General features: G+C 42.4%; 1 protein-coding gene across 3 annotated transcripts; it reads left to right on the top strand.

The window, feature by feature from the left end:
* Positions 1 to 18,278: 18,278 nt before the first annotated feature.
* LOC147640708 (calcium-dependent protein kinase 17-like) lies at positions 18,279 to 50,042 on the top strand. Of its 3 annotated transcripts, XM_086814413.1 has the most exons (9): positions 18,280 to 19,128; positions 19,698 to 19,841; positions 20,009 to 20,161; positions 20,265 to 20,380; positions 20,460 to 20,627; positions 36,503 to 36,630; positions 36,732 to 36,831; positions 36,954 to 37,059; positions 49,555 to 50,042. In XM_086814413.1, exons 1-8 carry the CDS (start codon positions 18,534 to 18,536, stop codon positions 37,035 to 37,037), a joined length of 1,488 nt encoding a protein of 495 aa, XP_086670539.1. In that variant the 5' UTR covers positions 18,280 to 18,533; the 3' UTR covers positions 37,038 to 37,059; positions 49,555 to 50,042. The 3 variants fall into 3 exon arrangements, with proteins under 3 accessions (XP_086670548.1, XP_086670539.1, XP_086670530.1); XM_086814404.1 differs by lacking the exon at positions 49,555 to 50,042 and having other exon boundaries at positions 36,954 to 37,240; XM_086814422.1 differs by lacking the exons at positions 36,732 to 36,831; positions 36,954 to 37,059; positions 49,555 to 50,042 and having other exon boundaries at positions 18,279 to 19,128; positions 36,503 to 36,634.
* The last annotated feature ends 22,047 nt before the right edge of the window (positions 50,043 to 72,089 follow it).

A 72,089-nucleotide genomic window follows, 5' to 3' on the forward strand; every position in this document is an offset into this window, starting at 1 on the left:
GATAATTAATTTATTATTGGGTGATCCAATAAATGAAAAGAATGTCTTGGGCGATCCAAGTGTGATTAATTTGATTGTGAGTGAATCTAACCAACTATGATATGTGTGACACATGTAAGAAATGTGTGAGTTTGATTGTGAGTGAATCCAATCAACTCTTTAAAATTAATTCTTAATGAGGGTGACCCTAGTTGGTTATGAGTGAGTCCAACCAACGGTGACACGTGTGAAACATGTGGTGTACTTTATGAATACGTGTGACGCATATGAAAACATTGTGAGTGAATCCAATGTAGAAGTTTGATTGTGAGTGAATCCGATCAAGTTTAAGACATGTGTGACACGTGTAAAGGGTATGTGAGTTTGATCGTGAGTGAATCCGATCAAGTTTAAGACATGTGTGATGCATGTGAGGATATGTGGGAGTGAATCCACTTAAATACATAATGACATTGTGAGTGAATCCAATGTAGGAACATTTAATGTGTTTGATCACTCGTGTGTGCTGATAGTTACAACCGAGGACGGTTGTCTCCTCAAATGGGAGGACTATCACGGGAGTGAGATTTTTCAGAATATTTTATCGTGGAAATGAATCCAATTAATTATGTGTGATGCATGGTTTATGTGTGAAGCATGGTAGTGAATGATTTCCATTTGTTAGAATTAATTTTTGTGAGTGATTCCAAAGTAATTGTGATCTAACATTGTGGACTATGTTGAGTATAGATCATGAGTTCGAGACAACCAAGGTAGACATTGGACGAGTTTATCTAGCCAAGCACATGTGTGCTAAATATTTAATTTAGTATGGTTTGGCCCATTGTACATATGTTGGGCAAGGTTTATTTTTTATGAGATGCTTAAAAGCATTGGACTATGGTTCAATTTTGTAAAAGCCCAATTTTGGAAAAAGCTATGCTATTTATGGCTCCAAGGGCTAAATTTATTAATATGATTTAAATACCGCGTGTGGGAGTGGAGCCACACACGTCAGGGGGGAGATTGCACCCAATCTTGTGTTCTTTGATTTTCATGTTCTTAATTTATGCTATGATGTTATTGTTTATTTCTTTTATTATTTAATTTATGGAATAATCTAATCTCCATGTACCATGGTCCTATAACACTTATACTTATCCGTGGGCTTAACCTGCATAATCATGGGCGTAATCCTGCAAGCCTTCTCCAACTTGGCACCCTTGAGAGTAACAAACTCGGATCCATTATTGTTAGCCTTGTTGGGTGGTGGGTAGATGTCGAAGCATTTTGGAGAATGGTGTGGATTTGGTTCTAGAGAGCATCCCTAATGAGCTTTTTGATGATCAAGATGGGGCCTCTTGGTTCCATCAATACCTGTGACCATGCCTTTCTTGGAGCCTTATTGGTATGATGCTAGAAACTCTACACGGAGCTTAGTGTTGACCTTCACTACACTACCTCTACCACATTCTCGAGCCCAGCTTGATATAGCTTCTCCTTTACCTCGTGTCATTCATCACTAAAATGTATGCATGAGGGTGAATGGTACTAAAGTTGTCCACCATCTTGGTGTGGCCGAGGACGGTGCCCTGACACTGATCCATGAGTGGTCCTAAATAGCTCGTCTTTTGTTGGACCAGATTTACCTTTGCTTAGTTCTGTCATCTCCTTCTGAGGAAAGTGGTACCCCGAGTGTTCATACATTGGGTCGGGGTTGATATCTTTGCCTTCCATGATACGAAAACAGAGAACTTTTATCAATATAGTGACTATTAGGAGCATCACATTCCCTTGTAACATGTTAGAATTTTGTGTTAGCACACAACTATGAGGGTAGTGGGAAATGAATTATAGCTCTCTGGTGGATTCACAGTCACGGCTGTGATTCGACTAGTTGCAGAATCATAGCTTGACAACTTTCATGGTTTTCCCCCTTTTTTACTAGTAGCAGAATACTAGATAAGGGTTAAGGGGGGTAAGGTTTTATTTATGCATGAAGAATGAATTTTCATGATTGTGCAAAGATGATGTAGAAATCACGATTGTGATTGAGCAATCGTGGTTAGTGGCATGGCAATCATAGTCCGTGATTTCAAAGATTGCAGAATCACGGTGGATGCATGGCGGCCGATGACATTCAAGAAAGACCCATGAGTGGCTTGTATAGTATTGGAGGTTCTAATCGATGAGGTGGTGGGTCATTCTACCTCCGTGATTGGTGATGACAGACAATCACTGCCGTGATTGTGTAGGCTACAGAATCACAATAATGATATAGTGTGATTCAAAATCTTGTAGCGAATAGAGGCAAGCAAATAGGTTGGTACCCTTCAATTTTGTGTATGTGTTGGGGAAGACACAACCATGATTAGACAAGTGTGACTAATGATGTGTTAGTCACACGAGGCTTGATTTTGGTAGCCTGTAGAATCATGGTGGCAAATCGATTTCATTGATCGTGAAGGAGAGCCATTGGCACATTGAATGTCACTATAGAAGGGTTTTTTTTTGTCATGTTTCATGTACCGTGATTATGCAGTCACGTTGAGTGAGGGTCGTGATTGTGGTTTGAGGTAATCATCGTTGCGAGATTGGAGAGATGAGTGGATTTTAGTTAGAGATGGGTCAATTAGTTGATTTGCATTTGGGAAGGAGAAGGTATTAAAGAGAAGAAAAAAGAAGATTTCTTGAGTTTATACCTACCCACTGATTGATGATGATCATCAATCAATATATTTCATGAAGTAATATTGAAAAAGAATGAAGACAACGCACGATGTCCTACCTAATGAAGGTTGTGGATGTGCAGACAGCACGTAGATGTAGGGGCAACATTATTGTTGCGCTATACTCCCAGGTCTTTCGATTCTCACTTCTCTGTCCAAGCTCGATGGTTGTCCCTTGGTAACCTATAGAGCTTCCCTTTCAATCTTATAACTATATCCTAGGATTCCTTGGGCCAAGCCCATGAACTCTCCAAATAGTGTTGGAGAAGAAGTACCCTTCTCCCCCGCCACTTCCTCATTAAATACCCTCTATACAGTGCTGGGAAGAAGTGCCCTTCTCCCCTGCCACTTCCTCATTAAGAGGATTCTCCATGGTTTTCTCACTACTCGACGAAATTCAACCTTTGAAAAAGCAAACACACTCATTTGTGTAACGGCCATGCGAGCTAACCCTAAGCTTCTCTCTGGTAAGACAATCCTCGTTGGTTATAGGCACTGTCGTCATAGGTGATGTCATCACCAACAAGCCTTCTTAACCTTAAGTACATGAAATGATTTTAACTGGCCAAAATATGAATTTACACACTTGGAATTATGAGGTTTGCAATTACCATCTACAAAATCACAGAGGCGTGATGAGAAACCACGGACGTGATCATGACATGAATCATGACAAAATTGTTGTTTATTCCCAGCTATATATAGCTATAGCTAGCTATATATAGCTATATATAGCTATATATAGCTATATATAGCTATAGCTAGCCCTAGTGTAAAGAAGTCCCTAAAAACACCCTCGAGCACTTGTCCTAATAATACTTGATATTGGCATGATCTTGCTTACAGGGTTGAGAATCACGGCCGTGATCCTTTATAGAATCACGATCACGGCCGTGATCCTCTGTAGAATCACGATGATGATCTTCACCCAAACAAGTCCAATTAATGTTCAAATGAGTTTCATGATCCCCTTAATAAGTGTTTCAAATATCTTTATTATCAAATTATCAATTTTTGTCACGTGATTGGTGACATGGTAATCACGGCATGATTGCTAACGAGCGTAATTCTTAGGCATGATGTAACAGTCATGGTCTTGTGGTTGACATTTCACAAGTCCTGATCCGTGATTCGTGATCACCATTAGATAAGATGAAATATATCAGAGATAAGGCATCTTTAATGCGTAATCTCGAGGTTAGGCATGATTCTATAGATTGTAGAATCATGATGACGTGATTTTGCATGTTTCGACTAAAAATCACTCATTTGGGGGTGAAAATCTTAATTTTTCTAGTTCAGATTTTTCATATTATTCATTTGCAACATTAATGTTGAAATAATATCATGCAAGAGGATCAATACCTCTTTATTTTTTTAATTTATTAAGATTTTCAAAAAATGCAACAAATGAATGTTCCCTACATGGCATGATTATGGAGTCACCATATGCTTTGTTTTTTTTGCTTTTCTAATATTTTAACAATGCAAACAACAAATTCAAATGCTAAAACAATAAAAAATAGCCCTTCTTTTTCTCTTTTTTCCTCTTTCCTCATAACCTTATCCATAACTTATCCTCTTCTCAACCAATAACATAGCTTCAAGAAGCCATATTAAAGGAAAAGGGAATTGTAAGAAGATGACGGGAGGAGTGCAAATAAAGTAGAAAGAGACCGATGGTGGCTCCTCGAAGCAGCAGTGCTAAAAATGTTATGGGCTACACTATCCCTTCTCCTAATGCAATGGACAATGCTTACCTTAACATGTTGTGGGAAACTTGTCTGTACCGAAGCTCATATCTTTGAAGAATCCAAGCTATACTACTGGTAGCTACCTCCACTCCTTTTTGCATCCTCCTCAAGCTGTCACCATGAGGGTGCCTAGGATACACACTCCTCTCTACTCTCACACTCATAAACACAAGCATAAGAGGGACATGCTAGTGTGGTAGCTTGTAGTCCTTTGCATCCTCCTCAAGCTGTCACCATCATGAGGGTGCGTCTCTTCTCACAAAGGACCCTCACTCCTCTCTATTCTCACACTCATAAACACAAGCATAAGAGGTACATTCACCAATAATTAAGCTCTCTCTCCTCTCAACTCTCTCTCTCTCTCTTTTACATTCACCAATAATTAAGCTCTCTCTCCTCTCAACTCTCTCTTTTACATTCACCAATAATTAAGCTCTCTCTCCTCTCAACTCTCTCTCTCTCTTTTACACTCCATAGACACAAGAGAGCAAGGAGATAAGACTAGACTCAATTACCACAAAGGGGGATTATGTCTTGCATTATGAGAATTCTTATTTATACAATTGGCCCTTATTCACAATTGGGTGCCCAAAACTTAATGAAAGATGAACTAAATGATTATAAGATACATAGATTTGTGGCATTGCCAGCCATTCTAATAATTACAACGTTTATAGTGCCGTTTCATGACACTTATTGTGCTATTTCTCCTATGTAATGGAGAGATGCTAGGTTAACCTGGAAATGGGGTTCTGGATGACTCTGTCGGTCCTCGCCTAGTAGGGAACTCGAGGACTACCGACACAAACACTAGGGTTGGGGAGAAGGAGCGTGGATCCTCTCAAGGAAGTATACTCGCCAAGGATGAGTCGACCTCACTGGGGCTAGACATGCAAGACCTATGCTCTACACTGTCTACCATGCTCTCCGACCACCACCTAGCACCACAATATCCCTACAGGCCTCTCACTCACACCACACACACCACTGACCCCTTACTCACCTCGTTCACATAGAGAGATAGACAAAAGACCAACAGAGCGCAACATTGTATACCAACTGTAAGCTAGAATGCTACAAGAGAGACTCTGCTCCAATAGAGAATGTGCCACAATGAATGGGATACAAGAGAGTGTGTCCTCGTTTGTGAGAGTGTGTCTGAGACTGTGTGTGTGTCCTACTGCCGAGAGAGTGCTCCCTTTATCTCCTCCTTGGGTGTCCTCCTCATCGGCGGGTGGTGCTCAAGAGGATCTCTCCCTGCCTTGGGAAAGGGAGAGGGGAAAGGAAGATGGTGCTCAGGATCTTCAAGAGGATCTCTCCCCTCTCCCTGCCTTGGGAAAGGGAGAGGGGAAAGGAAGATGGTGCTCAGGATCTTGAAGAGGATCTCTCCCTGCCTTGGGAAAGGGAGAGTAGTGTTGCATCCTTGAGTGCCATCAAAGTTGGCCATGCATGTCTGAGATGTCTGAGGGGACCGACGGTCGGAGGGGTCGAAGGGCATCAACGGTCAGAGGGCACCGACGATCGGAGCGGTTGGAGGGCACTAGCGGACGAAGCTAGTCGAAGGGCACGGAGGTGATGGGGCGATCAGAGGGCACCAGCGGTCGGAGGGCACCGGCATTCGAGAGCGGTCGAAGAGCACCAACCGGGTCAGAGTGGTCGGATGGCACTAGCGGACGAAGCACTCGAAGGGCACCAGCGCGGTGATGGGGGCGGTTGGAGCCATCGGAGGGCACCAGCGCGGTGACTGCGGTCAAGGTGGTCAGAGGTGTCCAAGGGCACCGGTGGTGATAGGAGATGATGGTGGAAGCTCTTGGTGGAGTGTGGAGGACCTGGCTTCCCATCCACAGGTCACCCACTATACTCAATTCACCGTCCCAGTGAATGCCACATAAAAAACATAGGTGGTTCTCTGGCAAGCTACTCCGGGCAAAACATCCAGAAAGCAGGCTCCCAGGCATACCTCATACAATGATCCTTCCAAGCAAACCTTCTTTATGGAGAGATACAAAAATAATAAAAATGATTCAAGTAGGCTTGTGAGCAACTTCATCCAGCAAGCCATTTCTAAGAGCTCCTGGGCACTTCATCTAGAAAGCTATTTCTGAGAGCTCCTGGGCACTTCATCCAGCCAGCTAGCACTACCTGTATTACTATATCGTCCCTCGGGCAAAGTATCCGGTAGGAAGGTTAACATCAGCAAAAGCACAAAACCAATCTAAACAATAATCATCACTGGTCACTTCGTATGGGCAAAACTTCCAGCACGAAGTCTAGAACATAAAGATATAAAATGAAACCTGGCCATGGCCAGTATATAAAAGATCCGCTTTTCATTAACAAAAAATTAGCATCTGCCAAGGCAGCCTCCAACAAAACTTTTGCTTCAGGGTCAAGGCTACTCATAAACTACCACGGAGATGGCCATACCAAGGGCTTTGCAGCTAAAGGGGAAAGCTGCACATGCACATGCTGTGTTATGGTATTGCATAGCGATGAAGAAGGGGTGTGCCCTTGAGAGTTTCTCTGCACCCCATGCCAAAAGCTCTGTTACTCATTCAGTTGAGCCACCTTGGGCCGCAAAATGAAAAGGTGTGCTCCCAAATCTGAGGCTACATCAAGAGTATCTAAAGGCAAGGAGGTGCCTAGGGGAGGTGCCCACTGCTTGCAGTGTAATGCATGCAAGTCCTCCCATGAGATGCATAAAATATGAGGACATTAACTCCCCCTTCCACCAAAAAGCTCCATGCAAGCGATTGCCATGCTTGCTAACAAACATCAAGGGTGACTAGTTGTGATGAATCAAGGCCTCCACCATAGCCCCATTCTCTAAAAACAACAAGAGGACATTAGGTTGGCCATGGGAAGTTGCATAGTGAAGAGGAGAAAGGGCATTGTGGTAAAGGGAGCCATTGTCAAGCTTGGGCTTGTGGTTTAGAAGCAGCTTCACATGTTGCAGCTCACCTTCTCTAATGGCAAGGAAAAGATCCAACTCTGCATCCCTCCGGTAGCCTGAAACAATCTCTGTAGACTGAGGGGTCGTGAGGGAGAAAGAGGGGCTGGAGGGGTGGGGTCGGTTGGTGAGCAGGAAGGAGAGGAAGGGGAAGACGAGGGGGGCATGGTCGGTGGAGTGAGGGGAGAGAGGGGTGGGCATGGTTGGTGAGGGGGAGGAGAGGTGTGGTCGGTGAGGGGGGAAGGGCATGGTTGGTGAAGGGGGAGAGAAGAGGGGGAGTGGGGGGTTGGTGAGTGAGAGGGAGGGGGCGGGGGCGGGTGAGCGAGCAAAGGGGGGGTGATGAGTGAGGGGTGGGGTCGGGTGAGTGAGCAAGGGGGGCGAACGAGGGGGGTCGGGTGAGTCTGGAGAGTGGGGGGTTGGTGAGTGAAAGAGGGGGAGGTGGGTGGGTTGGTCAGTGGGGTGGGGTGAGGTGAGAGAGGAGCATGAGATTCACATCATGCATCACTTATCTAGTCATCCCAATGTTGTCACAATCAAAGGAGCGTATGAGGACATGACCTCTGTGGATCTAGTGATGGAGCTATGTGCTGGAGGAGAGCTCTTCGATCGAATCATTCAAAGGGGTCATTACAGTGAGAGAAAAGTAGCTCAACTTACTAGAACGATTGTGGGGGTTGTGGAAGCTTGCCATTCTTTAGGTGTAATGCACTGGGATTTGAAACCTAAGAAATTTCTTTTTTGAAATAAAAACGAGGACTCTACACTCAAGACCACCAATTTTGGATTGCCATTCTTTAGGTGTAATGCACCGGCAGAGGGGAGGGTAACGATGAGCGCTCGAGAGAGTGAAGGGGGGCTAGGGCTGCACGAGAGACAGGATGAGTGAGGGGGGGGCGGTGAGGTGATAAAGGTGCTAGTTGGTGGTGAGTGAGCAAGGGGGGGCAAGAGATAAAAAGGGGCGGGCTGGTCAATGAGGTGAGGTGAGGTGAGGTGAGGCGAGTGAGAGAGTGGGTGTGAGGTGAGGTGAGGTGAGGTGGGTGAGCTGGTTGGTGGGGTGAGGGAGTGAGGGGGTGGTTGGTGAGCGACAGGGGGGTGTGGTCGGGGAGGTTAGAAGCAAAGTGGGTGAGAGAGGGAGTGGGAGTGGGAGTGGGGGGGCGGTGAGGTGAGGTGAGTGCGTGAGGGGGTGGTCAGTGGGGTGAGAGAGAGAGAGAGAGAGAGGGGTTGGGTGATGGTCGGTGAGGCATGACGTGAGGGGGGAGAGAGAGCTCTTGGGGCTAGGGGTGGTGAGGCACACAAGTGAGAGGGAGTGGTCGGTGGGGTGAGAGAGAAAGAGAGAGAGGGGGTGGTTGGTGGGGTGAGTGAGAGGGGAGTGGTCGGTGGGGTAAGCGAGAGAGGGGTTGGTCAATGGGGTGAGGGAGAGGGAGAGAGAGAGAGAGGGGGTGCTCAGTGAGGAAAAGGGGGTGGTGGGGTAGCAAGAGAGAAGGGGGAGGCATGTAGGTGAGAGGGAGTGGTTGGTGGGGTAAGTGAGGAAGAGGGGAGAGGTTGGTCGGTGGGAGAGAGATAGAACAAGGGTGGTCGGTGGGGAGTGAGGGAGTGATGGGGTGAGGTAGGGGGGTTGGTCGGTGGGGAGAGATAGAAGGAGAGTGGTGGATAGAAGGAGAGTGGTCGGTGGTGGGGAGTAAGGGAGAGAAAGGAGGTGAGCGATGAGGGGAGAGAGCAAGAGAGATGTTTTTTTTTTCGGGAAAGAAGAAAGAAAAAATAGGATGAGGGGTTTTTTTTAATAATAAAAAAGGAACTAACAGTAGGTAATTCAAAAAAAATTGGGAGAAAAAATAAATACTAAGGGGGGGTTTTTTAAAATTTATCTTGTAATGGGAAAAAGAAAACTAGGAGGGTTTTTTTTTGGCTTGAATCGGTGAGAAAAAAGGGGGGGTGGTTGGTGAGAGGGGGTGAGGGAGTGAGGGGGTTGTGCAAGAGGGAGAGAGAGAGAGAGAGAGAGAGAGGGTGACGGTGTGGTGTGAGAGAGAAAGTTTTTTTTTACATGTAATAGAAAAAATAACTCAAAGGGGGGATTTTTTTTAAAAAAAATTAAGAGGTGAAGACCCTTGATACCTGGCACTTCATGAACACCAGAGTGAGTTAAGGCAGGTGTTCCACTCGAGCCACCACCCTTGGCTGGCCACATCTTCAAAAACCCACTCTATGAAAGGCAAGGGAAACCCATCTTTGATTGTGCACTGATTGGGCTATGAAGTCTACATAGATCATGATCTTGTTGGGCTTCTTTTTGGGGATCACCACTATAGGTGACAACCACTCGGAGTGCTCAATGGGAACGATGATACCTGGCTCTTCCATCTTGTCCAGCTCTTTCTTCACTACCTCTGAATATTTTGGGTTCATGCTGTAAATGCCCTTCTTGGCTGGCCGACTGTCTTCTTTTAATGGAATTCTGTGAGTGCAATTGGCTGGAGCTATCCATGGGAGATCCTTGTAGGTCCATGCAAACACATCTTGGTGTTCTATGAAAAATTTGGTGCTTCTCTAAAGAGTGGAAGGGTCCTCCTAGACCCAAGCTACCACTAAGATGGGGCATGGCTCCTCTGATGTGCCCAAGCTTAGCTCTCTCACCTCCTCATGGTAAGTGGTGGGTGGAAGAGGAGCAGTGCCAAGTGTTGCTTGATGGAGAGATAAGGGGTCATGGGTTGGGGTGATGTCTAGAGGGAAATCACCAATGTGTTCCTCTATCCAGCCAACGGGTATCTCTTCTACTAGCAAGGCTTCCTCTCCCTAGTCTTGAGGTGCTTTACCTGCCTCCCCTTGCAGGTGTGTCTAGGAGGGGTTATAGGTGCCTCTGATGACTCCTCTTGAGATAGCTACTTGCGAGGTTGTTGAGAAAACTCAGGTTTCCCTAGACCTATGACCTCTATCTCTTCCTGTTGAGACACTGTTTGTAGAGGAGGAGGCCAGAGTGAGCAAAGATTTTGTCCAATCCCGTACTCCTGCTTCTTCTGAGAGCTCTTCTTCTTGGGACACCTCTTGAATGGGGTCTGGGTCCACTCCACTATGTCCACCATATTGCACTGGAACCCCGTTTGAGTAGGGAGTGCTCGAATCACCCACTGTTTTTGCAACATGTAGTTTCCAGGATCTTGGGGTAGCCAAGCGACCAAAACTTTAGCTCTTGTGACAAGTTGGACCACTGACCCCCCGCCTTTATGGAGAGTTGGTTGAGCTCTTGAGTAATGAGGTCGAAGTAGTTCCCTGGCCGAAATGTAGCCAAGAACTGTAGCCTGAGGGTGGCCCAATCTGGGAAGTGGTTGACGAGAAATTGATTGTACCACTGGTCAACACTTTCTTCCAATGTTGTCAGGAACAAGACCAAGCGTGCATCATCTCTCGGTTGAGACCTCTTGAGTCACACATAGTGAGGAACCGCCGCACATGGTCTTCTGCATCTTCAGTGATGGTACCTTTGAAGGTTGGTAGCTTAACTTGCACGCGGTTAAGAACAATAGCCAATGGCTCTGGCCTTGGAGTTGTCATAGGGTTAGAAGAGGAAGATGCTGAGGGAAGAGTAAGGGAACAAGGAAGAACCCTACGACAACTAGTTTAAAGAGGAGAATGAAGGGGTGAATCACCTCCAGAAGCTCTAGTCTTCGGGGGCATGCACAACACTCCTCTCACCACCATGATAAAAAATCACCAAAAAAGAAAAAGAAAAAATTTTGAGACTATCCTTGTCCTCTAGGAGAGTCCCATCGTGATCGCTAAATTTTATCTTAGCTATGGATGACTCCGCCAGTCCTCACTAGGGAACTCAAGGACTACCAACACAAACACTAGGGTTGGGGAGAGAAGGGAGCGTGGATCCTCTCAGGGAAGTATACCTGCCAAGGATGAGTCAACCTCACTGGGGCTAGACATGCAAGACCTATGCTCTACACTGTCTACCGTGCTCTTGAACAACCACCTAGCACCGCAATATCCCTACAAGCATCTCACTCACACCACACACACCATTGACCCCTCATTCACCTCGCTTACATAGAGAGATAGACAAAACACCAATAGAGCGCAACACTGTATACCAACTATAGCCTAGAATGCTACAAAAGAGAGACTCTACTCCAATAGAGAATGTGCTACAATGAATGGGATACAAGAGAGAGTGTCCTCGTCCGTGAGAGTGTGTCTGAGACTGTGTGTGTGTCCTGGTGCCAAGAGAGTGCTCCCCTTATCTCCTCCTTGGGTGTCCTCCTCGGGTGGTGCTCAAGAGGATCTCTCCCTGCCTTGGGAAAGGGAGAGAGGAAAGGAAGATGGTGCTCAGGATCTTGAAGAGGATCTCTCCCTGCCTTGGGAAAGGGAGAGGAGTGTTGCCTCCATGAGTGCCATCGAAGTTGGCCATGTACGTCTAAGATGTTTGAGGGGACCGGCCGATCGGAGGGCACCAACGGTTGAAGCGGTCAAAGGGCACCGGCGGTCGGAGGCGGTCAGAGGGCATTGGTGGACGAAGCAATCAAAGGGCACTAGCGATGATGGTGGTCGAAGGGCACCGACGAACAAAGCAGTCAAAGGGCATCGGCGATGATGGCGGTCGGAGCCATCGGAGGGCACCAGAGGTGACTGCGGTCAAGGTGGTCGGATGTGTCAGAGGGCACCGGCGGTGATAGTGGTCTGAGCCATCGAAGGGCACCGGGGATCAGAGTGGTCGGAGCACACCAGCGGTGATGGTGATCGGAGGGGTTGGAGATGATGGTGGCAGCTCTTGGTGGAGTGTGGAGGACCTGGCTTCCCGTCCATAGGGGTTAATAACTTGCTATCTCAACACTCCCCCTGGTTTCATTATATTCATCTCTAGTACTCCAAGTCTATCTCAGAAGTACTCATACTTGTTTTTTAAGTCTATCTCAGAAGTACTCATACTTGTTTTTTCCAAGTCTTTCTCTTAAGTACTCATACTTCTATTTTCCAAGTGACTTTGTGAAGATGTCCGCAAGGATGTTGAGACAACATGTTCTTTAGTCTTCCATATTAACCTATCCATCCAACACCTTCTTTGTAATGAAATAATAATGGACCTCTATGTGTTTGGTTTCTCGTATAATATACCAGGTTAGTGCTCATGTTGTCACAATGTATGACAACCACTCCATCATGATGCTATCACAAATCATCAAGTAGTTTTTGTAGACAAATCATTTCACATGGAGCCATAGTAGCTCCTTTATAGCCTGCCTCAATGCTAGATAATGCGACTATGGGTTGCTTCTTGCTACTCCAACTCTAGAAGTTCCCAAGCTAAATGTATACCCACTAGTAGCTCCTTTATAGCCTGCCTCAATGCTAGATAATGCGACTATGGGTTGCTTCTTGCTACTCCAACTCTAGAAGTTCCCAAGCTAAATGTATACCCACTAGTAGACCTCCTATCATAAGCGCTTCCTTCCTGATCTACATCCGTGTAACCATACGTTGTCACATCCTTTCCATGCTCATAAACTAGATCATAATGGTAAGTGATCTTTATATATCATATGATCTTCCTAATAACAACATCCAAAATTGTTTCCTGGGACTCTACATAAAGTGGCTAGCTAACTAGTCCCACCACATAACATAAATCCGATCTAGTGAGAGTCAATTAAATCAAGCTTCTAACAATCTTCTTGTACATGGTAACATCTTCTCACTCCACTAAATCAGCCCTTAACTTTATGTTTTTCTCCAATGGTGTTGGTGTCATCAAGGCTTCCATCCAGTCATGCCATACTTTGTCAACATATCCAAGGTATATTGCCTTAGCTCCAACCATATGCCATGTGGTGTCCTCACCATCTTGCCAAGAAAGAATCTCAACTCAACTCTTTCATGTCAAACTAGCTACCCACCACCAATGGTGCTTTCATGTCAAACTAGCTACCCACCACCAATGGTGCTTTCACTTCAGTAATATCATTCCCACAATCACCTATAACTATCAAGCCAATGATGCTTTTACTTCAACAATATAATTCCCATAATCACCTATGATTATTAAGCCATTATTAAACCATCCTCATAAAACACAATCACCACCAAACAATTCTTTCGCTTTTCACATATAGTGAAAAATGTGAATTCCCAACATGAAATATAATGCTTATGAGATACTTGCTAATTGTGTCACTCTAAGCTCATGGTGCTTGCTTTAAACCATACCATGCATCTATCTCTTCATCCATAACTTTGTCCCAAAGTTCTTTTCCAATGGCCTCATCAAAACAAGTAGGCTCCACGTGTTTTACCATAGATGTCATATATCCATACTGCATAGCATATCCTCGATATGTCAACCTTTGTACTTGATATCTCATTCTCTGTTATCTCCTCAATGGCTATGGATCACTATGAGCTCCTTCGTCCTCTATATGTCAACCTTCGTACTGGATATCTCATTCTTTGTACTCTCCTCAATGGCTATGGATCACTATGAGCTCCTTAAGCTCTTGCATGTGGCAGTACATACTTCTCTTGCTTTACACCTGGAGTCTTTAACCTTAAAATTCCCAAATCATCATCAAGACTTTTCAAACTAGATGACTCATCCCCAAAGCTTCGCTCCTTTCTTTTAAGAGGTAGATTTATATCATCTTGCTAAAGTCATAAATGAATTTGATGTAGTACGTGCTTACACTAATGGATTGGGTTTGTGTAGGACCCCAAATATCACTATGCACAATCTCCAAAGGTCTTCTGCTCATTTGACCTTCCTTGGGAAATGGCAAACTTGCTTGCTTCCCAAACTGACATGCAGCACATACATGTGAGCTCCCATCGTATTTGAACCTTGGCAAACTACCAACAACAATGCCTTTTGTTTGCATAGCTTTCAGCTTTTGAATGTTCACATGCCCAATTCTCTTATGCCATGTGTTAATCTCTGGCACAATCGCATGACTACATGAAAACATGGCTGACTCCAATTCCGAAATACCTGCATCCAAAATAAACAATCTTCCTTCATTTTGACCCTTTGTAATGAGCTTACATTCATTCTTAAAGTTTTCCACAAAGCAACCATGCTTATTAAATCTCATTTGTAATCCTTGCTCTACCATTTGTCCACCAGCCGATGCCGAATTCTTAGTGTGATAGGTGGCATATACAACACTTCAAACACGGTCTTCACTCTACCATCATGCATCCTCAATGGCACGCTCCCAACATGAGTAATAGGATGTTGTGTATCATCCACTTATAACAATGTATCCTCAGTGACACCCTCCCAACATGAGTAATAGGATGTTATGTATCATCCACTTATAACAACATAACTCTGTGACTGTGTAGGTGACATCCTGTCAAATCACTCCATGGCAAGTCACGTCGTTTGATGCTCCTGAATTCATGTACACCATGTCTTATCCACTTCACTATGTGAAGTCATGCTGCCCATAACATATTTCATAACAAACAAATGATTTGCACTCCCATCATTGCTAGATGATGAATGATTCCCATGTTAGACTCTTTCACCACGTGTCATTTTGCTTCTTATATTAAAGTCTCTTACCATATGACCAGTCTTGCCATAATAATGACAATCAATCCCATTGCTTTGTTGTTGTTGAGGTTACCAATGACCTCTTCCTCTAGATCTAGGTCTTCCCCTGCCTCGGGAATAGAATCCTCTACCATCTCACACACCATTTAAAGACTGAGATTTCTGTTGTGGTGGTCTATCCATATAACCACGTTCACTTATACGCCCTCTAGATGCAGATCTCCCCTGAGTTCTTCAACCTCTATGAGAGTAGAATGCCTAGTCTCTTGCATGCTTATTACTAGTAGATGTACTAAGCCCAAGCTTTAATTCTTTAATAATAAGCAATGATACCAACTCCTCAAAATATGGAGGATTGCCACCTCTAACCATGATAGAGGTATCAAATGACTTACACTCTTTGCCCAAACCAATCAATGTGATTACCATAAGATCACTAACATCCATAGGTGCATTTATGGATGCAAGTGCATTTACACATCCCTTATCTCTTGCACATATAATCATGTGTGCTCCTATTATTCCGAGTTATGCTATGAATCTTTTGCTTCTATTGAATTTTCCTTGCCTGTGTATTTGTGTCATACAATTTGACCAAAGTATCCTATGCATCCTTGGGATCATCCGCATCTTATATATGACATAGCATAGAATCTGTCACACATACAAAGAAGTAATGCAACACTTTGTATGATCTTTCTAACCAAGTTCTATGTGCTTAAAGTTGTGCATGTGTTGGATATGTTGCAGGAAGCCGTGGCTCTTGCTCACATCACCCACCTATCACCAAGCTTCAATAGCCATTTCCTGTTAAGAAATTTTGCATGTGATACTTCCATATTTGAAAGTTACCACAATTTACACACCGGACCATCACCCATGTTTGCCAAAAAGAATGTTTCAATGAGCACACTCAACCAACCAATGTAACTAATGCGGTACAATGCTAGACATCCACAAATCCTGTCAATGTAGCACTTGTACATTCACTTGCTCAATCCAAAAACATTTGGGAAACCATTCTCAAACTATGTACATGTCCACATTGCACTCCCATGTGCTCATTTTCTCTATACATACACGTATAGTTGCATTAGGCAACATCAAATAGAAGCTCAAAAATTGTCCTACAGAATTTATGTAAGCTCTAAATTAGTCCCCTCTTGCAACGTGCAAATCAGCTTCTCAAAAGCTTTCTAATACCATGTAGCAATCACAAATGCTTTTACCAATCACAATGCATACATTCTAATTGTCGAGTTTAACTTGCAAATAGCAAGCTTAACCAAGCTTGTTGGCAAACTTCACATACATCAACACTTTAATTAACTGCTATAGCAAGCATCCCAATATATACATACCCTTATCTTGTTCCATTTATAACTTGAGCCATAGATTTCCAAATCCAACGGTTGAGTAGTCTAAACACATCTATGTGAAATAAGCTTTTTTGTCTATTGTATTTTGAGTAGCACAACAGAAGTTATTGATTTTTAGGCAAATTGTAGTTTTTTCCTTCACAAGTTCACAAATTAGCTCAATGCATTTGCATACATCTCCACTTGCAAGCTTCAATGGAGAGCATTAACTTTACCTGCTTTAGCTTCCAAATACTGCAATCCACAAGGGAAAGGTTTGTTTAACTCACCTCTTGGCCAAGCTCTATGATTTGCTTCCGATTTCCAATCCAATGGTGCTTCCGAGCTTCAATGGTGACCTTCACAGCTGCAATCTCCAACCACTTGAAGTTTAGGGTTTCCACTCATTGTGAGAGCAATCTATGCTCTGATACCATGTAAATAGAATGGGGATGTACAAATAACGCTTGCATAAACCCTAGTTAGTTCTCACACAACCATAGATAAGAATAGAAGGAGCCAATTTTTTCATTCCATTCTCCTTCACACACACTCCATCTTCCAAAAATCTACACACCCATAATGATAAGTTCACACCATACTAATGCAACACCAAATGTCCACACACTTGGCCATTGGGCAGCACAACCAACTATTATCCACACACTCTTGTGGCTAATGCACACCACACTGTGTCACACCGACACCATGTGGATAAACTTGCTATCTTGATGAGAGAGAGAGAGAGAGAGAGAGAGAGAGAGAGAGAGAGAGAGAGAGAGAGAGAGAGAGAGAGAGAGAGAGTTGTGTGCATGCTCATCTAGATTAAAAGACTCGAAAGGAGAGGGCATAGCCATCACATGCCTTCAAATCTACATTTGAAGTTTTAAATAACAAAACTAAGGTTTTAAACCTTAGTTTACTTTTTCCATTATGTGGGATACACTAATTTAAAATTAATCCATGAGAAGAAGAATAAGTCCAGAATCTTAGTAATACCCTTAGGAAAAACAAATCATAATATTTATTTAAAAATGCACCAAAATGCTTAAATGGGTCTGGATGTAAAGACAATTTTAAGGTAATATATATACTTAATATTGGTCCCAAAAAAACACACACTAACATAAATAGATTATCATCATTAGCAACTTCCAATGATTGCTTGCAATGCATGTAACTCTCTCTCTCTCTCTCTCTCTCTCTCTCATAGGATTTAAAAGCTCAGAGCTAAAAGATTTTAGCCTTAGCCTTTAAGTACCATGATTGTGCTAGCTTGCATGTGGCCAACCATGAGAGAAGCCCCACAAAAGCCCCATGACTAATGTGGGTTGCCAACCACGAGAAAAGCCCCACAAAAGCCCCATGACTAAGGTGGGAAACCATCCAAGAATGACAACAACAATTGATCTAGGCCCAATTTCCACGTAGCATAAAACTCACAATTAGTTGTAATTTAGGAGAGAATTAAATGAGATAACGACTAAAGCATCCTCATATCTCATGGTTGTGAATGTGCCACATAGGATTTTGAAATGTTGAAATTGAAACCGGCAACTTTGGCCATCGTAGAAACAGGGCTCTAGTAGTGATGTTGCGAGTGAACACCCGATCGACAAAACGACAACAACATGTGCAAATGCCCACCAACATTGAATCTCATTGAAGGTGCAAATATATATTACAGCTGCAACACGTAGAGTTTAAGTAATTATGGAACCTTTTTGTTTTTTTTTGAGATTAATAATAATTATATATATTACCTCAGAAACTGTCCAAAAACAAAACCAACTTGAGAACAACCAAGTAACCTACCTACAAAAATCCCCTCTTCTTTTATTTCGAAAATCTAAATCCATGTAGGAATATGAAGCTGATATAACCAAGAGAGCTATATATATATATATATATATTTTGGGATGGGCTGAGTGTTATCTTTTGGGCGCGTATGGAGAGTACTATTGACTTAACAATACGGATTTTTAAAGTGCGAAGTACACGCGCCTTCGCGTGCGGCTGGCTATGGCAAACCCATAGCTTCCTTCACTGGACCATCTTTGCGTCTCTCGTAGAGAAGCTCTCAAAACTGGACGAGCTTTTCACAATCACATGTGCTACGTTTATGCTTAATCACAGAGTTTTACCCTGTTTTAGCTTAATACATCATCTGATTTAGGTTTTTCACTTAGCTTTTCTGGGTTTCAGAAAAGCTGCCCCATGGGCAATCAGGTAAGTGAACACAGAAAACCTCATGGTAGCCATGGGCCTGCACATCCTGGCTCACCTGCCCCGAAGCAGAATGTGAGCAATGTGCTGAATCGACCCATGGAGGATGTGAGAGAAACCTACACTTTAGGCAAGGAGATAGGCCGTGGCCAGTTTGGTATAACCCGCCTGTGCACGCATAAAGCCACAGGGGAGCTTCTAGCCTGCAAGTCCATATCCAAGCGCAAACTCACATGCAAAGAAGACATTGAAGATGTGCGTAGGGAGGTCCATGTCATGCATCATCTCACAGGTCACCCAAACATTGTCGAGCTCAAGGGTGCTTTTGAGGATCGACTTGCTGTGCATCTGGTGATGGAGTTCTGCGAGGGCGGTGAACTTTTTGATCGGATCATTGTAAAGGGAAAATTCTCCGAATGTGCGGCAGCAGGCGTGTGTAGAACCATTGCGGAAGTCCTCCAGATATGCCATTCGCTTGGAGTCATGCACAGAGATCTCAAACCTGAGAATTTTCTTTTTCTCAACAAGGAAGAGGACTCCCCTCTCAAGGCTATAGATTTTGGACTGTCTGTCTTCTTCAAGCCAGGTGAGAGCACTTAATTCAAATAAACTATTATCTTGCTCTTCATTTAGGTGCTTAGTTGATTTTCACACTTGCAACGTCCAGCTCCTCAAAGGTCATGGACATAGCACGGTCATTAGGTAAGAATCACACAGCAGGTGTGGAGATTATTAAGTTGCTCACGTCCCTTGCATACACATCATCATGTGAGTGAGTGGGAACATGGCACAGGGCAGAGTCTCGATGGGATAGATACCTAGTCATTGCCAGTTCTCAAGGTGAGTTTTAACTAAGGACCTTTACACATCACCGAGGGCTTGGACATGTACAGCAGGTGCCTTGCTCTCCCTTTTCATTCACAGGCAGAGAGTTACTGTGTAAACTTTAAAGCCCTTAATCATTGCCAGCACCCAAGGTGAGGGTCAGTCATGATTTGACAAGGCCACAAGTGTGCAAGCAGCCTCAGGTGATTCTGACTGGTTTTCACTATGCTAGTCATGTATCAAGATTTGCATTTGCTGAGGTGTAATACTGTGCTACTCATTGTGTATTACATTTTGCATTCCTGGTTACAATGATTATGTCTTGTACAGGGCAAGTTTTCACAGACATTGTAGGGAGTGCATACTATGTTGCTCCTGAAGTACTCCGCCGTCACTATGGTCCAGAGGCGGATGTCTGGAGTGCTGGTGTGATATTATACACCCTATTGTGTGGTGTTCCACCTTTTTGGGCAGGTATAGACCATCCACTCTTATCTTCTAGCATGATAGGAGACGGTTACCGTTGTGAAGAAAATTCTGGCAATCCTAAGGAAGTCACTAAATTTGAAGTGAATGCAGGGACTACCTTTGTTAGTACCCAAGCTGCATTCTGACTCTTGGTTGCTTTTTGTGCTTTGCAGATACCGAACAAGGTATTTTTGATTCTGTTTTAGGGGGTTCTGTTGATTTCACAATTAAGCCATGGCCATCCATTTCGTCTTCAGCAAAAGACCTTGTGAAGAAGATGCTGAGTAAGGATCCTAAGGAGCGGCTTACGCTTCATGCAGTTCTGAGTAAGTGCGTGCTCACTGGATGGTGGCTTCGCTAGCTGCAAGACAGTAGGATGAGACCAGGCTGGTTGTGGCTGGTGGTAATATCCCTTCATTTTTTAAACAGGCCATCCCTGGATTCGAGTGGATGGTGAAGCACCTGATAGGCCTCTTGATAGTGCTGTATTGACAAGAATGAAACAATTTAGAGCAATGAATAAGCTCAAGAAACTTGCTGTCAAGGTACCAAATATATGTGTGTGTGCAGCTGGCTATGGAGAATTGAATCCTCCTTTTGACCTTGCGTGGTCTGCTCATACAGGTCATTGCGGAGCGTTTATCTGAGGAGGAGATTACTGGCTTGAAGGAGTTGTTCAAAAGTATGGACATTGATAATAGTGGTACTCTCACTTTTGAAGAACTGAAGCAAGGTCTGGCAAAGCAGGGCTCTATGCTTGCGGAGTCCGAGGTTTACCAGCTACTGAATGCGGTATAGTTTATTATATGGCATTGTTTGTGGCGAAGGATCTCTTTGATTTTTGTCAGTCCCTGTTATGGGCCTGTTGCCCCCCCAAGCAATGACTGGCAACTGCCTCTTCCTTGTTGCTGGTTCTGACTGCACATTTCTCGTGCTCGTCTGTTCACTGCTCCTACCCTGACAGGTAGTGTGGAATTACTGGAATACTAAGAGAAAAGCACCATCTCCTCCCCTCCCCCTCCCCCCCCCCTCCCCCCCCCCCCCCCCCCAACCCCCCAGCTGTGCTTTTGTTTCCCCTTCTTCCTTCTCTGGCCTTTATTCCCCATGGTGTTCAAAGAATTGGATGACCTTTTAGAAGATTGGAAGTGGATGCCGGAGCAGTTTGGTCACCTCTTGAGCTCAGAGTTCCGAGATGAGTTGCCTCTTGCCAGGCCCGAGTATCATCACATTGCTGAGCCTCCCTCATGGGCTTGCTGCAGGATGAGCCACTCTAAGTGGACTGATCTCAAACAGAAGTTAGAGGAGATGCTAGACAAAGGTCTGGTCCACCCAAGTTCCTTGCCTTTTGGAACTCCAGCGAAGAAGGTTAGGAGTAACCGCTTGTGTGTGGATTATCAGGCGCTCAACAGACTCACCAGTTTCCTTTCCCCTATGTTAACAAGGTGCTAGATAAGCTTAGAGGCGTAGTGTTATAAAGCTGGATTTGAAGTCCGCTGTCATCATGTTTGGATTGTGTTGAACAGCATTCAGAAGACTGCATTTAGGACATCCTTTGGGTTCTCTGAATTCTTGGTGATGCCCTTTGGGTTGATCAATGCACCATAGCACTGGTCACCTTAAATAGGATGGTTCTCCAAAATTTTCAGCCGCATTTGGGACACTTCGTTATTGTGTTTCTCGACTGCAACTTGGTCTTCAAAAATCTTGAGACAAGTGTCATGGTCATTTGGAGTTGGTCATTCGGGTGATTTAGGCTAATTAGTTGCAGCTTCACTCTATCAAAATTGAGTTTTAATTAGTCTTGTGGGTTGACTACCATGAGTATATAACATGCACGTTCTTAAAAGGTGAATTTGGGCATGTTCTTGGATTCATCTAGGCATATAATTCAGTCGTGTTAGCGGACATGCAGATTTCACATTGTGAAGTTTTCGTCCGAGTTGCGGCCAGTTGATATTGTGCTTATTCTTTCTATCTTTAGCGGTGCATTTGTCCTATCAACTACTTATTTGCCGTACTAATTCTTTCTATTTGCTACTTCCCTTAGTGCTAGGCTTCATTATTGTAACATGCGGAAGCTTCGGAGAAGATCGGTAACTTCAATGCTCAGAAATCAGCACACTTTTCGCGACGGAATTAACGCACAAAATGAATGAAGATGTGCAGAAAATAGAGAGAGAGAGGGAGAGATGGAGAGGACACAGTATTGGGTCCCAAATACCCTTTGTAGGGCCCCCACCACGGATGGTGTATTTGCTTTATTAGAATGATGTAAATCTGAAAAGAAAATACAAAAACTTGACCTTTCTTGGCTGAGAAATCCCTACCCTTGACCTTCAGTTCTCACCCCTTTGTGTTAGCAAACCCTTGGCTGGTTTGGCCCCTTGGATTGCTTGAGCACTTGGTGAAATATGACAACACAAATGGGATTGTGGCTCTCCTATTTATACTACTCCCCATGAGCAGTCAGCCAGCCTTATGTCCAGGCGGCCAGCATAGTTTTGTCCCACGACTGTAAAATCAGCATTAAATGCTGAATAATTCACATAAAAAGCTGCGCTTTTCTTCATGGCTGGCTGGGCATCATGCGCCTGAATCTCTAGGGGTTGGGCACTGAATTCCCTCTGTTTTGAGGACTGGGCAGCCTGTGTGGGCTGCCCCACACTTGCCTTACAGCCATCAAAACACTAGATATGCTGTCGGCTGCCCCTGGCATGCCCCTAGGGCTGTCCTACAGCCTCTCCATGGCTGGTGGGTTCAGCCAGGGCGTTCTTGGTCCTCATGGGGGTGGTTTCACACTATCCCCATGCCCACACTAAGACTTGGGGTAGCCCTATGGGTTGGCCCCTTGTTCTAAAAGCAAACCCTAACTACCTACACAATGATCTGGCATCCGGCATCCAGTACCATACCAGATACACAGAATCACTGTCATCATTCCAGAGGGAGACTCACAGCGCGGACTGGCACTGTTTCATGTGCAGGACGCTGCACACCTGACCTTGGACTCCTGTGCAGGACAATGCACACTTGACCTTGGACGATTGGGATGGATTCTTGGCTGACTCGTCCCGGACTGGGCTCACATGGGACTAGTTTACCATCCCAGGTCCTGCACCTTCTGTAGAGATATGTCTACGTGGCATCCAAGTGCGGGATGCACGTGACATCCCCTTCTGCTTAACTTGACGGAAGCTGCATAGCCTCCAAATAATCTGTCAATAACGCCAGATAGTCTTAAAAAACTCTTTGTCAAGCCATACCGCTTTGTGGGTCCCTCGGTCTTGAAACTTCGTGAGGAACTGTCTTTGTCTTCGGCCGGAGCCATGCTTGAAACAGTGCAAAAGGATCTCTGGAACCATAACTTTTGCTTTATCAACAATATCTGGTTCCGCCTCGTCTTTGACTTCTGAAGGGATTGGTCCTGCATATGGCTTTAACCAACTAACGTGAAACACATCGTGAATAGTCCAACTCGGAGGTAACTTTAACTGCATAGACACCTCATTAATCTTTTTCCTGATGGGAAAAGGTCCGAAGCTCCTGAAAGACAACTTTGGGCATCGCTTGCCCACTTGTTTCAACCTTTGCTTCATAATCCGAAGATAAACCAAATCCCCTTTCGAAAACTTCATATCCCTTCGGTCTTTATTGGCCTGTCGAGTGTAGGCCTCCTGTGCTAGCCAATCTGTCTTTTGCTGATTCTAAAATCTCCTGGTAAGACTCCGTCATTCTGTTCGCTTTAGGTACTGAAGACGAGGTCCTGGTCAACAATGACTGGAAAGGTCTTCCAAATGCTGTCTCATATGGAGTCCTGCCAATAGCTAAAGAAAAAGAATCATTCAAAACAGCTTGAACTAAAGGCAAATAAGATTCCCACTTACCTTGCTGATCGTGGATACAACACTTCAGCACATTAAAGACCAACTGGTTGTATATCTCTGTCTGGCCGTCCGTCTGTGGGTGGAATGCACTGGAAAAATTCAATTTAGTACCAAAGTTATCAAACAATGCCCTCCAAAAATGACTGGTAAACTTGGCATCGCAGTCTGACACTATGGTCCTAGGAATCCCGCCAATCGAGTACCAATGCCGAATGAACAACTGGGCAACATCCTCGGCAGTCACACTGGCCTTGCAAGGAATAAGCATAACAAATTTGCTAAATCTATCAACAATAGTTAAGCACTGCGTATTACGCTTACGTGGACTGGAAGGCAGATTCGTGACAAAGTCCATTGAAATATCTTGGAAAGGACCCTCAGGAATTGGCAAGGGCTGTAACAATCCTATCTTCTTTCCACGAGGAGCTTTCACCTTTTGACAAATATCACAGCGTTGTACATATGTAAACACATCTCGCCTCATCTTTGGCCAATAATATTGCCGTTTCAATTTCTCCAGAGTCGAATTCATGCCCCTATGACCACCAGTATTGGCGTCATGGACATCATGGAGAAGAGCTGCCCTGAACGACTTCATGACACTGTCAAAATATGCAGCGGAAATGATAACCAAACTTGGGTAGACAAGAGCAAGTAGACTGCAGAAAATAAACAGCACAAGAAACACAGAGAGATAGGTGTGTAAACTCTTCTCTATACACAAGATCTTGAGAAAACTGAATGAGGAAGTGGTGGGGGCAAGGGGCCTATTTATATGCCCTTGGGAGAGCAGTCGGCCAGCACAAAAGATGCCCACGACTGCATAAATGCAGTCGGCCAGCAAAAGAAGTGTCCATGACTGAGTGAATGCAGTCGGCTAGCAGTCCAGTAGCCCACGCATCACCTGTGTGCAGTCGGCCAGCCATAGGACTGTTGTTGGGACAATCGGCCAGCCGTGGTGTGCTCCTGCCAACCTCTGGCATCCCTCCCCACCACTAGAAAAAAATGGAAAAAAATAGGAAAAAATACGGGGAGTGTGGAAAAATGATAAAACACCTTATACAGGGCGGGCACACCCACAACAGAGGCCGTGGTGTATAAATATAGACAGGAGATGACTTCTAACACCCCCTCTCAGCTCCTGGCTGTGAAACCAACCCAAGGGAGCTGGAGTGCCGCCTGAGCGTAGCCTGAGGTAGAGACTTCGTGAAGAGGTCCGCCGCATTGTCCTCCGTCGAACAATAAAGTAGCAAGATGTCACCAACCAAGATCTTCTCATGTACAAAGTGATACTGTATCTCTATATGCTTGGTCCGGGCATGGAAAACCGGGTTCCGAGCAATAGCTATACAACTCTCGTTATCGCACTGGATGACTGTGGGTTCCCTCTGTGGAAACCCAATCTCGCCTAGCAGCCTCCGCAGCCATACAACCTCACAAGCAGCCCGATACTCTGCCTCTGTCGAAGAAAGGGCAATAGTTGGCTGCCTCTTGCTGCTCCAAAAAACTGCTCCTGAGCCGAGGGTAAAATTGTATCCTGAAGTAGATCTCCTCGTGTCTGGATCTCCTCCCCAATCTGAATCACTCCAACCTTGGAGCGTGACTCCATTCCCTCCTGTGTAAAAGAGTCCCAGATCCTTCGTACTCTGGAGATACCGCAAGATCCGCAATCCTGCGTCCCAATGAGACTTCAATGGCGTCTGCATAAAAGAGCTCAACAGCCCCACGGAGAAGCTCAAGTCCAATCTGGTGTTCAGCAACCAGATCAATGAACCAACCAACTTCCGATACTGCGAGGCATCAACTGGCTCACAAGGATCTGTAACGGTTAACTTTGTGTTCGGGTCCATCGGCGAGGTAATAGGCTTGCAGTTCTCCATCCCAAAGGCCTCAAGCAACTCATGAACATACCGCTGCTGCTGCTGAGAGACGAAAAACCCCCTCTGGGTCTGCCAGATCTCCAATCCCAAAAAGAAGTGGAGTAAGCCTAAGTCGGTCATCTCAAACTCCTTTGACAAGGCAGCCTTCGTCACTCCAATGTGCTCCACATGACCGCTGGTGAGATCATCCACATAAAGGATGATAAGCGTGACCATGCCGCATTCCCGAAAGAGATACAGGTTCGGATCTGCAACCGATCTTTGAAATCCAGTCCGAATAAAGAAGGAATCAATCTTCTGATTCCATGCCTTGGGAGCCTGCTTAAGACCATACAAGGCCTTACGTAACCTGTAAACCATCCCTTCAAATCCTGGAACAATAAAGCCTGTAGGCTGCTCAACGTACACCTCCTCCTGCAGGTCACCATTAAGGAACGCAGATTTTACATCCATTTGATACACGGGCCACCTCTGAGAAGAAGCAAGGGCAAGAACGGTCCGAATCGTGGACATCCGCTCTGTCGCTGCAAAGGTATCCTCGTAGTCGATGCTTGGCCGCTAAGCATAACCTTTAGCCACAAGCTTGGCTTTGTGTTTGTCCACCGACCCATCAGACGCATATTTGGTCTTAAAGACCCATTTGACACCAATGACAGACCGCTTCGACGGCCTCGGTACCAACTCCCAAGTGTGGTTCTTCTCGATGGCATCAAGTTCCACCTGCATGGCTTTCCTCCAAGTATCCTGTGCAAGGGCTTCCTTTACGGAAGTGGGCTCTTTATCCTGCATGATACGAGACATCAAAGCATAGTTCACCTGAAGAAGCTCCGCTGTGTTGCTTTTATCTCGGACTCTATGTGATCTTCGAGGGCCGTCCTCTGTGGTCCACTCGGAGGGTAGCTCCGTGACACCCGACTCCCGAAGGGTGTCTAACAACCACCTAGGTACTCGAACAGATCGTGGAGCCTCCTGTGGTCGCGAGGGCTCTACTCGAGCTGTGGGGTCAACCTCCTGTGATGACTGAGGTGGATCAACTGGAATGATAGTCTGGGAATCATCATCAGACTCCTCTGGATCTCCAAGAAGTGGCGGCTCCTCGACAGTGGATGCTGGAACATGCTCGTCAAAGACCACATCCCGGCTGACAACAATCTCGTTCCTTTCTGGATCATACAACTTGTATCCCTTGGAAAGAGAGTTATACCCCACAAATACCAAATTGCGGGACTTGGAGTCAAGCTTTCCCCTCTGCTTCTTTGGAATATGTACATACGCATCACTCCCAAAGACACGGAAGTGCGAGACATCGGGTTTCCTGCCAAAGTATGTCTCAAATGGAGTCATATGGGGTACTGAAGTCGTCGGAGATCGGTTGATGGTATGGACAGTCGTTGCCACAACCTCAGCCCAAAGTGGACGAGGAAGATCACGATGCTCCAGCATGGTCCTCACCATCTCCACCACAGTCCTGTTCTTGCGTTCAACGACCCCATTCTCCGAAGGCGATCCAGTATTGGCCAGTTCCCTTTTGATGCCATGATCTGCACAAAACCTGAAAAATACAATCGAGGAGAATTCACCTTCTTTATCAGCCCTGAGAGTCTTAACCTGAAATCTAGACTCTTTCTCCACCATCACGTGCCAATCCTTGAACAACCGAGCAAAAGCTTGGTCCTTCTGGGAAAGAAAGTAGACCCACGTGAATCTGGTACAATCATCAACAAGCAGCATAAAATAGAGAGATCCTCCCAAAGATGGTATTTGTTGAGGTCCACACAAGTTAGTGTGAATCAACTCCAATGGTTTCGAAGCCCGCCTGGAAGCCTGCTTCGGAAAGGATTCCCTGTGCTACTTACCACGTATGCAAGAACTGCAACGTCCTTGCCTACTACCAACATCTGGCAAGCCAACCACCATCTGGTCCCGGAAGGCGCGCCTCAATGCATCCACATTTAAGTGGCCAAAACGAAAGTGCCACAAATCTCCGACCTGAGAACCTGTCAATGAGGAGAGTGCAGAGAGCTTGTAGATGCCATTCTCCACACCGCCTTCCCAAACAACTTGGCCTGTCTCACGGTCCGTTAGAGCAACTGAATGCTCCTCAAATTCCACCCGAAAGCCAGTCTTGCATACCTCATGCACTGACAGAAGATGAAAACCCAGAGCAGGGACATAAAGAACACGGGAAGCATGCTTGCCCCCTTTGCCGTCGGGAATAATCTCCATCCGGCCCTCACTATGTATTGGAATAGTGGAGTTGTCGCCAATAAAGATGCGACCTGACTGCCGTTTCAGATCCAGAAAGAAGTCACGGGATGGAGTCATGTGCCTGGAAGCACCACTGTCAAGAATCCATTCCCGGGTATCCTTCGCGGTGAAGCCAACTGCCTCCTCGCTCGAAGATGATGAAGCATCGGAGTCCACCATCTCTAAGTGCACAAATGCCGGAGTCTTTGCAGCTGAGGCTGAGGAATCAGCACTCTTCCCTGTTCGCTTAGGGCACTTCCTCCAGTAGTGGCCTTTCTCGCCACAATCATTACAAGATCTTTTGGCCTTCAGCTTCTCTCATACTGAGTCAGGCTTCTTCTGAGAAGACTTCTCCGGTGAAGCCTTCCCTTTGCCCTTGTTGGTATTCCGGCCTTTCGATCGTTGGCCAGGTAAGGCCTTCGAACCTCCGCTGTGAGGAGGGTTCGTGAAACGTTCCTCCTGGTCCAAGACCATTGGCACAAGCTCCTCCCAGGTTATGGTGCTGAGCCTGCCACTCGTAATCAACGAGGAATAAAAAGCAGAATACTGAGCCGGCAAATGGGAAAGCAAAGTGATGGCCATATCTTCAGATGATATCTCTTTCCCAGCTTGTAGGACTTCCTGCTGAAGGGCCTGCAGCTTGTTGATGTGTTCCCACATCGTCAAGGACTTTGTAGGGTTCAAAACCCGCATCTGCACTTCCAAGGAGATCCGTTTCATGGGTGATACCCTGTTATACAAAGAAGCCAAGTGCTCCCAAATGCCTCTCGCCAGCGTCATGTGCTTTATATGGTTGATCACTTGTGGTGTGCAATTGAGGAAAATAAACGACCGGACCTTGGTGTTGACACGATCCCACATGTGTGCCTGTGCCTCTCGGTCCTTCCTCGTCGACAGTAACTCCCCTTCCTCAGCTTCTGGCCGTGGAACCCCGATGATGATAAAATCAGCAAGGTCATATGACTCCAACACCGACTCCATCATGACCTTCCAGATGCCGTAATTGGACCCGTCCAAGTGACGATCCACTGGGAACGTGGGGAGAGTCGGAATCTTCACGTCCTTCTCAGCCATCTCTAGTAAATCTGCCATCGTGGAGAGGAACTTGAAAGGGTGGGCGGGTGGGAAAAAAAAATCTGTAAACCTGCAAGTGGCTGTCCAGCACCTAAGCCCGCCTTCCTCTTGCACCTTCTCTTCCCGTACAGCCCAAAACAGTCCACCAATCAGCAGCCTAACACTCCCCCTCTTGCTCAGAAAAACTCCCAAGATCTATCTCGAGCCTAGGGCTCTGATACCATGTCAGAATATGCAACAGATATGATAACCAAACTTGGGTAGACAAGAGCAAGTAGACTCCAGAAAATAAACAGCACAAGAAACACAAAGAGATAGGTGTGTAAACTCTTCTCTATACACAAGATCCCGAGAAAACTGAATGAGGAAGTGGTGGGGGCAAGGGGCCTATTTATATGCCCCTGGGAGAGCAGTCGGCCGGCACAAAAGATGCCCACGACTGCATTAATGCAGTCGGCCAGCAAAAGAAGTGTCCACGACTGAGTGAATGCAGTCGGCCAGCAGTCCAGTAGCCCACGCATCACCTGTGTGCAGTCGGCCAGCCACAGGACTGCTGTTGGGACAGTCGGCCAGCCCTGGAGTGCTCCTGCCAACCTCTGGCATCCCTCCCCACCACTAGAAAAAAATGGGAAAAAATAGGGAAAAATACGGGGAGTGTGGAAAAATGATAAAACACCTTATACAGGGCGGGCACACCCACAACAGAGGCCCTGGTGTATAAATATAGACAGGAGATGACTTCTAACAACACATAGTCGGCCTTTGTAGAAAAGCCAACCATCGCGTATCAGAAAGTGGCATAGTCCTGTGGCATCCAATGCTTGTTCCCACTGTGTACCGAATTCCTCGGAATCCGCGTACGTGTGCTTCATGTCATCTAGTCCTGTACCAACAAGATTGAGTCTAGTGGTCTGAATCGAAGTCACTTGTCCCTTCCTGCTCAAAGCATCGGCCACTGGATTGGCCTTTCCTGGAAGGTACTCAATCATACCACCGAATTGCTGGAATATCTGGCTCCAGCGGTGTTGTCAATCACTCCACTGTGCACTTGGCATTGTTTGAATCCAGCGTAATGCCTGATGGTCAGTGCGAACCTCAAAGTCACGACCATAAAGAAAATGTTTCCAATGTTTCAAGGCCTGTATAACTGCTAGGAGTTCACGATCGTAGACTGAGTAATTTTTCTCTACGGGCAGTAACTTATGAGACATGTAAGCTATTGGATGACCATTCTGTTGTAACACACCTCCAATTGTGATGTTACTCGCATCGGTGATCACCTGAAATGGCTTGTCCCACAAGGCAAGTGCTAAACAAGGCGCTTCTGATAAAGCCACCTTGAGGTTCTTGAATGTCTCCAACGCTTGTGGAGTCATTCGGATCCTTTGCCTTCTTGTCTTCACACCCTTTAGCAGATCGGTGAGATCCGTCGAGAGATCAGAAAACTTGTCTATGTGGGTGGAGTATGCCTGGCATATACCCACAAAGGATCTGATGTCATAGGCAGTCTGAGGTTTTTCCCAATAGACAATCTCGGCCACTTTAGCCGGATCAAGTCGAATGCCTTCGGCACTAATTATGTATCCCAAGTAATGCACCTGGAACAAATAAAATTCCGACTTCTTTTCATTGACGTAGAGCTCGTTGCTTTCTAGCAACTTAAGAACTTTCTCCACATCAATGTCATGTTGCTCAACCGTACAAGTATGTCGTCCAAAAATATGAACACACACTTTCCAATCAAATCCCGAAAAACACGCATCATCATGCGGTTAAATGTAGTTGGGGTGTTCGTCAAGCCAAATGGCATGACCACAAATTCATAGTGGGCCCATTCCGTACGGAAGGCTGTCTTGGGAATGTCCCCCTCCAGAATCCTCACCTGGTGGTACCCACTCTTTAAGTCAAGTTTCGAGAACACCTTTGCTCCATTCAGCCTCTCGAGAATATAATCTATTCGAGGCATCGGGAATCTACTCTTGATAGTTAGCTTGTTGAGTGCACGATAATCGACACACAAACGGGAAGATCCATCTTTTTTCTTGACAAATAGGTGCTGCAAATGGCGACACGCCGGGGCGGATGAAGCGAGATCGCAACAATTCTTGTAGTTGGAGGTCCAACTCCGATTCCATTGCCTTGGAAAGGTGATACGGAAACTTGCTTGGGGGTTCCGAGCCTGGGAGGAGGTCAATCTTGTGGTCCTCCGGTCTGGACGGGGGAAGCTGGGGAGGGAGGCTGTCCTGAAGAAAAATCTTCTGGAACTTTTCATGAAGAGCCGAGTACTTCTCGGAAGCACTGGCCACCGTCTGGGCTGTCTAGATGTATATCATCGCACACTGTGCGCCTTTCCTGACTGCTCGCTTCTTAGCCTGTAAGTGGCTTATGAGCGGAAAGTTCGGAATTCCTGGCTCACACTTAATGGTCACTGGGGCGTTTTGACACATTCCGATTGATCTGGAACGTGTGCTTGTCCCACTTGACATCAGGAAGAAACTTGTGAAACCACTGAATGTCCAAAGTTATGTCTGCTCCTACAAGAGGGGCAACCATAAAATCACGCACAAATTCTATGCCCTGAATAGCTAACTTAGCACCTAGAGCTTCATACTTGACGCTCGTTGTCGTGCCTGTGCTAAAACCCTCAACCTGTTTGTCCACCGAAGTTGGGTCGAAACGGGCACACCTAGTGGCCTGTTCCGTGACCACATCCTTCGTGCTGCCGCTGTCAAACAAGACGACGACTCTCTAGCCACCTATGTAGCCAAAGGACTTGAGCAATTCGTTGCGCTCATACTCCTAGTCATGGGCGCCCTTCTGCTTATCTTCAAGCTCAAGGCGTTTCTTCTCAGCAGCCTGTGGTCCCTCTTCATCACTTTGACCTCTGAGAACACCTGTTTTCTCAAACCCCCCCGTAGTGCTGGTCGCCTGTTTTGTACAAGCCAGCAACAACATATTTGCTGCGTTTTCTTCTCCTACAGGTTTTTGATGCTGATTTGCTGATCTGAGGCTTGGGTGTACCTATTTCTTCTGCGTTTGCAGATTCAGCCCTTTCTACTGCCCCGAATACCTCCTCGTTTTCAGATTTGCAGCCATGGTTGCTGCGTTTTTCTGAACTAATCTTGCTGGTAGCTCTACCTCACTTGGGCTTCATCTGTTGAACCCGAAGGTACCTTCTCTTCAGTGTTTTTCCTCATAGGAGGTGTGGACACTGGTTGACCTAAATTTTCAGGTTTGTAGCCCTTGTTTGGCTGCGTTTTCTTCTCTAGTGGACACAGATCACTTGCAGAGGGGGTTTCTTGTTTGGATTGTGGCTTTGGAGGCAGTTTGGTACTTGAGGAGGATTCTGAATTTCAGATTTCAGTCAACGTTTTGCTGATTTTGGAGCATCTATACTTGTGTTTAGTTCTTGGTCTACATAGTTACCCGGTTTCTTCATGTTCCTTGCCTTTTGTTGGCGGTGGAGTGCTATTTTTTGCTGGAAAGCAGTGTTTTGGTTGCGTTTTGCTTCCCACAGGAATTTTCTGCACTCAGGGGGGGGCCTATTTCCAGCTACTTCACTTGAGGATCAGTTTCGAGAGCTGTTTTGTTTCTGTGGAGACTTTCTTCTGTGACAGGAGTTTACAGATTTTGGAGGAGAGCAGTGATCTTTTCAGAGATCCTGAGCAGAGTTTATTTTGTCCAAGCCTGTGTTCTTTGCAGTGTTGCAGAACAAGGAGGGTGTTTTGCCCTTGAGGTGTGATCCTTTCACATGGATCATTTATTTGTTGTTGATTCTTGGGATCTGATTCTAATTATGGAACAGTCTTTTGCTCTCAGTGATGCTCTTGAGGACTTTGTTACCACTGCAGTTTATATTCTTGCTTCCCTTCCTCATTCTCTGCCTCTCTTTGTGATGCTTCTGAGGATGCCCCTCCCCCTTCGAGTTCTGCAGGTTTGTTGTTTTGGAGGCTGGTTTTTTGGACCCAGTGGGATGCTTTGGATCTGTGGTTGCTAACCGTGCTTGGGGCACAGTGGTACTTCCAGAGTTTTTTGGATTTGGATCAGAATCAAGTTAGGCTTGTACCTCTCTCTCTCTCTCTCTCTCTCTCTCTCTCTCTCTCTCTCTCTCTCTCTCTCTCTCTCTCTCTCTCTCTCTCTCTCTCTCTCCCCGCCTTCGCATATCTGCGCGAGCCCCCTCTGCGCCTGCCTCCCGCCAGCCCCTCGCCTCTCTTCTCTCTCCTTGCTCGTCCCCCCCCTTTCCCACCCGCCCGTGCTCAGTTCGCCCCCCTTTCCCACCCGCCTACTGTTTCGAACCTATGTCGCTTGTTCGCCTTCGCATATCTGTGCCAACCCCCTCTGCGCCTGCCTCCTGCCAGCCCCTCGCCTCTCTTCTCCCCACCCGCCCTTGCTCCCTTTCCCACCCGCCCTTGCTCAGGCCCCCAAGGCAGCAACATAACTCTCTCTCTCTCTCTCTCTCTCTTTCCCGTTGCCCATCTCTCCTGCTACTCACATACGGACCTGTGCACCTATTGCCCACCTGCTCACCCTAGTTGTAGGGTAGGGTTGTAACCCACCTCCAAGTAGGTAAGGGCTTGCACCTCATGGGGGTGGGGTTCGTGAAGAGCAACCTCTCAAACAGTCCAGCAGTTTGACATGGCGAGCAAGAAAACCTTCTCCGAAACCCTTATCTCCCCTCCTACCAAACCCAATGAAAAACCATCACCATGGGAGCGGTACCTCCTGAGCATGATTCAACATCTTCAGCAAACAAATTCAGCCTTGCAAAATGAACTACATCAGACAAAACAACATCTTTCAACCCTGGAGAAACAGATTAAGGAACAACAACACGAAAAAGAAAACAGGGAGGAAATCACACAGGTAAATTTACTTGATCCACGGCCTAAAGAAATTCTCATTAAAGAAGTAATATCACAGATTAATGAAGAGAACGAGTAGCAATGGATTGCAAAAGAAATTAGGGTGGGTGGTTTGTCAGAGGGTTGGGAACAGGTGGAGGTATTGGAGGACGAGGAGATTGCGAATGATACTTATGTCCCGGAATGCGAGATTGTACAAAGAAAGCTGTGCAGAGCTATCCCTTTCATCGACATTGGAGATCCCTCAGTGGCAATCAAAGGAAAACATGTGGTTTTGAGGTACGCAGATAAAGGGAACGAAGGTGTGGATGGCGGATGAACTCACAGCCACACAACTAAAAAACAGGAAACAAGAACTCAATAAAGTATACGAAGCAAGGAAACAAGGAAAATGGGCAGTCTACCGTAGAGGTAGAGCTGTTATTGCAGATTTCAGGACAACCAAACATGGTAGTAATGAAGAGTAGCTGCTAGAGAAATCCTTCATGTTATCTAGGATTCTCCTACGGTCATGTAGGGAATTTGAACTATTTTTAGTTTTATCTCTATTTTCATTTTGTTGTCCCGGAAGTGGAATGTAATCACATGGATGTATCTGATTAGTATTATAGGTCAGATGTGGCCTCTAAAGGACGTTAATATAGTTTTCTTTCTTTCTTTCTTTCTCTCCTGTGTTTCCACTTTTCCTTCTTCCGCTACACATTCTATCATACTCGATATGTGCTTAGCCGCTCCACTAGTACACTCTTGAGAGATAACTCTAAGAGCCAATGCTTGCAAAGTGGGAGTGAGACGTTCATTTATTTTCTACCGCGATACAACGAACCTCCGCTTGTTCCGGTCATGGCCACATCTCGCATGAACTGATCTCGATTATGGATGTAGAAGATAGACTTCTCTTCAATCTTACAAGATGGCATTACTAGTTAGTTATTGTAAGAATGCGGCATGGCTTAAAGATAAGAGAAGCATGAGTTATTGCAAGAATGTGACATGCTTACTTTGCTTGCTTCCTCGAGAGCAAGATCCTATTCACATAGGATGTGCAGCCACTCACAAGAATGCGGCTGGAATAATGTTGTTGATCCTTGTATAAAGAATACTTGTAAGAAACCATGTGAATTGGTTTATGAAACCAATTCCATCTCTCAGTCCAAATCCGATGTAGATTATCTGTCTTGTAAATTCTAGCCCAATAGAGATTCTATCTATTTGAAATGTGAATAAGACTTGATAATGACGCGTGCTACTTGCAAGTAATACTAATATTTAAAAAAAATTGCATACCTCTTATTTGAAAGACATCTACAATTTATCATTTGAAAGATAGCTAAAATTTATTATTCTTTTCTTGAGTCTATGCATGCAGTGGTAGAGTAAGCTCATTGTACTTTCTTCGTGGTCAAATAATCTCAAAATGAAGTACAATCTTGAGTCTATGCATGTAGTGGTAGAGTACTGATGATTTGTGTGGCCTTATCAAGTGTAGAGTGTATCTACTCTAGCTCTGCAATGTCTTCCATCATCAAATCCAAAGAATGGGATGCGCATGGAGTCCAGATGATGGTTTGATAATCTCTCTCCATAAATTCACCTATTCTGGCACAATTGGAGCCATTGTCTGTGATAACTTCGATCACATTTTGTGGCACAATCTCTTCGATGGCCTGCCTAATGTGGTCATAAATCCACCTATAGCAAGAGTCAAGATTGGAACCTATGCTTGATACAATCCACAAGGGTAGAATTTGAATCTATTCTAGAAATTCCGTATCTAAACAGTTAGAAAGGAGGATGCACTGTGGACAGCCAGTAGCCTTCAGGGATGAGAGATCCTTGCTACAATCCAGAATTTGAATTCAATGTACAAATGGCATATAACTTCATAGAGACACCCAAAGGGATAATTCAAAATGTCAAAATACCGGTATAGCAGGAATGGAGTTCCCAGTTTCCTTAGTAGTTTTGACCATGAAATCTATAGATGGCTAAGGGAGGGCAAAGTCAAGCATGATTGGAAGGGAAATAGAATATCACTCTAGAAGGGGAAAAATAAAGAATATGTCTACTTTGCAAACAACAAGCTAGCAAGAATGCCAAAGAACGTAGAGATGTTCAACATGGCACATGCGACAAGAACAGTAACAGATCGACGAAAGCTGCCGTCACCTCTCACTTAAAATTGAGACTGAAGAATTAAAACATATCAGATCCAGGTGGAGCATTGGTCTTCTCCCTTTTGCTCCAAGGTAGGACATGCATGCACATGGCAGATGAAATGCCCTGTGATGGGTTTCCAAGTACCCGAGGTGTGGCCTGTTTGAAGGAGCAATGTTTTAACAGCAAAGAAAGGGCGAAGTGAGCATAACAAAAATGTGGAGCAAGGGTCGAACAACTACTTTGTGCAGGTTTCACCCATACATAGGCAGTCCAAAACAGGTCCATCGAAGCGCCCAAGGCCTGGCCAAGTGTTTTGTGTACATGAATGGACTTACCATTAGGGTGGAGTATACTGTATTGTTTGCATGCTTGAATTGAAGCTTAGTAGGAACACCAATCCCTTTTGGGTATGTCAAGGGCATGAATGTTAAGGGCATGAGCCTATGAGCCTTCAGTGGCTGGGTCAAGAAGGCCTTTTAAGGTCATTTGTGAGAGTTGTAATTGCTGAGTGATATGGAATATTGTTCTGGTTGTCCCCTCACAGTCTTATGTGCAAACAGGTAGACATTGATGGGAATGGAACCATAGATTACATGGAGTTCATTACTGCGACAGTGCATATGAACAAGATGGACAAGGGAGATCACTTGATTTCTGCTTTCCAGTACTTTGATAAAGACAATAGTGGGTAATGTGCTTGACCATGGCCTAGAGACAAGGGAGTTGAAGGGGTATGTATTGGTCCCCTCCTGCTATGTCTAAGTGGATAAATGGTTTGTGTGTACTCAGCTATATCACTACAGACGAGTTAGAGCAAGCGTTGGCAAAGCATAACATGGGGGACAAGGAAACAATCAAAGCCATCATAGCAGAAGTAGACACTGATCAAGTGAGTTTTGTGATGCTAGAGTAATTCTATATTTGTTTCAAGTACGGTTTTTAAATGTTTTTTAGGCATATGCATAATGTTACTTTTGCTAGATTATTGAGTTGGAGTTGGGAGTTGCGCAGGATGGGCGTGTAAACTATGAGGAGTTTGTAGCAATGATGCAAGAAGGCACTCCGTCAGTAAGAGGAAATTTACTTCTTGGATGATCAATAAAGTCTTTGGCCATAGGTATGTGAAAAGCTGGCAGTGCTCTATGCTGTCTTAAGAAGGGCATTGTTTTAAGTACAGTGGGTTGTGCTGTTTGTACATATGTGCCTTTTGGCCTTCTTTTGTGAACGTAATAAAAAATAATAAAATCAAAATCTCTCTCTCTCTCTCTCTCTCTCTCTCTCTCTCTCTCTCGTACAATTTGGACTCCCCTTTTCTCCAGCTCTCTCATGAGGACATCGACTAGGTTATTACGTTAGATCTTCCCAGTCTCTACACCCATTGCACAAGGATCATACCTTTGGAGCTTCCACCAAAGATGCACTTCTACAAAGATCACTAAGCTCTCTTTTTCAAGAGCATTGCTCTCGAGAACCCAGGAAACTCCCTACCTGAGACTCCAAACCTTGGTGGTCATAGGCAGGAGCAGACAGTCAGAACAATGAAGGCAAAACAAAAGCTCCCACCTATCACATGCACCATGGACTGAGGTGCAGTGTGACACACTGGCTCATCAACAGTGCTATATGTATATAGAAATTACAAAAATGTAGTACCTCAAGAATATTTGTCGTATGCCGTGATCCCATTGTGGGGCCTAGTCCAGGACATGTTAGGCACGAGCTACGTAGGTCAGTCTCCCAGCCTTAGATGTCAGGGTCAGTCCCTTAACCCACTTGGAGAAGAAGCATGTAGGTCATTTGAGGGTTAGGGCATGTTAAGTCAATTCATTAGGTGCATTCATAAAGCATACAACATGTAAGCTTAGGTGCATGGGAAGACTTCTGAGGATTCGGTGATCTCTGTAATTGGTGGTCGTGAAGAGCTTCTGAGCTCCCTCCCTCGCCTGCACGTCGCCTGCGCCCCCCCCCCCCCCCCCCTCCTTCTTTTGTTTCCAGCCTCCTTTTGTTTCTCTGCCTCTCTCCTTTTCTTCCCTCCCGTGCAGGTGGGTGCTTTCCGGCTCTTTGGGGTTTTTGCTCTATTCGGCAAGCTTCGGCCTATTCTAGTCTTCGCCCTTAGGACGACTCCATGGCTGCTGCTCCATCATCCCCGATTGAGGCCTATGTTGCTTGCATTTCCTTTTCCGAAGTGGATCTTCAGATTCTCGCCATGATTGCTGCCTCACTTGAGGCCTCCACCCTGGTTTGCAAAATTGTTGGTAACCACCCTGCGCACGGACAGCTCAGGGATCTTTTACAGGTGAGCCTCATTGGTGAACCTGCAAAGATCACCGATTTTCACCCTCTGGGGCGTGGATACTACTAGGTGGATTTCGACTCGCCATCGGTGTCAGACCGAGTCATGCAGCTGAGTCCCCTTGCATTGTGTACGGTGCCTTCTTTACACGGTGGTAGCGCGGCTTTGATCCAATGTTTGACCCTTTGGCTGGCATTTTGGGCTTCCTAGTGACAGTTTGTTTCCCAGGCCTTAGGAAGGAGTACCTTCCTCTTCTCCTGATGAGATTGGTGGTGCCATCGGGAGAGTGATGCCCACCCCCCCCCCCCCCCACGGGTGCCTTGGCCCTCGCACGGGCAGCTGAGATTCCATCTCTCTGCACCTGTGTAGCCTCGCCGGTGTCTGTGTTGCATTGTATATCTATTCCTAGCTTAAGGAACGACCCCATACAGCAGCGCGTGGAGTATTCAAGCCTTCCGGGTCAATGCTTCATCTGTAGGCAAATGGGTCATTTAGCCAGAGCTTGCCCTCGGCGGCAATCCAAGAGACCGCCGCCGGTGGTTCCTCCCTCGTTTCTCGTGCTGATTCTCACCAGGGGGCAGGGAGAGGCAAGCTCTTAGGTAGCAGAGCACCAGGCACCGCCTGCAAACGACCTAGTTGCTAGCGAGTGGCGGATGGTTGGCCCTTGTCCGGGCCGCGAGACGACAACCGCCGCGCGCGCTAGGCTGTCAGAGCTTAGGAGGATTCGGTTCTGTTAGAGAACTGTTGTGAGCATTTATCTCACCATTTTCCCGTTGGTGATGCGCCCTCTCCAGTCTCGGAGCGGGTTCCTCCGGCCCCACGAGTATGGCAGCCGATCCCTCGTCAAGATTCCCTCCCTGACCCCCAATGTTCTGTGAGGCCGGCCAGCCTCTCTGAGCCCACGGCGGGCTCCTCCCTACAGCCTTCCTCTCTGATGAATCTCTCACAGCATCACCCCTCCCCGACCTCTCCGCTCCTCCGCCCTCCCTCGCTGCCTCCCCCAGCTCCTCCCCCCCCTCTCTCCCATCCTTGACATCGACTCTACCCGCAACAATTCACTCTGCCCCGTCCTCATCATGCGAAAGCCCCCCCTCCCCCCCTCCCCCCCCCCCAATCTGCCTCTCCAGAGCACTCTCGCTGCCCCCCAGCAGCCCTTGACCCGGAGTAGAGGCAGCCGGTGGGTTCCATCCGTCGCTTGATTCATCGATTTTTTGAGCCGGTAGAGATGACCATTGCCGCCTCCTCAGTGAGGGCTCTCCCACCAGAGTCCCCAGGTGGGGCTCCCAGGATCTTGGGACAGCTTGTGGACGATAGTTTCTTCCGATGTCTACCGATGGAAGAGACAAACATGTTTGAGGAGACAATAGTCCCTATTCGGGTATGTGTGGTTTTTCACCACTCCAGGCTCTCTACGCTAGATAATGGCGCGATGATCTTCTCTTTCCCCTTCAGTGCAGCCCCGGGGACGGAGTGGGATTCCGAGTTGGTGGCCGCTTCCATCTAGGGAGAGGCAATCGAGCTCTCCCACCATCTCCACAATATTCGCATCACTGACATTCTCACCCATTTTTGGCCTTTGGCTAGAATGGAGCTTGGAGGTTTAGCCCATCAAGGTTAGGACGGGGAGATGGTAGCCTCCAACTTGAGGTGTTGCTTTTTGTATTCATGCATACCTCTACCGCGGTTCCTCTTCCCCCTTCTTACAGATACGTCCATTGTGATCGATGGAGTCCGGAGTATGTATACACTCACACTCAGACAGAGTGGCGGCACATGGAGGACATGATTAGTGCCCACCTGGCGCGCCTTCATCCCCACACGGATTGCAACTATTCCATTTTATTCCTCCAAGAGCATCACCTTTGAAGATTCTTCTAGTTAGGAGTCACACTTTTTGGTCCCCTTACTTCGGCGCCTCTGGGACGCACGGAGGTGTGTGTATTTCTATCAGTGAGCAGCTTTTGCCAGCAGTGACTGGCTCAGGAGTCATGGACTGAGGCCGGTGACAGAGTCACAAGGGATTTCTTTGAGATAGCTGGCCCCCATAGGAGGAGAGACAACATTCGTAGGTTGCGTGGCCAGGATGGAGCTATTGTTTCAGATCCCCCCCATGTGAGAGCCATCGCCACGGACTTTTTTCGATCTCTCCTCACAGGTGCCCCAGTATCTCCACAGGTGGTGGATGCACGCGAGAGGGTTTGGCAGCACACGATGGAGGTGGTTCCCCCTTCTCTTCGGTCATTCTTATTGACACCATTCAATGCTGAGAAGTTGGTGGAGGCATTGACGGCACTTCCTAGGGGCAAATGCCCGGGGGCAGATGGTCTTCCAGTCTCTTTCTTTCTTCGTCACTAGGACCTCATGGAAGGTGGCCTTCGAGCTACCTTCAATGAGATTATGATCACAAGGGCCATGCCAAAGAGGCTCTTAGAGGGCTTGATTCATTTGATTCCCAAGGAGGGTGGTGATAGATTGGAGATCGAGCAGTGGAGACACATCACTCTTCTAGGGACAGCCTATAAGATCTTGGCCAAGGCCATCAGCAGGAGACTTCAGCCTTTTCTTCCAAACTTGATCCATGACACTCACATTGGCTTTGTTTAGGATCGGAGCATTCTGGACAACATCTTTACCTTCTAGGAGGCAATAGCTTCGTCGACTAGGATGCGGCAATAGGACCCCTCGACTTTGAGAAAGCTTATGATAGGGTGGATTGGAGCTTTCTAGAGGGCACAATGAGCAGGATGGGATTCCCCATGGAGTGGATTCGTGGAGTCTTAGGACTTTACTTAGCCTCACACAACCAGTTTCTCATTCAGGGAGCTCGTGGCGACAGATTCCCCCTTTTTCGCTTGGTTAGACAGGGCTGTCCTTTGGCACTGTAACTCTTCCTATTCGTCGCCAAGACCATGAGTAGTTTTCTCTTCGCCTAGGAGACCGGGCTTCAATGATTGTATGTTCTGCTCCGCACGTAGGAGGAGTTGTTGGACTCGGAATTTACAAATGACACAACAGCTTTCCTTGCAGGAGATGTGGGGAATCTCCAGAGATTTGCGGAGGCGATCAATATTTTTTGCCGTGCATTAGGAGTGCAGATAAACTGGCACAAGTCGTATCAAATATTCTCTTTATTCTCACACGTGAGCTGAAAAAAGGGGCATGCAATGGTACACATCAAATATTCTCTTTATTCTTTCACACTTAAGCTAAAAAAAGGGGCATGTCAATGAATGGTACACATCAAATATTCTCTTTATTCTTTCACACTTAAGCTAAAAAAAGGGGCATGTCAATGAATGCTACACATCAAATATTCTCTTTATTCTCACACTTGAGTTTAAAAAAGGGGCATGTCAATGGTACACATCAAATATTCTCTTGTAAGAGAGTATAAAGTGTTATGAAGACTCCCATTGTACTTGGAAAGTACACAGTGCGGTGCCAACTACTACCTTAAGTACACTTTTGGATCTCGTCGATATTAAATGTGAATCGCTAATCTCCCTTAGATTTTGATGGTCGATTGTAGCTTGTAGCTCACTAGTCTTGATTTGCCAGTCCTAACTTTAGAGTGTCTAATTTTGGATCATGTGATCCAATATCCAGATTGTTATCTATTTCATATCACCGATCCAACTCTAAGATCGTTCCTATTTTGGATCATGTTGTAAGTTTAGAATCATTTCAAATTTTAGATTGTTTGTGATCTAGATCATCGATGATCCGAGATCCAGATCATCGATTCAAGAATCCCAAATCAAGATTGCTGCTTTGATTGGACTTCTAGAAAGACAAAAAGAAAAAAAAAATATCAGCATTGTTCATATACACCTTGCACATTTTTTATTTATTTGCTTGTCTGTTTACTGTTTTGCTGATAAAAATACAAAAAATGAAAACCATAAAAAACATATAAAAACTGCCAAGAAAGAGCTACACTCAATGGGGATGCATGGCACACATCTTGGCATTCATTGCATGGAATGCACACATGAGTATAAATACCACTATGGACCCTTAAGCGCTTCAAGAGAGATTACATATTTCAAAAGTTGGTAAATGAATATATCCATGGGCTTCTTTCCACACTACACTTATTAATGTTCTTTTACACTGAACCATGCCCTTTAGCCCATACCATTATTTACATAACATTAGTAACTATGTTACAAACCATCCCTTCCCATTGGTTTCATCCTGGAAACCATAAAAATGCAGCTCATGGAATGAAATGCAACTCCAATAACCATGTAGACCCTATGAGCATATCATAGCCTTGATGTACTTGACTCCAAATCTATCCATAAGAACATAGTGCGTTTCATACAGCAAGAATTGCATAATATGCTCTCAAATCATTCCCAAAATGATTCCCATTGTCAATGTATAGTTCCTTTGAAAGATTCCTTGCATGAGAACTCAAATCTTCCACTTATGGGATCCTAGAAACTGTCATAACAGTAAATTCCAACAACCACGTAGCTTCCATTTGGTGACCATATCACTCATGATATGTATCCAAAATCCCTTCAAACCTTTCCAACATAAAATCAGGCTACCATTAAGACCCTTAAAGAGGTAATCCATGCCACTTGACTAAGTAGTACGGTTGTAAAAACACCCTTTCACATTTGCCCATTTTGCTCTCCGACACATTCAATCTTTTCTTCTTCATCCATTGGTGGTAACTCATCAAAAACTTACACCTCCTGTCCAACATAAGCTTTCATATCTTGAATGGGACACATGAAATACATCATGTGTCTTGGTAGTTTATGGAAGCAATAGTTGGTATGCAACCTCTCCAACTCTCCTCAAAACTTCGTAAGGACCATAATAGCGATGCATGGGACACATGAAATACATCATGTGTCTTGGTAGTTTATGGAAGCAATAGTTGGTATGCAACCTCTCCAACTCTCCTCAAAACTTCGTAAGGACCATAATAGCGATGCACTAATTTGGTGTTGGGGTGTCTCTGTGGCGTGCGTTGGCATGGCTGCTTGCGACCTCTGCGCCCTGCTCTGACTACTTTGCCCGCATCCTCCTGCGCTTGCAGAAGCGCTGGTTTGTTGGCATGGATGCTTGCGATTGCTTGTGATGCGATTGACTGCCTAGAGCAGCAGACGCCATAGCCAGAAAAACTTCATCAATTGCAGCTTCTCTTCATACTCTGTTGTCAGCAGATTCATTTGCGGGTTCTTGTGTTAACAAGGCAAAGTCGAAATGTTAGCCTCTGCAATCGATACAAAGTATCCTAGATCTGTGTCTATTCAGTTCCTTGGGTGAGATTGAATTGGAGTTTTGTGCGTTGCTTTCTTTTGGGCCTCATACAGCTGAGGGAAGCTGCAGCCTTAGTGGGGGAGAATGTGACAAACCTATAGGATGCTCATGAGACAGCAGCGTGCAGCGTAGTTGGGCAAACAAGCTTGACAAATATGGGCGTAAAGCATGCCGGAGTCGCGTGGGCAGTGTGGGGTAGGCCTGACTGTGATGCTCAGTAGGACGCCATAGCCAGAAAAGCTTCATCATCGCCAGCTTCTCTTCACACTCTGTTCTACTATCTCTTCTCTTTCCCCCAAACATCATGACAAAATCATTCAAAAGGAAGAGACCATGACACTTGACAACCAAGGCATGCACTGCAGCTCCATGCACTTGGCGGAGTAGATTCAGGTTTTTTCTCTTCAACCATTCCTGATTTTTTGAATTTTTGCATACTTTTATTTTCTACTCTATATCAATGTGTATGATCTGAATTTTAATTGACATGTTCAAAACTTTAAATCTAATCATAGATAATGATTTAATATGAGACAAAAATATGTGTACCTTGTGGTATCGTTGAATTTGATAATGGATGCGGTGATGTCCAAGTGCTAGTTGTCAATGACAAGATGGGAAAGTAGGTTTGTATTACATAAGCGACATGGATGTTAAGGAAAATTTGAAAAAGAGAAAGACCATTTTAAATTCTTAAAGGGCGGGATAATTTGAATTCAAAATTGGGCGAGATAATTTGAATGCTCTACCACCACATGCTAGAGCTAGAGAAATGCATTCTAGCTCTACTACATGGTAGAGCTGGAGTTGAAGTGACTTAAACTAGTGCAAGATGACTTGAAATGACAAACCATCCATCTTTGTATGGGTGTCTTCAAATAAGCACTGCTTGTGTCCCAATGGTAGCCAAGAACATTGCTAAGCCGGCTATGGAAGCTCCCTTGTCCTAGAGCATGCACAAAAGACCCCTCTCCACCTTCTTCATAGCATAGCTTCTCCCCTCTCTCCTTGCTTGAAATTGTATGGGTGTCTTCAAATAAGCACTGCTTGTGTCCCAATGGTAGCCAAGAACATTGCTAAGCCGGCTCTATGGAAGCTCCCTTGTGCACAAAAGACCCCTCTCCACCTTCTTCATAGCATAGCTTCTCCCCTCTCTCCTTGCTTGAAATTGTACTTTCCTGCTCTTACACTCTATGCATGAGATCTATGCAAGAGAGCTCTCATAATAATGCAAGATGTAACTCTATGCATGTGAGCTCTATGTATGAGAGCTCCTAATGCAAGACCTAGCTCTATGCATGAGAACTCTTTCACTTTTTACATGAGATCTATCCATGGGAGCTCTTATAATAATGCAAGATATAGCTCTATGTATGAGAGCTCTTATAATAATTAATGCAAGATCTAACTCTATGCATGCGATCTCTATGTATGAGAGCTCTTAATGCAAGACTTAGCTCTATGCATGAGAGCTTTTTCACTCTATACATGAGATCTATCCATGTGAGCTCTTATAATAATGCAAGATATAGCTCTATGCATGAGATGTATGTAAGAGAGCTCTCATAATAATGCAAGATCTAACTCTATGCATGTGAGATCTATGTATGAGAGCTTTGAATGCAAGACCTAGCTCTATGCATGGGGGCTCTTTCACTCTATACATGAGATCTATCCATGGGAACTCTTATAATAATGCAAGATATAGCTCTATGCATGCGAGCTCTATGTATGAGAGATCTTAATGTAAGACCTAGCTCTATGAATGAGCGCTCTAATGCAAGACCAAGCTCTATGCATGGGAGCTCTATGTATGAGAGCTCTTAATGTAAGACCTAGCTCTTTGCATGAGATCTCTAGTGCAAGACCAAGATCTCTATAGCTCTCATGCATGATATGAGAGATCTATGCATATGAGATCTATTAATGCATGAAAGCTCTTACAATGCAAGAGGGATCTCATGCATGAGACCTCTTAGAATACAAGAGAGCTCCATGCATAAGATCTCATGTATGATAACTCTATATGCATGAGAGCTCATCGATATGCATAAGAGCTCTCATGCATGAGATATATATGCATGACAGCCCTCTATGCATGAGAGCTCTCATGCATAAGAGCTCTCATGCATGAGATATATATGCATGACAGTCCTCTATGCATAGGAGCTCTCACAATGACTCGCACTTGATAACAACTGATCTATATGCATGAGAGCTCTCTATGCATGAGATTTGCGATCTATATGCATGGGAGCTCTCACAATGAATCACACACAATGATAGCTCTATATTTATGAGATCTATATGCATGGATCTCTCATGGAAGAGATCCACGCTTGACAGATTTCTGTAAGATCTCTCACAATGCATGAAAACTCTCTATGCATGAGAGCTCTCACACCTTGCGTAGATATATCCTAGATCTATATGCATGAGAGCCCTCTATGCATAATCGATATCACATGCATCAGAGTAAATAAAAGTATGTAAATAATTCTCTATTGTGTTATTCTCTTGACCTCGCGTCCTGACCATGCTTTGGTGTTAGGTCCTCACCACCTACCGAGTTGTGGTAAGCTCTAAACCCAATGCTCTCTTTTTTATGTTGCAACCCACAAGGGTGCTATGGGAGTTTTTTATAAGAGCATTAGAGATCTCATGGCTGCAAAGAGATCTCTATGCATAAGATCTCTTATTTTCATTTATTTGCATTGAGTGTACGAGCTCTCGTGCGCTGCATGATATCTCTATATGCATGTGAGTTCTCTATCCATGAGAGCTCGCATTTATTAAGAGCTCTTTTGCATGAGAGCTCTCATTTTCATGAGTGTAAGCGCTCTCATGAGAGCGCTTACATGAGAGCTCTTTTGCATGAGAGCTCTCATTTTACATGAGAGCTCTTTTGCATGAGAGCTCTCATTTTCATGAGTGTAAGCGCTCTCATACATGAGAGCTACATAGAGTTCACATGCATTGAGCTCATGCATGTGAGAGATTGTTATGCCTAGAGTGATCACATGCATGAGCCCAATACATAAGATCTCTCACATGTAAGAGCTTAATGCATGGATCTCTCACATACACACTGCTCTCAATGCATAGAGCTCTCAAATGCATAGAACTCTCAGCGCATAGAGATCTCACATGCACATATCTCTCAATGCATAGAGCACAATGTATAATAAGATACTGAAACATAGTTCATAATATGGTTTTAATTGAAATTTTGCTGTATAGAAAATGTGGATATGGGAACGAGAGGGTGATACTAGTGGTCGGAAGGCAACACACCATGACGAAGTAACATTGATAATAACCCAAACGAATCCACTCTCCAAGCCCTCATCTCAAGAAATATGGATCTAGCAGATGGATTTAGTACATGATCTAGAGGATTGTCCCCTTTGAAGCCTCCATCTATGCCCCTATCTATGCCCATGTCACTACTTTTATCCTATCATTTATCGTAATCATCTTTGACGATCCTCTCGTAACCCTTCCCATGTTTTCTTCACTATTCTTAGCTCCATGCACCACACGGACTTGTGCTAGGGAAGTTCCTCTATGTCCACATCACTCCGTGAACGGATTTGGGCATCGCAATCACTTCTCCCAGCGCGTCAAAGTTGGGTCCTAGCGCCACTCAACACACTTGTTTATCTCCTTGGTTCTCGTCATGGTCTCTTCTTGGAGTAATTGGTTTTGTTGATTTGCATGGTACACAGCTAGATCAATGCATTCTAGCTCTACCACATGGTAGAGCTAGACCTCAAATGCAATTCTAGCTCCACCACATGGTAGAGCTAGACCTCAAAGCAGTTCTAGCTCTACGATGTGGTCTAGGTTGGATACAGCTCTACCACGTGGTAAAGCTAGATCAAATGCAAATCTAGCTTCTTGGTTCTTGTCATGTGAAGTAGATCTCTTCTTGGAGTAATTGATTTTATTGATCTGCATGGTACACAGCTAGATCGATGCATTCTAGCTCCACCACATGGTAGAGCTAGATCGGATGCAATTGTAGCTCCTTGGTTCTCGTGTTGAAGTAGGTCTCTTCTTAGAGTAATTGGTTTTGTTGATTTGCATGGTACACAGCTAGATCCGGGTTGCTTTCCACACATTTGTCCACGCATGATTCAATTTTCATGCCTCTTCGGCGCCGTTTGGGCCACGGTTGGAAATTTTCGCCGATTGGCACGCTCGTGCATCTTTTTCGAGAACCCGGATTCGAATAGTTAGAAGTTGAGGATCCGGGACCCCATCAGAGAATGGACCACACGGACTTGTGCTAGGGACGTTGCTCTATGTCCACATCCCTCCGTGCACGGATTTGGGCATTGCAACAATCACTTCTCCCAGCGCGTCAAAGTTGACCCGACGAAGATAGTGCAAAATCGCCATAACAGAGTTTCGGGTCCGAAATGAGTCTGAATCGCATCTAAACACAGCAAGAAAGATCCGGGTTGGTTGCCACACATTTGTCCATGCATGATTCGATTTTCATGCCTCTTCGGCGCCGTTTTGGCCACGGTTGGAAATTTCTGTCATTTGGCACGCTCGTGCATCTTTTTCGAGAACCCGGATTCGGACAGTTAGAAGTTGAGGATCTGGAACCCCATCAGAGAACGGACCATACAGACTTGTGCTAGGGAAGTTGCTCTATGTCCACATCACTCCGTGCATGGATTTGGGCATCGCAATCACTTCTCCCAGCGAGTCAAAGTTGGGTCCTGGTGGCGAAGATAGTGCAAAATCGCCATAACAGAGTTTCGGGTCCGAAATGAGTCCGAATCGCATCTGAAAAAAGATGCTCACATCAAGAGGGAGGGATGTGGGGAGAGAAAGATATTTCACAATTGAACCCTTTACAATGAGGTTGCTTCCATTGAGGTTACAAAAGTCTAAAAATACTATAAGACATAAAATGATAAAATTTGGCATGTTGAAAGTCCATGCATTCAATGGTCTAATTTAGGGTAGGTTCTCCTATGAGACAAGGCACTGTAGAGCTCCAAGTCTGATAGGATAGGTTGGTGGATGAACATATTCTCGTTTTGGCTCAAGCCAAGAACACACAAATAAACGAAGTACAAGTGCTTGCATGCAAGATACAGCTTCTTCTTGGATTCTCTAACTGCAAAATCTACACACATACAACACGATTCGTCTTTCACATCTTTTGGGAAACATAAGTATGATCTCTTACTCGTGCCAGTCACTCTCTCCATTTGTCATGTTTATGTAGTTTTCAATACACTTATATGTCATGTTGTTCTAGGAATCTTGCACTATTGCAATGATTCATGGGATTGCTGATGACGAGGTTGGGAACCATGGACATGCATGATAGCCTTAGAGGCCTGCACTTGGTGTGGATAGATTTTTTGACGAATCTAGCTCTCGCCAAGATTGAGGATGTGGTTCCTCGATGGAATGTATTTAGGGAGGTTTTTGTGGAGTTAGCCTTTGTACTCGCTCTGTAGAGGTTCTACATGCCGATGGCACTATGGTTTGTACTCTACGTGCAGAGCACTTGGGGATTACTATGCAAGAGGCATAAACTTATAACTTTACATTGCGTAGGAATTTGTTCTTGCACGTCCTGCAATACATGTATCTCATGTCAGAAGATGGTTTTAAAGGTGAACAATCGTGATTTACATAACTTACTTACATGTGTGTGCACATAGGTCATTGTTTTGGTCATCGCCATCTTTATGCAACCCCATAAGAGTACGTTCGGTTGACACTGGACAGAAGTATGATAGGTGGGGAGGTGAGGTAGATACTGATCTTTCAAGTTTTGAGGTGGATGACGATATCTTCATAGAGCCTAAACCGCAAGAGGGAACCCAACCATACATGTTGGGTGTAGATGGGAATCCCATTCGATATGTTGTTGAGCATAGTGAGGCTTTCACAAGGTAAGTAGAGCACTCACTTCATTACAATTCGTTTCAAGTAGTGTTATTAATATATAATTATTATTATTCGTTTATTTATATATGTTAATGAAAGATTTTACTATGGCAGGTGGTTACTCGGGACATTCACCCCGATCGAGGGGATGCAGTCCTAGGTTGTTTTGCTAGAACTGGGACCCTTACTAGAGCATGCAAGGAACTACATCGGTATTGCATCAAGGTGGAGTGGGACGAGGTGTGCTTTAGTTCTTTTATATGACCACATCTGCACATTCTTGAAGATTTAGGGCAACAATATTTCAAGGTTAATATTAGTGAGACTATGCTTGATGGGAGCAGTAGAGGGATGTGGGGACATTATCTCCACACATTCCTCACCATCCTCCTCCACCCGCCTCAGTAGCCATGAGCCCAACAAGGTCAAGTGCATTGTCATGGCCACCCGGTGTTCTAAGGGATTCCCCATTTAAACCTATTATGCCACATATGTTCCCTGTGGCTTCTTTTACGATGCCCTCATCATGGTGGGCACAATGTCCTGAACTTGCGAGGCCGCTATTCCTACCTGCATTTCTATACCGTTTGATAGAGCTTCCTATATACAACCACCTTTCTTCTTCCATCAACATCCACGCACCCTTTTGATGTATTTCATCTCTTGTAATGAAAAAATATATTGATTTACACATTATTGTGATGCACTTTTGTACACCTAAATTATATCTATGACATTGTTTTTGGTTTTGCTGTAATCGTTTAGATAATTGAATTAATAATAAAGAGAGGTGAGCAAGATGGATAGAGATGGAGAGGGATAAAGAGAATGTGAGTGAAAGAGAGAAAGTCTGAGTGAGATGGAGAGGGAGAGTGTGTTGTTGTCTTTGTAAGCCGTAAGTCACGTGCATAGACATTTGATATTTTTATATGCTTTCAAAAGTTATTTTTATATTGACCCCTTATAAAATAGAATAGAGATTTTCATGTTCCACTACTCTTATTCAAGGAATACATCCCACCCACCCCTTATTTCTTTATATTGTTATAGGCTAGACATAAACTCTATTATCATGGGTTTATCCACCAATCCCTCTAATAATACGACATTTGCAAACATCTTAAGTAAAGCTCTTGCATCTTTAATGCACCTCAAAGAAAAAATAACCAAGGTCGGATATCCTTATGGAAACATGGACAACAACATCTGAAGTACATGAGCTCTACAAGAAGCTCACAATAGGGAAGGTGGTAGACCTTGTAGACAAGAACATGCTAGAGGTGAAAGCAAGGATAGCCATTGGGATGTGGTGTAAGATTCCTCCCTCCAGATTTTGAGGTGTGCAGGTGTAAGAACCTCCCCTTCTGATCTTATAATTATTCCCCTCTCTGAAATAAAAGAAAGATCCTGTTTTGGCCTGGAGAGAGAAAATGTCTAGAGGGAGGTAATTCAAAATTGAGATATTTTTGGATATAAAAATCCTCCTAGTGTCTAAAATGGTTTTACGTGAAATAGAAATTTAAAAAGAACTTTCCAATGTGCAATTGGAATTAATTGAAAATAGGTATAAAGGACCTTAGGCTAAGGGTCCAGATTTTCAGAAATTTTTAGATTATGGTCCAATTAAGATTCCTATGGACCAATAAGATTAATCCAAATGTAGGGGGGAGATAAATAGAAGAATAAAAGAAAAACCCTCCCAAAAATGAGTAAATGCTCACATAAGATGAAGAGTGGACTAAGGACCAAAGAAAAGAATTAAAAAAAACTGAATTTTGACACCTCAGTGTGGGGATCTCTCCTCATGAAGTAGGCACCTTTTTCTCATCATTACCTCCAATTTTTAATCAATAAAATGAGATATTTTCATCTCTTCTCTCTCCTATTTCAAAACTAGATCCAAAAAGTAAGCTGAACTGACCCAAAAATGGTCAAAAATTGACCAAACTGATCTGGAAAATTCTAGAATCAGTTTGCTTGGTTAGAGGCTCACTTTTTCCTATAAATAGAAGCCTCTCGCTTAATGGTGTTTATGCACTGTTACTCTGCTCCTGTGCCATCTACATTGAATTTTTTAATAATTCAATTGTTTTTGGCCTAATCCTCTCTCCAAACTGAATTGGTGGCCACTTTTGCTTCAAACAAGAGTAGAACCCTCAATCCCTCAAGCCAAAGGAGAGCTTACAAGCTCTATGTAAGCTAATTTTCTTACTTTGTTTAATGAAAAATCTTTTCTTGATTTTTATGTTTTGAAAATAGTTGAATTAAATTCAAATGCTATGCCTTGATAAAAAGGCCACCCCCTTCTTTTCTTTACATTCCAACCTTTCTTAATCTTAGAAAGATTAATTAAAATCTTTTTATTGTTTACTCTCTTGAATTTAGAAAATTATGTAGATTAGAGTTCTATAAAACTAATTTGGGTTAATTTAAGTTAAATAAAGAATGATAAAAATGAGAAATGGTCAGCTATACAAAGGAGGTTATGGCAATTTTTTTCAGAATTTTGTGAAAAAGAAAGTTTGTTTTTATGTTATTCCAAAAGAGTAATTCCTACCATTTTGCATCTAAAAGAAATATTCTAATTATTCCATGTACATATTCACTTATGAATATGCATGGATATCATTGATAGTAATTATTAAATTTGATTGTTATGCATAGAAAGATGCATAAAGAAATTTTTTTAATTACAAAAATGTTATTCTCATTAAATTTGATTTTTATGCATAGAAAGGTGCATAAAGGAAATTTTTTTATTACAAAAGTGTTATTCTCATTAAATTTGATTTTTATGCATAGAAAGATGCATAAAGGAAATTTTTTTATTACAAAAGTGTTATTCTCATTAAATTTGATTTTTATGCATAGCAAGATGCATAAAGGAATTTTTTTAATTACGAAAGTGTTATTCTCATTAAATCTAATGGTGGCAAGGTCAAACCATAACCGCTTCACATACCTATCTTAATATGCACCCCAAACTTTTTTTGGTATTGCTTTTATTAATTTAATTATTTTTTATAATTATAAGCTTTGCATGTGTCGTTTATTATTTCTATCTAAGGTTTGCATGCATTAGCTAATTTGTCTCAAATTTGTTTCGGTGGCGTACGTCTGAATGGCTCCCGCTCGCAGCTTCTTGCATGTTCCTTGCAAAGCTCTGTGTGTGGCATGCGTCTGGATGGTTGCCGCTCCCTACTTTATGCATGTTCCTCAGCTGCATGCATTCCTTGCTGCTTCTTGAATGTTCTTCTCAGATTTGCCATCTGCCAACATGCATGGCCTGGCTTGTGTCACCGGTATATTTTCTTCTGGAATATTTTGTGTGTCTTTGCTTAATTGGGTTTCTACAGTATGGCATGCCATGTTCACAGCATGCTTCTCGAATCCTTAGTGTGTCTTTGCATGATTTGCTCTTTGTAGTATTTAACTGTTGCTCAGTGTTTTGAATTAAAATCAATTGTCTATTTTGATAAATTTTTTCCTCTGGTTCTCATGCCACTGAGGAGGAAACCCTTTCATGATATTACTAATATCATGAAGGTTGATCGCTCTCCATCTTCTTCGTTATTTGTTCATTCTCATGAGCATGGTGCTCCATCTGCTTCACCACTACTTTGTCATGAAGCAGAACCTTCTACGTCTATTGTTCCCAGAGCCTTTCCTCGATTGGTTTGTCATAAAGCAGGACCTTCTACGTCTACTGTTCCTGGAGCCTATCCTCGAATAGAGACGCCTCCGGAAGGTGCCAATACCGTTTGTAGCCTACATGCAGTAAAAAAAAAGTGCACTCTTCTGGTAAATCCTGAAAAAATAATTAATTTTGATTCTTGCAAATTATTTCATGCCATGCATGTTATTATATTTCGTGCTCTTTGTGACACCTAATTTTTTTTTTGGGGTTTTTGGATTACAACTGTTCTTTTTTTCTCTCCATGAAATGGCGTCCATATAAAAGATATATTAGCAGGGTAGCGTCCAAAATATATATTTTAGTCTCTGCAAAATAAAAGAAGCCAAGATGAACTTTGGTCAGCTGCTATTTAGTTTCCAAAGAGGGTTGCGTCCATAATATGCAATGCATATATATAAATATATTCAGTGTTTGTATATGAAAGAAGTGAGGATATACTTTTTTAATATCTTTTTCTCGTTGTAGCTTTTTTCCATTTTATGTACAGAGAAATGAAGTTTGCAGATTTTTGCTTTTTGCCAGATTTACTTTTAATTTATTAAAGAATGAAATTTAATATTAAGTTGATTTAAAGTAATTGCTTATTAGTTTATTTTTGTAAATTTATTTTTTTTGGCTTTATTTGTAATGTATTATTATCACTCTTAATTTTTGTAAATAACATTCTATAAGTAAAAAACGTAACACTAATAATTATTAGGTCGTGTTATTGTTTATTTTTTAAATTGATTAAATAAGAAGTACTATGAATATTATATACAACCGTGAAGCTATTTAATAGTAATCATTGATTATTTTGCAGGCGGTCTATTTTTTTGTGTGTGTGTGTGTGTGTAATAAAAAGATTTTTTTCCTTAAAATAATGAATTAAAAAAACGTTATATCATGAATATAATAGTAGGGGAGGAGAAAATTTTTTAAAATAAAATTTAAAGTACTAGAAAAAAGCGTGTTATTATTAAATCAATAGCGTGAAGGAAAAATTTTAGAAGAAATAATAAAAAATTAATAAAGTAATTAAGTAAAAAAGTGTAGTTTTTTAAAAATTCATCATTTGGTTAATCTTTGTGCTCTTTTTCTACTAATTTTTAAAATTTTCATTGTTTGATTAACATTTATGCTTACTTTTTACTAATTTTAATTTTTTTAATAATATTTTAAAAAAACATATAAATATACATGGTATATTTACGATAATAAACATTGGATTTCTATGTTTGTTCTTTTTGTGCCCCTTCAATTGTAATTTTAAAAATTAATTGTTGTTTGCAGAGTACATGTGCCTTTAAAGTTCTTGAATTTTTAATGTGCTCCCGTTCTGCATGTTTTTGTTGGATAAATGTAATCTCAACTCCTTAGTCTAATTTAATGTGTGGTTGTTAGGCTAGTGTTGGTCAGTGGTGGTTGGTGTAAAGCCTACAAATGGTTGGTGCATATGGTTCATGCAACTCATGCAACTAAAAATAGGGTAGAGGAGTCTCTAAATAAGATACAAGTCGTGATCAAGTGATTATGTAAGTTTGGTTCATGCCTAATCATAATTAGAGTCTTTTTGTGTTAATCTCAAAGCAATTTTCTGTATATACTCGTTTTTGTCCCTAATATTCATGATGTTTTGTACAAGTTTTGATCCACCTTGAATATGTTTTGATCAATCTTCATCACTGAATTATCATATCCAACATTTGGTATCAGAGCATGACTCAATCAGGTTTAGTTTATTAGCAAAAATCCTAATCTATCTCTTAATCACCATAGTCAGTTTTTCTCTGTTTGAACCACATGCTGTAGATTGCTTTCATGCTTGTATCTGAGGAGATGATACTCCAATATTTTGATATAGGCTTCTAGCTTTGCTCCCACGTATGTCCTAAAACAAAGATCAGAGGCGGATTTCATCGCTGCTGCACGAATTTCTCATCGCCATCCAAACAGGCCATTTTCTGCTAGTCGCATCCATTCGGTGTCATCTCTACAAGTTAGCCTAATTCCTTTTGGGTGCTTCAAGGCTATCATGTGAGGATTTAGCATACCAAATCTTGAAGTATTGAGTTCCTTGTTAGAGATAGATGGTTGCGTGGGGGAAACTTCGTCAGGAATAGCTGTTGATTGTGAGGTTTTGGCATCGAACTTCGTTTTTTGGTGAGGATGGGGTTGAAGGAGTAGATGCTTTATCGGAGTTTGTTGTTGAGGCAGATGATAGGTCATTGTGTAGAGGGGATTTTGTGGAAGAGCAAGGAACTTCTAAGCTATGTGCATCAACTAATGTGTAAATTAATGTATAATTAGAGATTAATTAATGTCTTCTTTTAAGATAAAATTTAGCAAAAGAGAGTCAAATTTCTCCAATTGATAAATAAATTAATGTAATTAGGTGTTTTGATACATGTAGATGCTCTCAAAACACTAATTTTGACTACTTAAATGATCAATTTGGATCCCAATTAACACATTTTTTAAAATTTTTACTTTTTGAACAAGATTAATCACCCTTAATGATAAAAACCAGTCCATCAAGAGAAATTAGTCGAATTCAAGGATTATTTGATGGTTTTGAGAAAATTTTTGATGGATTAAGCTACTACTATTACTTGATAACTCTCTAATGTAATCAATTTCAACAAAAAATACAAAATTAAGCCAAAATTAATGATTTTACTTCTATGTTTAACACTATAGAGAGCTAACATTCACTAAAAAATGCACTCTATTGCATTGTTTGATACAATGGATGCAAACTAAACCTAATACACTCTATGTGCAAGTTTAAAGAACATGAAAAACCACATTAACAACAAAAATAAAAAAACAACAAATTAAGCTAAAAATTACGCAAAAAGCATTCTTTACAAAAATAAAAAAGAGAGCTATTCTACACCAAATCACCATCAAATCCACATCTTTTTCATGGAAAATCATTAATCAAGATAATAGGCAATAGGTAATGCGTAGATTAGAGGAAAAACGATGGAAAAATCCAAGGGATGCCTCTGTGGACAGCGGCGCCAAAAATGTTATGGCTCACCTTAACCCCTCTTGAAACACATCCAACAAGAGATTACTCGGTGAACCGCAACTATCGTGAGGATCCTTTCAATGGACGAGCTCATAACCCTTAAGGTCTCCAAGCTCTACAACTCCTTGAGAAGTAATTCCACTGTGCCTCCTGCGAGCGTTGTCACACGCCCGCATTGCACTACGGGTACTCATCCCTCCTCTCACCTCACATCACTCACACACACTCACTATCATGCATTAAGAGTAGGACATCGGAGAAATGAACATAAGACAGGTGGAGAGAGGTGGAGAAAGAGAGAGAGAGAAGGATAGACATAGGTGGAGAGAGCATGCATGAGGGTATGGATTGAAAGAGGTAGAGAGAGAGAGAGAGAGAGAGAGAGAGAGAGAGAGAGAGAGAGGAGGGGGAGAGAGAGAGAGTAGAGGGAGGGGGAGAGAGAGAGAGAGTGTAGAGGGAGGAAAAGAGAGTGTAGAGTGTAGAGAGAGAGAGAGAGAGTGTTGAGGGATAGAGAGGGAGATGGAGAGGGAGAGGGAGAAGAAATTGGTTGTAGTGGGTTGTAAATGGGGAGAGGAGGTGGTGATGAGAAAGTGAGAAATGAGCATAAGCCAGATGGAGAGAAGGAGAAAGGGAGAGAGGGGAAGAGGGAGGGAGGGCATGGAGAGAGAGAGAGAGAGAGAGAGAGAGAGAGAGAGTAGAGGGAGAGTGTATAGTGGCAATGAGAGAATGAGGGATAGAGATAGAGAGGGAAAGAGAGAGAGCAGAGAGAGGGAGATTGAGTTGCATGCAGTGGGAGGAGGTGGCATGGGTTGGGCTCGGCTAAGCTAAGCTAGGAGTGGGGAGGATGGGGGATGAGGTGGGTTGGGCTGAGGTTGAAGTAGGGAGGAGGAGAGAAGAGAGAGAAGACAAGGGTGTAGAGAGAGATTGGTTGTGAAAAAACCCACTCTGAAGCCCACTCAGAGAAACCCACTTCGTGCTCACACTCTGTGATTTCTTATCTTATATTACAGGCTTCTCACAAGAAGATTCTTCCCCCTCAAAATCTATTGTCGGACTCATGAGATGAGGCTCGTAAATTGCTCTCTATGTTAGGCATGGATTATACAAAAATGCATGTACCAATTGCATGCAATTTAGAGGGATTTATAAAGATGTAATACAATGTTGACAATGTGGAGAGCGCCGATATAGAGATGATTTTCAAGGAGACAAAATTTCTCAAAAATTATTGAGACACTTTCCTTTTATTCCTTGCATCCAAAGAAACGAGAAGTTTGTGGAGCCTATGACATGGCATAAAACTCATCACTCAACTAATGGCATCATGATGATTCAAGTCTACATCATGGTCTACTTAGCTTATTATTTTGGGTAGTGGTGGTAGCTTCTTTGTTGCTCATGTTGATGTCGATGTCATGGTAGCCTCTTGGTTGCTCTATGACCTTGACTCCACTTCTTGTTCTTCTTGTCATGATGTTTCCTTTTTCTCTTTGTTGACTACCTTCTGGATCTTGGTCTTTGCTCTTTGGCTTGACTCTTGGCTCTTTTGATAGCTTCTTTGGTGTGGACATTGTTCTTCTTGTTGCCACTTGATGCTTGGTTCTTTATTTCCTTATGTGTCATTGATGCATTTAGTGTGGATGCAATGCTGTGTGCTATGGTCATCTCATGTAGTTGTGCTTCAAACATGCTTAGGATTGTGCTTTGTGCATTCATGCTTGGCTTTGTGTTGTGCTTGATTTGCCCAAGGATATGTGACCCTTCCCCAATTAACTTCCCAATGTTTGATGCCATGCGAGAGGGTCTTACCATGAGCTTGTGACAAGTCTCTATGGCAGTGTATGTACTCTCTTACAAGATCGAGATATGTTTTTTCATGCAATGATTGATTTCAAGTTAATGAAGATGATTTCAATGCAAACTATGTACTAAAGTTGAATCAAATGCAGTGAAAAATTCTCAAATTGAGTAATGCAAATAGATGCGATGAACTTTGATGCAACAGAGGGTTTCCCACCATGGATTTACACCCTAATTTTTTGATTTTGAACTTCGATCAGTCCAATTTTTGCTAATAACCTCTTAATGATAGTGATTAAGGCTAAAACCTAGTGATTTAGCAAGGCTAAGCTTGGAGGATCAAATTGAGCATGTGGAAGAAACCATTGAAGGTTTTTTTTTCCAAGATTGTTCCTCTTGATGAGGATTAAGGGTTTGAGTAAACAAACCAGCTTAAAACATACCCAAAACGACAGATTTATGGTAGTTTGTGACTAGTTTTTACGTTATTGTGGCCAGGTTTGTGGATCAAATTGCACGAGATTCGAGCTGTGCATCCCTCTTATGATTGCTAACAAGCTCCTAAAGGGGCTTGAGCTAATATGAAGCAAGGAGCTTCAATGGTGCAAAAGACCAGCGGGGCTGCTGGCAACGTCAAAATTTTCCCGTAGACAGTGAAATCGACAAAGATGGCTGGTGTACATGGTTGCCCTATTGAGTTGAAGGTGTGGCTAAGAGGGATCCATTGATGGCTACAGACTAAGGAGAATCAAGCCTTCCAAATGTGAGCCACAAAGAGGGAGATGAAGATAAGATTGGGACTAGTGATGGACTAGTGACTAAATCAACTAATGAGCTAAGAGGGAGATGAAGATAAGATTGGGACTAGTGATGGACTAGTGACTAAATCAACTAATGAGCTAAGAGAGTGTAATAAACTTGAATGGAGAAGCTCATGAGGAGAGGGGTGGCTCTGATATCATGTTGAAATTATGGATCAAGCTCTCCTACTAGCAAAACATCTACCTAATTAAGTTTAATCTTATACTAATTAAATATAATTAAGATGATTAATCTAAGGTGGATGTAATCTAAGTTTACTCATGATGATGAGTAGGTGCAATAGATTCAAGCACAATTAGGTTAAAAGATTAAGACTTGTACTTATAAAGAGGCTTGAGATGTGTGCAAGTGATAAGATTCATTGCTTGAAATCCCCCCCTTTTATATGAGGAGGTACACCCTTGGGCTTGTACAGCAATGTGGGATATATCCCTTTGCTCATATGGCTTCATCCTATGCTTTACACTTTCTTGGCTACTCATTCTCACTCCCTACCTCTTCCTTGTGCTCTTTGGCACCACATTTCTCAACAGGTTGGTAATCAAGAAAGGCCACATTATGCTCTCCTTATATCGAGTAAGGTGAAGAACACGGATGTGTACCTCAAGTTTTTCATTGAGGAGCTCGAGGCACTATGGCGAGGTATCAAAGTGCATGATGTATCAAGGCCAATAAATAGGCGTGATGTAGAGGTGAAAGGATTTTTGCCTTGGATGATGCATGACTATCTGGGGTTCTTAGAGTGCTCAGGTACAAACTTGAACTTTTAACCTAATTAGACTTTCCTAGTGAATAGACATATGAGAGTCGTATACAATCTCTCAATTTTCTTAATTTTATAATAGGTTTTATAACCTCTGGACATCATGCATGTCCGATTTGTTAACCATCACTTGTTTTGGAAAGACCCTCTACACTAAAGAAGGTGGTGTATGACAAACATCATTGATTTCTCCCCCCTTCACATCCCAAGCATGTGCCACATGATGTCTCACCAGTTATGATGAGAAGTAGAGATTGGTTTAAGGCATGGAGAAGTATCCCAAATCCACCACCCAATGGGATATCAACGTACTCAATCTTCTTTTTTAACTTCCATATTGATGTGAGTTGAAGATCAATCATCTCTTAAACCCCATGCACATCTTCAAGAATGTGGCAACAAATATTTGGAACCATTTAATTGGTAAAAGAGATACCAAGGGTACAAGGGATGACTTACAAAAGATTAGTTTCCTTTAAAGTGCATGGCTAATTAAAGATGAGGTGGCAATAGGCACCCTGGGTACTAACCAAGAAGGAGCAAAGTAAGGTGAAAAGTGTGATTGCCTCTTTTTGTACATCAATCGGAGTAATGCATTTATTGAAGGGTGCCTTCACAAAGACCGAAAATAAAAGAGAGGTGTAATTATATAGACTCAGGACATATGATTGGCACAAGATATTATAGGTATTCAAATATTCTTTTATTTATTCTCTTTATGATACATAATTTATAAGCTCATATGCTAACTTTTTTTTTCTATGCATAGTTTATTCTTTCAATAGCCATAGTTGGTTGTGGAGATAAGAAGGTAAGAGAGATTATTTATAAAATGGGAAGCTTGGGGAGGTATAAATCTTCTCTTGAATTAACTATCTAAGTTACATTTAATACGTAGTATTCTCAAGTTATGTATGATAAATACTATACATGATTGCTATGTATGTAGGTATATATCCTTAAAGGGAGATATATCCTACATCTATTGAGATGGCTTGTCTCAAAGGCAATGTGTATGATTGAGGAAAACTTTCCTAGAAAAATACTCACCAGCCAATTGTATCTTGTAGTGTATTTGGTTGACAGTGGCACTTTGTGATATTGTTCATGTTCGATGGATGTTTTTACTTGAAAGGTTCATGAAAATCTTAAAGGACTTTGTGAGACAAAGAGAAAGACTAGAAGCAAGCATGGCAAAGTGATGGTTGATGCAAGAGTCTTGTGTATATCTTAGAACATCTCTCTCAAATAGATCCTACCATGCCATGATTGTGGAACAATGAGAAGGATGACCTAGTAATCACCATGAATGTGGCACAAGGAAAAGGAAGGTAACAAAGAATGGATGAAGCATTACACCAAAAGGTGATTACATTTTGCATTCTAAATAGTCCTATCATGGTGGAGAAGCAGATTGTGAGATACAAGGATGCAATCAATAGACAAGATGATGAGAGAAGAGATTAAGAAGTGCAAATAGACGCTTACCATTTCCACCCAGCTTAGAACAACCTCTCCCAAGTGTGATCAATATAGAATGGCCTCATGAGGCAATATCAAAGGCATTAAAAATGGAGAGATGATAACAAGAGAAGAGTGTGGGTATGCATGAACTATACTAAATATCATGCTTTTGTTTAATGTTAGTACCAATTATATAATGCAATATAGTCAGAGGGAAGGCACTTTCACACGGAGCATGTGGACTCTAAAAGAGAAACATTTTATTGTGGTATTATGGCAACTTTTGAGCAAGAAAGTCAAGCTACTAGACATGATAACAATGTCATAAGGGTAATCTTCAGTATTGTGTAACTATTAAAGATATTCTTGAGGTTGAGTTTACAACATTTAGTCTATTCATTTTTTATGTCAAATGGTTCAAGGTGATATACAGAGGTGCTCAAGAAACTATGAAGAAACATCTAAATAGGTTTTCTCAATTGATTCCACCAAGTTTTGGAATGATGAAAAAGATAATTTTGTACTACCTCAACACTATCAACACGTTAGTACCCAAACCAATCACTAGTAGTAAATCATGATGTAATATATATAATGAATGTCTACATTGTAAGTATAATTAATGACAACCCATTTGTTTTGTGATTTTAGATTGTGTTTCATACAGATCCAATTGATCCAAAGTGATGGTATATTATACAAGTTTCCCCTCGTTCAAAACATATCTTTCAAGAAATAGAAAGATTGATGGGACCAATTTCCATGTTCCTACAAAGAATCCCTATTACAACATCATTAGATCTAATCATAGAAGAATCGCATGAGGGGAGTGTCTCGAGAGAGTGAGGAACCAAAAGAGGAAACACCGATGGGGGAGGTGAAACCAGAATTGCCCACATAAACAACTGAGCCTCATGAAGAGCTTGAAAATGAAACCAAAACATTGGAAGAGTTCCAGGAGCTTATAGAAATAGATAATATGAGGTTTCTCCATGAGCATATCATAAAAGAAAGGCTTGAGCAAGAGAGGTAATATGCCCTTAGAGAATCCCTAATGGGAGGATATATAGGACAGCCTAGAATGGGTGTGGGTACCATGTAAATCTAAGCCTAGCTTATAGATTGCACCATCCTACATGGGTATGGATGATGAGTCAATGGTAGTCGTAAATGTGTCATCTCTAAGGCCTACACTAAAAGGAGAAATAGGAGCCTCAAGAGTAATCCTCTTAGCCCTAGTCATTATAACCATGGCTAAATACTTGGTATGCAAGCCGAAAGCTTGGGATGAAGTTCGGATGAAATAAAGCTTAGACCTGTCGTCATAGACATTGAGGAGATTGACCAAGATGAAGAAGAGAACCCATGACACATTCAAGGATGTACAAATTAGTGCGGTAAGGAAGTACTATGAAGGGGATGATATGAATGCCACCATTCATATCAAATTGGAAGGAGTGACCAAAACTGTGATCCTTGTTGACGCGGGGGGCGGGGGGGGGGGGGGGGGGAGCAAGAGTGATCCTTGATGGGGGAGAAAGAGTGAGCATTGTGACTAAAGATATGTGGCAAAGATAAGAACCAAAAGTCCTCAAGCTAGTTAGATGAAAATTTAGGAACCCTTATGGAAATCCTAAAGGATGTTGAGGTTACATCATGTAGCTTGATCTATGAACATACAATTGCCATTTTTTGACTTTGGGAGGCCCACCAATTATGGCATAATTCTTAGATGACCATTCATGCACCAACTTATTGATGATTCACTATTTTGGGGTTATGATTTCTTTACCTCCATTAAGAGGCAAATACCATTAAGTTGAACATGAACGACCATACATACAAAGAAGTCACATAACACCTATCCAATGACTTGGGATTAGATATGATGGCTTGCTGGGAATTAATACATATGTACCACTTTAGTGAACAAAGTGACAAAAGATGCAAGTCGAAAGATGAAGCTTCCATAGCTTCATCTTCAGGGTGTGGTAATGAAGCTTCCATAGCTTCATTACCACACCCTGAAGAGGAGGAAAATTGGATGCATGTGCGCTATACAATGGATGTATGTTTGACACCAATGAGAACATATTTTTGTGATGAGAATGGTAGGGACATAATTCCAAAATATGATCCCATTGATCCCAAAAACATGTTCCACCAAGAATGGTAAGGACATGATTCCAATCAAGACTATGATCCCAATGATCCCAAAAACATGTTTTGCCAAGGAAGGGAAACCAAAAACATGGAAAAAGTCTTTCAACAGTGAAACCAAAAATTATACTAATCAGAGGCTTTAGTGTAAGTCTTGCATCAAGGAGCTCTTTTGAAAGTGAAGACAAAGAGGGAAAAGTGTTGCAACTCCATGACCTTCTCAAAGAATTCCTCAAAAGGAGAGAATCTCTACTCAAAAGAGCTAAGAAACTAGCCAAAATTAGAGCCAAAGTCCCACCAAGCCTCAAGAGGGGAAGGATCATTACTTGCAATAATACATGGAAGCCTTGAAGGCAAATGAGGAGTTTTGCTCTAGTAGCTAGAAGGATCTAATAAAAAAACCCATTGCAAATACCATGAAAGTAGATCTTGAGATAGCTAAAGTGCTAGCCCATGACTACTACTATGATACGATTTCAATGGTCTTCAGAAAGACTTCCAAGTCTAGAAGAAGGAGACCAAACAAGGCTATAAAGGAAGGGAGAGCCAAGAAGGAGTCTAATTTGGCCTTTAAGCTTGACAACTAGTGATCAAGAAGAGGACTCTAAGCAAGTCTCTTCTCAATTCAAGAACTACAAGGTAGAAAATATAAAGGTGTGTGTCCAACCACCAAAAATGGAAAAATAGAAAGGTGCGTGTCCAACCACCAAAAAGGGAAAAACATAAAGGTGTGTGTTTGAACACCAAAAGGGAAAAACATAAAGGTGCGTGTTTGAACACCAAAAAGGGAAAAATAGAAAGGTGTGTGTCCAACCACCAAAAAGGGAAAAACCCTAGGAACTAGGAGTGTCCTATGATAGATCAAAAGATATAAAATAAGTAGATGTAGCGCTACTTAGGGAGAAACCTAAATTGTTTTGGATAGCCATCGACTTAGAGGAGGAGATTGAACTTATATCAATGCTCAAGGAATAAAGAGATGTGTTTGCTTGGAGCTACATAGATTTGAAAGTAGCCCCTCGAGAGGTTTGCCATCATACAATTCCTTTAGTGGATGGTGCTAGGCCAATGAAACAAAGACTATAGGTAATCAAGGAATAAGTTGATAGGCTTATCAATGCGGGTTTCAATTATGAGATTGAATACACAGATTAGGTATCACGATTTGTGAATATGTCCAAGAAGAATGGTAAGATCTATGTGTGTAAACTTGAAGAAAGTGAATGCAACCATAGTAAGATCATTACCCACTACCATACACTGAACATGTGCTAGAAAGAGTGGCAGGAAAAGAAGCCTATAGCTTTCTTAGATGGATTTTTTTTTTGGGGTACAACCAAGTATTTATAGACCCAAAGGATCAGCATATGACAACATTTAGGGAACATTTACATGTAAAGTAGTTCCATTTGGTTTAACCAACACATTAGCTACATTTTAAAGACTTATGTGCATAGCATACATGGCTTTCCTACTACGGAATTTATTAGAGATATTAATGGACAATCTTTACGTGAACTCAAAGTTCAGATGAGAGCACGTTAAATAAATTAGAGGAAAACCAAGTAAAGAGGACCATTGTAGAGTTTTTCACCCCAACTAGATGTATGCACAGCCTAAAGGGTGCATTCACAAAAGATGACAAGCTTAGTGGCTTAAACTCCCATGATTGGCACAAATTTCTTTAATTTGTGCTTCCAATTGCAATAAAGGGATGCCTCATTGAAGAAATAAGAGCTACCATATACAAGATTAGTACATTGGTGCATTGGATCTCCACCAAGGAAATAAGGCCAGATACCTTAGAGTCACCATGTCTAAACACCTTGGAAGCCATGTGCACGGTAGAAAAGTTTTTACCAACAAGCATATTGACCATTTAGATGCACCTCTTAGTTCATACCGTTGATGAGGTTGTAGTTGCAGGGACTGTCCATAGTCGGTGGACATTTTTTCTAGACAGATTCATGAAAACCTTAAAAGGATTTGTGCGGCAACAACGAGCTTGGCCAGAGGGTAGTATGGTTGAAGGATGGCTTGGACAATAATCTCTTGTTTACATAACAAAGTTTCTCAGTACATCTAACCCAAAGATGCCTCGTCTATGGAGCCATGAAGAAGATGATAGAGTAGTTGGGGAAGAGCCACAAGGAAATGGGCTCGTAAGGGCGATGGACAATACCTTATGAGAGAAGATCAATAAATTTTGCATCTTGAACTCAAATGCCATGGTTAAATGGATTGAAAGATATTAGGAGGTCAAGGCACAATGTATCGTAGCCCGACAAAATTTTACAAGGATTCGAACAACAAGAACCCTATCATACCCTACGGAGCTTGCACAATTACCTCCCTTTCCTTCGAGTAGATGGCTTGATGCAACAATAACACAAGCAAAGTATAATGGTGAGACTATCATTGAGGAGGAGGAGGAGCTTGCAACAGCTTGTGATTGGCATGTAAGTAATCATTCTCCTTGACTACTATCTCATTAATAATAAAAAGAGTTCATTTATCATGCATCACCTTGGCATGTTGATTCTTGTTGTGCTTGCAGTATCGTAAATATTGTGCACTTTGGTCACACGGGCGTCATTTTTGAGTGGAATGAATAGATGGTAACTTTGGATAGCGATGTTAAAGCTATCTTCGTGCAAGAAAGCCAATCAAGTACAAGTGACTTGAATGTAGAAGATGGCATGCTTGATTATTGTGGAACTATTTAAAGCATCATAAAAGTTGCTTTTAGACAGTTTGACATGTTTATTTTTTATGTGAAGTGATTCAAGGTCATAACAAATGGACCGAATGCAACTGTAAGGAAGGACAAGAGTGGGTTTGTCCAAGTTGACTCAACAAAGTTTTGGACCGACTAGAGGGATACATTTGTCCTGCCAAAACATTGTGAGCAAGTCATCTTTAAAGTAGATCCAAAGGATCCAAAGTGGATGTTTGTATTCCAAGTTCCTCCTCGTAGCAAACAAATGTTTGAAGGTGGGCAACTAGAAGAACCATAGAGTCATAATGATGGAGTTGATATTATTGAAACTCAAGAGCTAAATAATAGAGTTGATGTTGAAATCCAAGAGCCAATTGCCTTGAGTATATTAGTTGTGGAACCTACGTGGCCTGAGGGATAGATTCAAGAGCATATGGAAGAAAGGTCATCAAGTTCTGATGGAGAGCCAAGTACATCCGATGAGGGAGCACATAGATGACCTTAATCCTATAGAAGAGCAAGCCATTGACCAATTCGTTCAACACTCTTTTGGTGACATTGAAGAGGATGCAGAGGCATTTCTTGAAATTGACCTTTTTGGGGCCATGGATGTAGCCGAGGATGATAGAATAAATGATGGTCTATGACTTTGTAACTTCAATCATAAATATGAGCAGTGAACTTTGAATTTGTAAATATGAGCAATGAAAATTTTTTGAAGTCTTTTAGAAAAATTTAAAAAATTATTATTATTTAATTACCTGGCGCGCAGATAGTGGCGTATATATCGGCGACTATACAAGCGCTTGTACCGACGCTCATCAAATAGCATTTCAACTTTGATTTACCATCACTTATATTAGCGCCCATAATAGTCACCGATAACCAACCATTGGTAAACCAATCATTTCCTTGTAGTGCAAGGTCTAGCACTAGATAGTTTGAAAAAACCAAGGGGTTTAGCATTAGATAGGTTGATTGAGAATGAATTAGTTTTCCTTATAGTTTGCTATTTTGGTTGAGTATTTCTTTTCAAGAAATATTTGTACTAGGGTGGAGGGACCATATTTCTAACATCTAACAAAAGTTTAGTGTAAGCCTTCAATGACTTATGAAACAACATTTTTCAAGTTTTTTGATAGAGTTGTGTTTGCCTGAATTACTTTTAGCATCAATTTGTGAAAATAATAGATGAAACTATTAAAATTGTGTACCCCAAAATCATGACATTCTAACTAGAAGTATATTGACACACTTCATTTATATTGCACCAGTGGATTAAAGACACCTCATCATATTTGTTCCACCATTGAGATCTTTCAGTTTCATAAATCCCCACATAAAGTTGAACTAAAGTGGGCTTAGAAGGTTTTGGTACCAATAAATAGCCCCTCTACCGAGATCTAAAATTTGAAGGCCTAGCCTAACCTTCAATTTAATGGCCATAAACTAGGTTGACCTTAGAGATATATATTTGTGTACAATTTAAAGAAATTTTCAAAAGAGTGGCCTTCTATGGCCTTCTTTTGCAACCCCTTTTTTTTGGGGAACTAAGAGGCCTTCTATGGAAGGTCTGAAGGGTTTGATGCCCTCTCAAGGTTTCAAATTTCAACACTGCCTGAGGCTTTACAGTAGTTAAAAATTGAATAAGTTTTCCTTACAATTTTTTCATAATGTGTTTGATATAAAAGATATGTCAAAAGGAAAATAATAATTACACCCTACTAAGATTAAAGCCACTTGTAAGGTGGCAAGGTCAAACCATAACCGCTTCACATACCTATCCTAATATGCACCCCAAACCTTTTTTGGTGTTGCTTTTATTAATTTAATTATTTTTTATAATTATAAGCTTTGTTTCTCGTTGTAGCTATTCCCCATTTTATGTACAGAGAAATGAAGTTTGCAGGTTTTTGCTTTTTGCCAGATGCTATTTACTTTTAATTTATTGAAGAATGAAATTTTATATTAAGTTGATTTAAAGTAATTGCTTATTAGTTTATTTTTACAAATTTGTTTTTTTTGGCTTTATTTGTAATGTATTATTATCACTCTTAATTTTTGTAAATAACATTCTATAAGTAAAAAACGTAACACTAAATCATTATTAGGTCGTGCTATTGTTTAATTTTTTTTAAAAATTGATTAAATAAGAAGTGCTATGAATATTATATACAACCGTGAAGCTATTTAATAGTAATCATTGATTATTTTGTAGGCAGTCTATTTGTGTGTGTGTGTGTGTGTGTGTGTGTGTTATATTGATGCTGTTTGTTTTCTTATTTTTCTTCCTAAAATAAATTTGATCAAAAATAAAATTTTTAATAAAAAGATTTTTTTCTTAAAATAATGAATTAAAAAAACGTTATATCATGAATATAATAGTGGGGGAAAATTTTTTTAAAATAAAATTTAAAGTACTAGAAAAAAGCGTGTTATTATTAAATTAATAGCGTGAAGGAAAAATTTTAGAAGAAATAATAAAAAATTAATAAAGTAATTAAGTAAAGAAAAGTGTAGTTTTTTTAAAATTCATCATTTGGTTAATCTTTGTGCTCTTTTTCTACTAATTTTTAAAATTTTCATTGTTTGATTAACATTTGTGCTTGCTTTTTACTAATTTTAAATTTCTTTAATAATATTTTAAAAAAACATATAAATATACATGGTATATTTACAATAATAAACATTGGATTTCTATATTTGTTCTTTTTGTGCCCCTTCAATTGTAATTTTAAAAATTAATTGTTGTTTGCAAAGTACATGTGTCTTTAAAGTTCTTGAATTTTAATGTGCTCCAGTTCTGCATGTTTTTGTTGGATAAATGTAATCTCAACTCCTTAGTCCAATTTAATGTGTGGTTGTTAGGCTAGTGGTCAGTGGTTGGTGTAAAGCCTACAAATGGTTGGTGCATATGATTCATGCAACTCATGCAACTAAAAATAGGGTACAGGAGTCTCTAAATAAGATACAAGTCGTGATCAAGTGATTATGTAAGTTTGGTTCATGCCTAATTATAATTAGAGTCTTTTTGTGTTAATCTCAAAGCAATTTTCTGCATATACTAGTTTTTGTCCCTAATATTTTGATGTTTTGTACAAGCTTTGATCCACCTTGAATATGTTTTGATCAATCTTCATAGCTGAATTATCATATCCAACATTTGGTATCAGAGCATGACTCAATTAGGTTTAGTTTATTAGCAAAAATCCTAATCTATCTCTTAATCACCATAGCCAGTTTTTCTCTGTTTGAACCACATGCTGTAGATTGCCTTCATGCTTGCAATACTCCAATATTTTGATATAGGCTTCTAGCTTTCCTCCCACGCATACCCTAAAACGAAGATCATAGGCGGATTTCATCGCTGCTGCACGAATTTCTCATCGCCATCCAAACAGGCCGTTTTATGCTAATCGCATCCATTCAACGTCGTCTCTACAAGTTAGCCTAATTCCTTTTAGGTGCTTCAAGGCTATCATGTGAGGATTCAGCATACCAAATCTTGAAGTATTTGGTTCACCGGAGCAGCTGTACGCATCGTTTTTCCAGTCGCCTGTTTTCTACCTTTTTTGCTTCAACAACATGGTGATTATTATTTTGATCTATGTTGATGATATTTTTATTATTTGGGCTTAAATCATCTATATGAGCAAGTTATCAACATCAAGCATCATATTTCATCATCATGAGCTCCAAATTCCCCGACAAATTCAACGGAACTGGGTTTTATACCTCGCAAATCAAGGTGAAGGGCTACCTCATGAAGAGAAATCTATGGAGTACGGTCAAGCCACTTACTGAAGATGAAGCAGGTATTTCTGCTGCAGTTGCAACAGCTACAACGGCTGCACTTCAAGCAAAAGATGAGCAAGCACTTGGTATTATCATTACTGCTTTAGAAGATGATTTTATTCATTATATTGATATGTTGAGTCAGCTATGGAAGCTTGGGAATTACTAGAATGTACTTTTGGTGCAAAGGCAAAGCATTCCAAGATCAGTTTGAAGATGCAACTCTTTGATCTAACCATGGAGAGTAATGAAAATCTAACAGCTTTGATTAACAGGTTGAAGAGCTTAATAATACAATTGGTTTATGTTAAGTCTCCTGTTCCTGAAGAGGATTCTATTGCTATCTCCTGCTTAAAAGCTTACCTTCAAGCTTTAGGCAAATTGTGACGGTACTTAAAGAGAAGGAGCCAGTCCCTTCCTTGGAAAGTATCATAAATTCTTTGCAGAGAGAAGACAAGAAGATTACAAAGGATGTGATAGATCCTTATGCATATGCTATTACTACGACATCGACAAAAAAGAAGTGTACTATTTGTGGTTGTACAAATCATCTTACTAAGGATTGTTTCTCCAAACATCCTTGTGAGTATTGTGGAAAGACGAATCATCCATCCTCAAAGTGCTACCAAAAAGACAAAAGCTAGCAAAGGCACATGTGGTTGAAGAAGTCAACCAACAGGAAGAAACAAATCTTTGTTCTAGTCTTAGTATAAAAGATGTAGATGATGAGTATGCTTTTTAGATTATGTCATGTATGTGGTTGAGTCAAGACTTATGTTGTTCCAACTTGACTACAAGTTGTAGAGGAGAGTACACCACCCTATGTTGTTGTTAAGGGGGGACTCTTACTCATTGTGTCAAGGAGGTATGTTAGACTTGGTTCATGTAAGAAGTTGGTCTTAAGGGGGGATTGTTGGATAAATGTAATCCCAACTCCTTAGTCCAACTTAATATGTGGTTGTTAGGCTAGTGGGGTCAGTGGTTGGTGTAAAGCCTACAAATGGTTGGTGCATATGGTTCATGCAACTCATGCAACTAAAAATAGGGTAGAGGAGTCTCTAAATAAGATACAAGTCGTGATCAAGTGATTATGTAAGTTTGGTTCATGCCTAATCATAATTAGAGTCTTTTTGTGTTAATCTCAAAGCAATTTTCTGCATATACTAGTTTTTGTCCCTAATATTCATGATGTTTTGTACAAGCTTTGATCCACCTTGAATATGTTTTGATCAATCTTCATAGCTGAATTATCATATCCAACAATTTTCTTGAAGGTTCAAGCAAACTAGATGCAAAAGGTAGAAAACTGATGCAAAATGAAAAGAATGCAGATTCTGAACCTTCTGTACAAAAAATCCCTTCTTTTCCACCAAAAAAAAACCAAGCTCTTCGAAGTATTAGTTACAATTGCAATCGGTAATAGAGATATTCACTTATCATGCTGGGAACCCTTGGAGGAATTTGTGAGGAGAGTGGTTAAAAGGTCTCTTTGCGCTTAAGAAAGGAGGAACCTTAAATCACTTGCACTTTCAAATGGTTGCTAGTTTAATGGCACCATCCTTGATAAGCATAGGAAAAACCATAGAGATATTTAGGATGGGATTTGTTTAAACCAGAGGGTGCATTGGTTATGTGTAGATGTTTGAGACACGTTAAGATGCATACCCTAGAAGGCATGGTAGGTTATTGCATGAAAGATTTGCACAAACCACACTTTAAATTTTTCTCGCACAACATATCTGCTGATGAGATTACTAGAGGTCCTCAAGTATATTCCTTATATGGGCAGGGAGACTTAAAGAATAAAGTGTGCTGATCACCTGTCAATCTTTTTGAAAGAGCATACGTCTATTTGGATAATTATATAGCCAATAAACTTGGCGCCTGTCCACAAACCTCTCTTTTGAAAATGATTTGTATTGGAAAGTACTACCCGGGAGCCTCATGGATTATTCCAAAAACTGGCTCTGGTATGAGCAATAAAAGATCAGTAGCAATGTGGAAAGTAATGAAGCTCCCGCATCTCACTCAATGCATAGATATAGAAGAGATTTTCTTTGTAGATATTCCTCCTACTAAGTACTTTGACCCCTTCAATGCAAGAGGAAGCGGAGATTATGAAGAGGAGGATGATGGCAATGGACTCCAAGACAACCACAATACTGCATCGGAAGCTGATCAAATCTAATAGTCATTGACGATGATCAACAAACCCCAATCACCACATGATTACAGTACATCTTATTTATCTGTACGGGAGAGAACATATAAATTCAAAAAAGCCATTGTAGATGGTGATGAATTTGTCCCGCTCGCCCCTAAAATCTACAAGTTTGTTGGTCTTACAAAAGAGGAAGCGTGTTTTGTTTAACCTTCAACCTTGCTTCTCCCCAAATGTAATTACAGTGCCTTT

The sequence above is a fragment of the Cibotium barometz genome, chromosome 2 (genome assembly GCF_041138505.1).
Source record: "Cibotium barometz isolate CiBa-2024 chromosome 2, ASM4113850v1, whole genome shotgun sequence".
NCBI lineage: Eukaryota > Viridiplantae > Streptophyta > Polypodiopsida > Cyatheales > Cibotiaceae > Cibotium > Cibotium barometz.

Excerpts from the sequence above, each read along its gene's own strand:
- LOC147640708 (XM_086814413.1), top strand. The coding sequence starts at position 18,534 with ATGGGCAATCAGGTAAGTGAACACAGAAAACCTCATGGTAGCCATGGG. Across the intron at positions 19,129-19,697 it reads GTCTGTCTTCTTCAAGCCAG|GGCAAGTTTTCACAGACATT; the intron begins GTGAGAGCACTT and ends TGTCTTGTACAG. Across the intron at positions 20,628-36,502 it reads TTTACCAGCTACTGAATGCG|GTAGACATTGATGGGAATGG; the intron begins GTATAGTTTATT and ends ATGTGCAAACAG.